Source organism: Hibiscus syriacus, unplaced genomic scaffold, assembly GCF_006381635.1.
Source record: "Hibiscus syriacus cultivar Baekdansim isolate YM2019G1 unplaced genomic scaffold, ASM638163v2 tig00116968_pilon, whole genome shotgun sequence".
NCBI classification, from domain to species: Eukaryota; Viridiplantae; Streptophyta; class Magnoliopsida; order Malvales; family Malvaceae; genus Hibiscus; species Hibiscus syriacus.
In genome coordinates, this window is record NW_024063492.1 from 588398 (window position 1) to 660226 (window position 71829).

General features: G+C 34.9%; 6 protein-coding genes and 3 pseudogenes across 7 annotated transcripts; 3 read left to right on the forward strand and 6 right to left on the reverse strand.

Annotated features, from left to right (window-relative positions):
- Window positions 1-18052: 18052 nt before the first annotated feature.
- LOC120191440 (U-box domain-containing protein 4-like) lies at window positions 18053-19940 on the reverse strand. Its single transcript, XM_039194393.1, has 2 exons — window positions 18806-19940; window positions 18053-18360 (listed from the first exon to the last, which is right to left on the reverse strand). The coding sequence occupies exons 1-2, from the start codon at window positions 19787-19789 to the stop codon at window positions 18283-18285; spliced, it is 1062 nt and encodes a 353-aa protein (XP_039050324.1). The 5' UTR covers window positions 19790-19940; the 3' UTR covers window positions 18053-18282.
- Window positions 19941-22349: 2409 nt separating this feature from the next.
- LOC120191441 (F-box/kelch-repeat protein At5g43190-like) lies at window positions 22350-23010 on the reverse strand. The gene has a single exon (XM_039194394.1). It carries the CDS (start codon window positions 22712-22714, stop codon window positions 22364-22366), a length of 351 nt encoding a protein of 116 aa, XP_039050325.1. The 5' UTR covers window positions 22715-23010; the 3' UTR covers window positions 22350-22363.
- A 674-nt stretch (window positions 23011-23684) lies between these two features.
- Window positions 23685-28354, reverse strand: LOC120191384 (WD repeat-containing protein ATCSA-1-like). Its single transcript, XM_039194344.1, has 9 exons — window positions 27991-28354; window positions 27605-27865; window positions 27365-27524; window positions 26411-26589; window positions 25534-25777; window positions 24965-25119; window positions 24758-24847; window positions 23899-23970; window positions 23685-23785 (listed from the first exon to the last, which is right to left on the reverse strand). The coding sequence occupies exons 1-9, from the start codon at window positions 28138-28140 to the stop codon at window positions 23744-23746; spliced, it is 1353 nt and encodes a 450-aa protein (XP_039050275.1). The 5' UTR covers window positions 28141-28354; the 3' UTR covers window positions 23685-23743.
- Window positions 28355-31889: 3535 nt separating this feature from the next.
- LOC120191388 lies at window positions 31890-34276 on the forward strand (annotated as a pseudogene).
- Window positions 34277-44460: 10184 nt separating this feature from the next.
- On the reverse strand, window positions 44461-45983 carry LOC120191387 (annotated as a pseudogene).
- Window positions 45984-46193: 210 nt separating this feature from the next.
- LOC120191383 (A-kinase anchor protein 17A-like) lies at window positions 46194-49116 on the forward strand. 2 transcript variants are annotated; one of them, XM_039194342.1, is made up of 5 exons: window positions 46205-46820; window positions 46896-47037; window positions 47972-48137; window positions 48599-48796; window positions 48937-49116. In XM_039194342.1, exons 1-5 carry the CDS (start codon window positions 46307-46309, stop codon window positions 48940-48942), a joined length of 1026 nt encoding a protein of 341 aa, XP_039050273.1. In that variant the 5' UTR covers window positions 46205-46306; the 3' UTR covers window positions 48943-49116. The 2 variants fall into 2 exon arrangements, with proteins under 2 accessions (XP_039050274.1, XP_039050273.1); XM_039194343.1 differs by lacking the exons at window positions 48599-48796; window positions 48937-49116 and adding an exon at window positions 48252-48467 and having other exon boundaries at window positions 46194-46820.
- An 859-nt stretch (window positions 49117-49975) lies between these two features.
- Window positions 49976-51002, reverse strand: LOC120191406 (annotated as a pseudogene).
- A 158-nt stretch (window positions 51003-51160) lies between these two features.
- LOC120191422 (exocyst complex component EXO70I-like) lies at window positions 51161-53847 on the reverse strand. Its single transcript, XM_039194369.1, is given in 3 exon segments — window positions 51161-52632; window positions 52857-53569; window positions 53572-53847. Coding segments are annotated over 3 exon segments (2115 nt in total). The 5' UTR covers window positions 53642-53847; the 3' UTR covers window positions 51161-51300.
- A 9282-nt stretch (window positions 53848-63129) lies between these two features.
- On the forward strand, window positions 63130-64400 carry LOC120191378 (protein SOB FIVE-LIKE 6-like). Its single transcript, XM_039194339.1, has 4 exons — window positions 63130-63657; window positions 63786-63857; window positions 63951-64015; window positions 64143-64400. Exons 1-4 carry the CDS (start codon window positions 63304-63306, stop codon window positions 64204-64206), a joined length of 555 nt encoding a protein of 184 aa, XP_039050270.1. The 5' UTR covers window positions 63130-63303; the 3' UTR covers window positions 64207-64400.
- Window positions 64401-71829: the final 7429 nt, after the last annotated feature.

The following is a 71829-nucleotide window of genomic DNA, read 5'->3' on the forward strand; positions in this document are numbered from 1 at the left end:
GCAGTAATTTGAAACCCAACCATTTTTTTTAAAACAATTAAATATTATTTTTAAAAACAATTATGACTTTAATTTGGAAAAATGGGTGATTTTGCATTGATTTGAATAAAATTAAAAAGAGTCGCCATCAACCTTTGGGTTAGGTAGGTCGAATACCTAAAAACGTCTTTTAAAACAATTTTAAGAAAAATCATTTTTTAAGACAAGATTCGGTCTGCGTTACCAAAGATTCATTTAAATGGATTCGGGAGTCGATTACGTGCGGGGAAGGGTAAGCACCCCACAACGCCCAAAAACTGGTACTGTGTCGCTTACATGTTGTCGTAAAATGGTGGAAACTATAAATCGAATATAAAGTTAAATTACGATCCATTTATTGAAATTTAATTAGTTTACTTCGAGTTAACTATTTAAAGAAAATCCTTTAACTCGATAAGAAATCTTGAAATTTGCAATCCTCCGTCGGGAAAGCTATTTCAACTATTTCTCTTTTGTAAAAGAATATTCTACCATTGATTATGTAAAAAAAATTGCGAATCAAATATAACTAAAAACGATGTTTACATACGAGTAAATTGATTAACTAAAAACGTGAATTGAATACAAATTAAAAATTTGAAATTTACATTCACATAAAATAAATAAATTGTCACTTAAAATAACACACATTGCATCGTTTGAACAAATTAATTAGCAAAATATACTCGACTTATTTCAAGTTTCTATGTCGTTAAAATGCCGTACCGGATCACACCACTTCGATCAAGTGGTACTTTCCACGCCCATTCAACGCATACGTGTTCTTGAAAATATAATCGAATATTTCTTACATAGATAAAGATGTAATGAAAATAAATGTAATTGGAAATACAAAATAAAATATTTACATTAAATGAAATTGAAAACATTATTTACATAATCCAAATTATTAAGTAATGAATAAAATACACATCCATACATAAATGTCTAAAAATAAATTAGTAAATATTACAAACCAAAATAAATATAAAAACATTTAAGAGGCTAAAATAATATAAACAGAAACTTAGGAGGCTAAATAGCAAAAACAGAAAGTTAATGGACCAAAAAATAGCACTAACCGAAATTTAAAGGACTAAATAAAAAATAAAAATAATTTAGAGCCCATATCACAAACATTAAACAGTCAAATACTAGAAGTGAAAATAACCCAAAAGTAAAGCTTATGACTAAATTGAAATTTCACAGAAACATGGAGGATCAAATAGTAATTAAATAAAATGTCAGACAGTGACCAAAATAGAACATTTGCAAGTATGATGGCTGAATTCAAACATCCACAAAATATCACAATACAAGAACTTAGGACTAGACTGAAACTATTACAAACATAATGTCTAAAAGTCAAATATTCACAAAAATGACATAACATACATTAATAGGACTAAAATAAAATATTTAAAAATGGGATGGCCAGATTCGAATATCAAAGAACATACATGAAATATTAAATCAGTGGCTAAGATGTAACATTTAAAAATATTGAACCAGAACCAAATATAACCAAAAATGTTATAATACCTAGGATAGTGACTAAAATGAACCTAAAAGAAAATTTAAGCCTAAATCAAATATTAATCCCAATCGAACCCACAAGCCAACATAAAGGACCGAAATGAAAAGGATACAAAACAGATGACCAGAATCATAAACCTCACCGAAAATAAAAACTAAGAACAAAGATGGACTAAAATAGAAGGCAACCCAGTTTAAAGACTAAACATAAATGTTAATAAATTCCATTAATACACATACAATGATCAAAATAAAATTAATCACAAATCAATAAACTTGAATAGGCATAAAACCAAACTAACATTACAGAAAATTTAAGGACTGAAATAAACATTTCACAAATTCCAGGCTTGATATATAAAAATTGTCATAAACATCAACACATATGTTAGGACGAAAATATAACAAGAAATAAAAAGGAGACCCAAATAGAAAAACTGAAACCTAAAGACTAAATAGGAATTAAGCCATACACAAGCCAATGGCTAAAATAAAATATTCACAAATATAGTGACCAATGTCAAATATTAACAAAAATAACTTAACAAATAATAAAAGGACTAAAATATAAATAAGGAAACATCAGAATCTGAAATCAAATAAATGAAACTTCATTTAATGGCTAAATAATACGGTTACAAAGCATCAGGGACCAAAAGCGTAGTTACCCCATGCGTGAAATTACAGAACTCGTCCCCTCAAAACGACGCCGTTTCCCACAAGCTATAAATAGCCCAAATATCTCCTTGAACCGGCCATCTGTTTCATTTTCCCTTCAGCATGAGAAAGGGAAAGAGAGAGAAGAGGAGAGAGTGAGAGAGAGATATCTAGAAATCTCTCTGGAAACGGCGAGATTCCGCCGTGCCGGCCGCCACTGACCGGCGGCCGCCGCCGTACGCCGGCGCCGAAGGGAGAGAAAACGACACTATTCAAAGCGTCTCCAGACCCTGAGCAAGGATCTGGCCTCCGTTTGGCCTAAAAGTGGCTCAATCGCAGTGGATTAGGGGAGAAACCTTTCGGTTTCTCCATCTCCGGCGACCGGTTTTCATCGGTGCTCGACCAAGGTATGGTCTCTACTCTCTCCTCTTTTTCCTATCTTCTGTTTTTTTTTATGTTTTCTCTTTCTTTTTTTCTTTTTTTTTTTTTTGAACCCGAATGGTCTCTCGTTCTTCTTTCCGTTTTTTTTTTTCGAATCCCCCCCTCCCTTGACTCTGATATCTTGCTTGATTTATGGTTCATTTTTGCTTCGTTTGGTGAGATGATGATGTCTAGGAATAGGGGAAATTATGGGTTGTTGATTTAGGGTGACCAATTTCCCGATTTACCGGGATTTAGGTATTTTATATTTTAGGGTTTGGATATATATATATTTTTTACTGATTTGGGCACTGTGGATGACGTTCAGTCACTGTTTGGAAGCTGGATGACCACGGCGGTGGCTTGGGATCGTCGGCGGCACTCACTCGGCTGAGAGGCTAAAAGGCGACGACGGCTGGATTGGCTTAGGGTTATGAAACCCTATTTACCATCGATCTGGACCGTTGGATGGGTCCAGATCGAATGGTCTATGTTGGTGCGGCGCTGGGATGCTGATACCCTAAGGTTAGGGTTTGGTACTGGGCCTGAACCGGGTTTGGGCTCCAGTTTGTATCTGCTGTTGGGCTTAGGGATTAGGCCTGCAAAAAATATGTAAAATGTAATATTAATAATAAAATAACGATAATAATAATAATAATAATAATAAAATAACGGGAAAAAAAACCCGGACAAAAACGGTGTCTACAGCTGCCCCTCTTTGCACATTCTTGTGTTAACAAGAATAGGGCAAAGATGATAAGACAACACGTTTTTGTCTGGTTCTCTTCCATTTACATAGAAATTGGATAATATTGGTTGTGGGAGACGACACTGCTCATGTATGATGAAGAGTTCTTGTCGTCTAAGGGTGACATGGTTCCTACGTGATGAGGACATCTGGTCGGGGAATGACACAGCTCATACGTGATGAAGAGTTCGGGTCATCTAAAGGTGATAACACGGTTCCTACGTGATGAGGACGGCTGGTTATCTAGGGTGACACGGCTCATACGTGATGAAGAGATCTGGTCGGGGAATGACACGGCTCATACGTGATGAAGAGTTCTGGTCCGGGGATGACACGGCTCATACGTGATGAAGAGTTCTGGCCATCTAAAGGTGATAGCACGGTTCCTACGTGATGAGGACGGCTGGTTATCTCTAGGGATAATGGTTTCAAGGGAGACCAACTCAAAGATGTGTTTCAGTAGAAACAAACTCAAAAATTGGATTTTGATAAAAATTGTCTCAAGGGAGACAAAATTCGTTTCAAGAGAAACGATCTCAAAGATATTTGCTTTGTTTCAAGTGAAATAAACTCAAAGATAAGTTTTCCAAAGCAACTGTCTCGAAAGAGACAAGATTCGTTTCAAAGGAAACAACCCAAAGATGGCATTTAAAGGGAATTGTCTTAAGCGAGACAAAATTTGTTTTTAAGGGAAACGTTCTCAAAGATCGGCGTTTCATGGGAAATTGTCTCAAATGAGACAAAATTCATTTCAAGGGAAACGATCTCAAAGATGTTTGTTTTGTTTCAAGGGAAACAGATTCAAAGATGGTAAATTTTGTTTCCAAAGAAACAAAATCAAAGATTTTTCTCAAAGAAACTGTCTCGAGAGAAACAAAATTTTGTTTCCAAAGAAAGAGATTCAATTCAAAGTTTCAATTTTTTTTTTTTTTTTTTTTTTTTTTTGAAAAGACATTGTCATAAGAGACAAAACTTTGTTTTTCAGAAAATTGTATCTTAGTGAGACAAAATTTTGTTTCCAAAAAAACAGACTCAAAGATTTTTCTTCAAAAGAAATTATGTTAAGGGAGAAAACCTTGTTTCCAGAGAAACAAACTCAACGATGATCTTGTTTTAAGAGAAAATGCTTCAATAGAAAATTCGTTTGAAGGGAAACGACTCAAAGATGTCATTGAAAGGAAACTGTCTCATGCGAGACAAAATTTGTTTTAATAGAAACGATATCAAAGGTGGTATTTTCAAAAGAAGTTGTCTAAACGATCTCAAAGGTGGGTATTTTCAAAAGAAGTTGTCTCGAGAGACAAAATTTTGTTTCAAAGGAAACAAACTCAAAGATTTTTTTCAAAAGAAATTGTCTTTAAGAGATAAAATTTTGTTTCAAAAGAAATAGACTCGAAGATGGATTACATCTTAAGTAAGACCAAATTTGTTTCAAATGAAACAATCTCAAAAGTTAGTTTTTAATTAGAAACTGTCTCAAGAGAGACAACATTTGTTTTTAAAGAAATAAACTCAAAGATGATTTTGTTAAGAGAAACAGACTCAAAGATTTTTTCAAAAGAAATTGTCTCAAGAGAGACAAAAATTTGTTTCAAAATAAAATAATCAAAGATAGGTTTTGTTTCAAGGGAAACATGCTCACAGATGGTGAATGTTGTTTCCAAAGAAACAGACTCAAAGATTTTTCAACAGAAACTTTCTCAAAAGAGACAAAATTTTGTTATCAAAGAAACATACTCAAAGATTTTTCATTTTGTTTTAAGTGAAACAGACTCAAAGATTTTTCAATAAAATATGTATCAAGAGAGACAAAGTTTTGTTTCAAAAGAAATTATCTTAAGAGAGATAAAATTTTGTTTCCAAAGAAACAGACTCAAAGATTTTTGTTTCAAAAGAAACAACTCAAAGATTTTTTTACGAAATTGTCTCAAGAGAGACAAAACTTTGTTTCAGACTCAAAGATTTTTTCACGAAATTGTCTCAAGAGAGACAAAACTTTGTTTCAAAATAAATAGACTCAAAGATTTTTTTTCAAAAGAAACAACTCAAAGATTTTTATTCAAAAGGAACAAACTCCAAGATTTTTATTCAAAAGGAACAAACTCAAAGATTTTTTCAAGTGGAACAAACTCAAAGATTTTTTCAAAAGAAACAAACTCAAAGATTTTTCAAAAGAAATAAACTCAAAGATTTTTTCAAAAGGAACAAACTCAAAGATTTTTTCAAAAGGAACAAACTCAAAGATTTTTTCAAAAGGAACAAACTCAAAGATTTTTTCAAAAGAAATTGTCTTTAAAAAAAAAAAATCGTTTTAAAAGATTCAAATATTGTCGATTTTGTTTATATGGAAATAATCTCAAAGGTGTTTTCAAAAGTGTTTATTTTGTTTCAAATGAAACAATTTCAGGATTTGTTAAGAGGGGAAATGTCTCGTGCGAGACAAATCAGCTTTGAAAATCTCAAGTGATATTAATTTTGCTTTAAGTACAACAAACTTGAAATTTGTATTATGAGAGAAAATGATGTCTCAAGCTAGACGAAATTTGCTTTAAGATATAGTCTCAAATGAGACAAAATTTGTTTTTAGAGAAATTGTCTCAAGCGAGACAAAGTTTGTTTTTGAGGAAACGATCTCAAGTGAGATCAACTTTGTTTAATGTGAAACAAATTCGAAATTTGGATCTCAAAGGGAAAAGGTCTCAAGCGAGACGAAATTTGTTTTAAAAGAAACAACAATCTAAGGTGAGATTAATTTTGTTTTAAGTGAATCGAATTCAAAATCTGTATCTCAAAGGAAAAATGTCTCAAGCGAGACGAAGTTTGTTTTAAGAGAATTTGTCTCAAACGAGACAAAATTTGTTTTTAGAAAGCTGTTTCAAGCGAGACAAAATTTGCTTTGAAAGAAATTGTCTCAAACGAGACAAAAATTTGTTTTAAAATTCTCAAAATTTGTGGAAAAATATCTCAAGTGAGACAAAAATTTTGTTTCAAGAAAAACACCCTCAAAGGCGATAAAAAGTCTGTTTGTTCATGCACGTTGAGGAAATGTCTTGATTGTTGACTTCAGGAAGCCCAAATCATTGTTTCTGCAAGTTAGACATCTGGTCATTTCCGAGCTTTGATTTCCTGAGAGATCAAAATGATGCATTTTTGACTAACTATCTTGGAAGTTATGATAGATGTCAAGATGAAATTTATTTGATTTTCTTTTATTGAATTTGTCCTCAAGTGAGGAGAAAAATGTCTTTAATACACATGATGATAAATGTTTGATGCAAATTTCATGTATCATGTATGTATGTGTATGTATGTATGTATGTAAGTTTTCTCGATCTGGAAGGAGAATGGTTGCGAGAGTATTCTTCACTCTATCATTGATTCAGCTTGTCTGCATTTCCACTAAGGTGTACTCTTGCAAACTTAGACCTGAGACAATTTGTTTATTCCATCAAATTTTGCCCTAAAATTTAGCTTCTCTTGCCCCAGCTTCGATCTTGAGCTTCAGATAGATATTTTTTTTGAATTCCAAGATACGCCTCCAGAGAGATTATCTTGTTTGAAAATGTTTTTCTTCTTCTTTTATTTTCAAAAGTCTGACAATATCAATAGTTTTGAAAAATGTTTGATCAAAAGATTTGAAAACATTGCCCCTTTTAAGGTTTCACAATTGACAAATCATAGAACAAGAGTTCATTGGATATCAAAGAATTAATTACACTTTTAATCCTTCAATAAATTATAGCTATTTGACAAGTGTCAAGATCAACGCTATCTTTGAGAGATGGTTAAGTAAGGGAGGATAAAAAGTCTCAAGTGGTTATTTTGGTCAAAAGTATAGTGTTCTCATTTATTTGATGTTCTCTGATCTGATGGAGTAGCTTCTGTACTCAGTTATTGGAAGTGTTCTCTGACTCCCAACTCTCATGTTCTCATTCATGTTGTGTGATGCCTCATCAAGGGATTTGAGCAATCGTCTCCTATGTAATAATCTTCATATTCGAGCCGCCCTTTCAGGTTTTCAACTCAAATCCTCCTTTGGTTTCAAGACGTTACTCAGAATTTTACGTCTTTAACCCCCCTTTGTTATTTTTCTCTATCATGCATTAAAGATTTTAGAAAATCTTTATAAGTAAAATATTAATCCTGATAGGCGGGATGAAATATGAGGATAGTCTCTTCCGCTTAGAAATCCATTTATGATTAGAAGGGACTTGTAAGGCACGTAATGTAGGTCATAGTTCAGGGTTATGAAAGAAAGGGATAAAAGGCCCAAACATGTGTTTTAAGGGTACTTGAACCAAGGATCAATTAACTCTGATGCCTTCGATCTTGTTTTGCTCAATTTGAATCTACTCGCATGTCCCTCTCTTGATGTTTTATGATCTTCGAGTCAAGTGATTCTAGAGTGATTGTGTTTGATTAATTTCACGGTTTGAAGCTCAATGCGTCATTTAAGTCAGGAGATTCTTTGTCTGTGTTCTTTGTCCTCTTTTGTTCTTTGTTTTTTCTTTGATTTTTGCTTTTATTTTTTTCTTTGCTCTTTGTTTTTTTTTCTTTGGTTTGATCTTTGCACTCTGCGTCTGGTTCACCTTTCGGTATCTCATTTGGATCAATTTTCTTCACTCAGATTTCCTTCACATTGACCCCCAGTGTGGAGGGTGATCCTTGGTTAGGGTTGAATCAAAAGAAAATATCATTCAGGCTCAAAGGGGACACAAGGGATATATTTTCTCCTTTTGTGAAGGGATAAAGAAAGAAAGCCGTTCATCATCTCATACACAGAAGTCCTTGCAGAAGAGGTATCCCAGGGGGATAGATTTTCAGGATTAATTTTTATTTAAATGAAAACAGTAATTAATGCATGATAGAATTATTTTGAATGAATTGTATTTTTTCTCTTCGCTTCTTGCTCTCAACATGTCTCAATTGCTCATGCTCGTCTTCAGAAAATTGATGCGAGATGCCCCACACTGTGTCTTCTTTGTAGGAAGGTTTATGTTCAAGTGAACATCTTGTACTCAATGTCTGTAGGTTTTATTGGTAGAAAATGTTGGTTTTACGTCTAAGAAGACGATGGTGACTTTATTGGCTCAAAGAAAGGTATGGGTATGACTTTTGTGTCTCAATAATACAGTGTTTCAAGGTGGAAAGAATATTTCAAGGTCTCAAAGAGATAGAATGTCAAAAATTGGTTATTTGGTAGTGACCAGGAATTATTTCGGGTAAAAAAAAATCGAGAGATTTTATTTTGGGTTTTAGACAGGATAAAAAAAGGTCTAATCTTGCCATATGTCAAAAATCTATAATTCTTGAAGAATTAAAAGAATATGTAATTCATTCGATATTCAAAGAACTAAAGATTAAAATTTGTTCAATTATTTAACCTTAGAAGGTAGCATCATTTCAGTCATCAAAGCTTAAAATATTTAAGCAAATATTGAAGAAAGAACAAAAACGAGTTCAAACAAAACAATCTCTATGGATGCAAGTGGTTGATGCAATGACTTCTCTGGCTTAGTATTAGGATACCCCTGAATAAATCATATTATGGATTTTGTGCTTTAGTGTCTTGCAGTTCTTAGTGGAATGTCTGGAGCTTCTTAGATGGAAATGGTGCACTGGATCAACATCGTAGACCTTAGGGAACGATGACTCTTTTCTCGAACCATCCTGGAAGACTCAATCGAACAAACTTCTATCGTGTTGATTTCAGCTTCTTGTTTATATTCTCAATATGGTCACGTGATCAGGATTACTTCCACTGACTTCTCCACAAATTGATCTCATGTTTTTATGAATGATGCATATGAAAATGCTTAAAAATAAAATATATGCAACATAAAAAGATGCAAATGCAGATGGAAAAATGTTGACCCCAACGATGAATATCATAGAATAGTCTTCACCAGAAATAAAAGTTTTCACATTACAAGACAATCCAATTTACAAACATGTCTTCGCTTAGATGGTGAGCCTGGAATGGATCACTGCTTCATCTCGGATCTTCGTCCTCAATAATGATGCCCCTCAAGCGCTCTGTAATCTGACTCCGTTAATGCCTCGGTGGTAATGAGGTCGGTGTGTCGCTCTTTGATAACTAGCGATGAAATGATTGTAGATAAGACTCCACTGCTAGACTACTCCTTGAATCAGTGGATCATCATCTCAGTATTGAATGATGCACGATCTTCGAGCTCACTGCTTCGTCTCGAATCTTTATACTTGGAACCGATGCCCCTCTATGCTCTGTAAACTAACTCCATTAATACCTCGGCTATGCTGAAGTTTGTGCTTCACTCCCTGATGGTTAACGATGGAATAATTGTGGATGAGAATCTACTGCTGGATCACTCCTTAGATCAGTGGATTATCATATCAGTCTCGAATGATGCACGATCTTCGAGAAAATCTCATTCTTGTACTCTGGACTTCTTTTTAGCCCTCGATGCATGTCTGTGTATGCGATCGCTTGATTGAAAACTTTTATCTCTTCTTGTGAAAATTTTCTCTCGAATATCCCCTTACGGATCAACACTTTTGCATTATGATGATGTAATGCAATGCAATGCAAATGACAAAATGACACAAACAAAAGAGAAGAAAGAAGTTAGTATACACAAACAAAAGAGAAAAATAAGTTAGTACATGTAAAATAATTGATACAAATAAAAATGTAATTCAGAGATGGATATAACACCTACCCCGTCATGATATCTACCCAAACATGCTTTCAATTAAATGACAATCCTACCCGGACATGCTATCTACCCAAAATGATCTATTTTCAAGAAATTGGTCCTAACCGCATGGTATCTAGTTCGCATGCTTTATTCTGAAAGAAAACAAATTCTACGAAATTAAAACAAAAGATAAGGGTTTAGAAACACTCCTCCTTTGTGTACACCTAGTTTGGGTACCTACTGACGAACAAAGGTTCGGTATGACTATACCTAGGGTGATCGTTCGACGGCTCACTATATGCTTGGTTTCGGCTCTAACGGAAAAAAGGGACTCGAATTGTCCTTGATGTCGGTGCCCCCTTGGGCTGCCAGACCCTCAATCCTTACCCATTACAGGTTTCAAACGGACCGAGTTCAATTCGAGGGGATTCACTGCCTTATACCCATACGAGGAATAAATTCCTACGAAGGTATAAGGTATGTATCCCATGGGTTATTTGCTAAAACTCATACGAAGAATAAATTCTTACGAGAGTAAAGCATTCACCCTAACTAATTTGGATCGAAGCTCGTGTCTAGAGCTCATGTTATGCCAATGCGAGTGATGTGTGTGAGGAGGAACATACTTACCTTTGACTCAAAATGAAAAGAAAAAAAACTCGACAAAAACTTGGACAGAGCTGAAAGCAAAAAGATAAAATGTTAGTATGATAATTAAAAATGAAGCAATTAAAAATTTCAATAAACGGATCATAAGTTAACTATGTACTCAAACTTATGATCTCCACTAAGATGACAATGTGTAAGCGACCTACAGCTTGACTCTCTAAAAAAAATGTCCCCAGCGGAGTCGCCAAGCTGTCATAACCATTTTTTTTAAAACAATTAAATATTATTTTTAAAAACAATTATGACTTTAATTTGGAAAAATGGGTGATTTTGCATTGATTTGAATAAAATTAAAAAGAGTCGCCATCAACCTTTGGGTTAGGTAGGTCGAATACCTAAAAACGTCTTTTAAAACAATTTTAAGAAAAATCATTTTTTAAGACAAGATTCGGTCTGCGTTACCAAAGATTCATTTAAATGGATTCGGGAGTCGATTACGTGCGGGGAAGGGTAAGCACCCCACAACGCCCAAAAACTGGTACTGTGTCGCTTACATGTTGTCGTAAAATGGTGGAAACTATAAATCGAATATAAAGTTAAATTACGATCCATTTATTGAAATTTAATTAGTTTACTTCGAGTTAACTATTTAAAGAAAATCCTTTAACTCGATAAGAAATCTTGAAATTTGCAATCCTCCGTCGGGAAAGCTATTTCAACTATTTCTCTTTTGTAAAAGAATATTCTACCATTGATTATGTAAAAAAAAAATTGCGAATCAAATATAACTAAAAACGATGTTTACATACGAGTAAATTGATTAACTAAAAACGTGAATTGAATACAAATTAAAAAATTTGAAATTTACATTCACATAAAATAAAATAAATTGTCACTTAAAATAACACACATTGCATCGTTTGAACAAATTAATTAGCAAAATATACTCGACTTATTTCAAGTTTCTATGTCGTTAAAATGCCGTACCGGATCACACCACTTCGATCAAGTGGTACTTTCCACGCCCATTCAACGCATACGTGTTCTTGAAAATATAATCGAATATTTCTTACATAGATAAAGATGTAATGAAAATAAATGTAATTGGAAATACAAAATAAAATATTTACATTAAATGAAATTGAAAACATTATTTACATAATCCAAATTATTAAGTAATGAATAAAATACACATCCATACATAAATGTCTAAAAATAAATTAGTAAATATTACAAACCAAAATAAATATAAAACATTTAAGAGGCTAAAATAATATAAACAGAAACTTAGGAGGCTAAACAGCAAAAACAGAAAGTTAATGGACCAAAAATAGCACTAACCGAAATTTAAAGGACTAAATAAAAAATAAAAATAATTTAGAGCCCATATCACAAACATTAAACAGTCAAATACTAGAAGTGAAAATAACCCAAAAGTAAAGCTTATGACTAAATTGAAATTTCACAGAAACATGGAGGATCAAATAGTAATTAAATAAAATGTCAGACAGTGACCAAAATAGAACATTTGCAAGTATGATGGCTGAATTCAAACATCCACAAAATATCACAATACAAGAACTTAGGACTAGACTGAAACTATTACAAACATAATGTCTAAAAGTCAAATATTCACAAAAATGACATAACATACATTAATAGGACTAAAATAAAATATTTAAAAATGGGATGGCCAGATTCGAATATCAAAGAACATACATGAAATATTAAATCAGTGGCTAAGATGTAACATTTAAAATATTGAAACCAGAACCAAATATAAACCAAAAATGTTATAATACCTAGGATAGTGACTAAAATGAACCTAAAAGAAAATTTAAGCCTAAATCAAATATTAATCCCAATCGAACCCACAAGCCAACATAAAGGACCGAAATGAAAGGATACAAAACAGATGACCAGAATCATAAACCTCACCGAAAATAAAACTAAGAACAAAGATGGACTAAAATAGAAGGCAACCCAGTTTAAAGACTAAAACATAAATGTTAATAAATTCCATTAATACACATACAATGATCAAAATAAAATTAATCACAAATCAATAAACTTGAATAGGCATAAAACCAAACTAACATTACAGAAAATTTAAGGACTGAAATAAACATTTCACAAATTCCAGGCTTGATATATAAAATTGTCATAACATCAACACATATGTTAGGACGAAAATATAACAAGAAATAAAAAGGAGACCCAAATAGAAAAACTGAAACCTAAAAGACTAAATAGGAATTAAGCCATACACAAGCCAATGGCTAAAATAAAATATTCACAAATATAGTGACCAATGTCAAATATTAACAAAATAACTTAACAAATAATAAAGGACTAAATATAAATAAGGAAACATCAGAATCTGAAATCAAATAAATGAAACTTCATTTAATGGCTAAATAATACGGTTACAAAGCATCAGGGACCAAAAGCGTAGTTACCCCATGCGTGAAATTACAGAACTCGTCCCCTCAAAACGACGCCGTTTCCCAAGCTATAAATAGCCCAAATATCTCCTTGAACCGGCCATCTGTTTCATTTTCCCTTCAGCACGAGAAAGGGAAAGAGAGAGAAGAGGAGAGAGTGAGAGAGAGATATCTAGAAATCTCTCTGGAACGGCGAGATTCCGCCGTGCCGGCCGCCACTGACCGGCGGCCGCCGCCGTACGCCGGCGCCGAAGGGAGAGAAAACGACACTATTCAAAGCGTCTCCAGACCCTGAGCAAGGATCTGGCCTCCGTTTGGCCTAAAAGTGGCTCAATCGCAGTGGATTAGGGGAGAAACCTTTCGGTTTCTCCATCTCCGGCGACCGGTTTTCATCGGTGCTCGACCAAGGTATGGTCTCTACTCTCTCCTCTTTTTCCTATCTTCTGTTTTTTTTTATGTTTTCTTTTCTTTTTTTCTTTTTTTTTTTTTTGAACCCGAATGGTCTCTCGTTCTTCTTTCCGTTTTTTTTTTTCGAATCCCCCCTCCCTTGACTCTGATATCTTGCTTGATTTATGGTTCATTTTTGCTTCGTTTGGTGAGATGATGATGTCTAGAATAGGGGAAATTATGGGTTGTTGATTTAGGGTGACCAATTTCCCGATTTACCGGATTTAGGTATTTTATATTTTAGGGTTTGGATATATATATTTTTTACTGATTTGGGCACTGTGGATGACGTTCAGTCACTGTTTGGAAGCTGGATGACCACGGCGGTGGCTTGGGATCGTCGGCGGCACTCACTCGGCTGAGAGGCTAAAAGGCGACGACGGCTGGATTGGCTTAGGGTTATGAAACCCTATTTACCATCGATCTGGACCGTTGGATGGGTCCAGATCGAATGGTCTATGTTGGTGCGGCGCTGGGATGCTGATACCCTAAGGTTAGGGTTTGGTACTGGGCCTGAACCGGGTTTGGGCTCCAGTTTGTATCTGCTGTTGGGCTTAGGGATTAGGCCTGCAAAAATATGTAAAATGTAATATTAATAATAAAATAACGATAATAATAATAATAATAATAATAAAATAACGGGAAAAAAAAACCCGGACAAAAACGGGTGTCTACACACTCATCCCAAGGTTTCTTATTATAGTAGTAAAGGAAAAAGTACTACTGAAATCGATAATATCAAGCCGAGAAGACCTATCCGTATCCGTAAAACCCCATTGACCCGCTTGTAGCCGTCCTTTTCAAAACCCACTCCGACCATCCTCCATCGTTTATCTGGTAATCAACAGGCCTACAATGAAAACCCTTCTTCAAAGCCTAGCAGTATTCTAAATCCTCTTTCACATAAGCATTGGCTATATTTGAGAACTCGGATCTGAATGTTATGCCCATCCCAACCCCATGCAAAAAATTGTAGTCTCAACCAAAACTTCTAGATGTCGACAATGCCTTGCACCACCCAGGAGCTCTTGTTTTATACAACAGCAAGCATGAAACAATAGTTTTCTAGTGCTCTTCTAAGCTTTTGGAGACAGTCATTTTGGATGGAAACAATGCGACACCAATGGTTGAATAAACATTGTGTAATATCCCAAATTTAGAATCAGTGACTAAAATGTAAAATTCAAAAAAATTAGGACCAAAATGTAAATTTGTAAACGTTTAGGGACTAAAAATATAAATTTTTAAAAATTATGTTTTGGGTTTATAAATGAGAAGTTCAGCCCAAAAATAATATTTTAGTAGGTTTTAGATTTTTGATCTAGAGTTTATATAAAATTTTATTAAAGGATAAAGATTAATATAATATTCGGGTATTTTGATCGAATCAGAAGTTTACAAAAATTTAAAGTAAGGTAGTTTTGAGTTTGTATAAAAGTTATTCGTGTTGAGATATTAAATTTAGCTGGAACAAGGGATAATATTAAGGGTCAGAAAAATTTGATTCAATTTAAAAAATTAATTTTTTTCGAATAAAATCGACTCGATAAAATTTGATTTAAATTGACTTCGAGTTCTAATTTTATAAATTCGACTTGACTCGAAACATTTCAAGTTATAATTGAGTTGTAAAATACAACTCGAATAGTTCAAAATTATTAATAATTAGTAGATTGATTTTTAAGTTTAAGTCGAATCTCTTGAATTTTTATGATATATATCAAATATAAAAAAATATGAAGAAATATACATATATTGTATATAATTATAAAAAAAATCATTTAAATTAAAATCAAATAATATCATAATATTATAAATATTTATAATTAAATTTAAACAAAAACTTAATTTTTTTTAACTTATGTCGAACGCTCATCCTTAAACAGTACCGTTGTATGATATATGATTATAGTCAAACCCATGGAGGTGGCAGATGATAAGATGGTTAATGACAAAGTGGGTACCTTCCTTTTTCTCATCCCTAATCCTTTCTCTTGGAAAATATTTTAAATATTAAAAGGGTAAAGTATAGTAATGGTCACTGAACATTTCTGAAACTTGCATTTAGGTCCCTCAACTTTTAAAACTTGCAATACAGTCCCCAAACATTTAATCCGTTTGCAATATGGTCCTCACACCTATGAAAATTAGGGTAAATCATATAAATGGTCACTGAACTTTTTAGACACTTGAATTTAGGTCCCCAACTTTTAAAACTTACAAAACATTCCTCAATTTCATTATAAATCCCAAATTTTAAAGTAATTCAATTTCATTCTAAACCCTAAATTCCAAAATAATTCAATTACATTCTAAACCCCAAATTCTAAAATACTTCAATTTAAGGAGAAATATAATAGATTATCTTTAAGAACGTGATAGCGTTTTGATTTTTTTACTTTTGTGAAGAAAAAAATACACTCCCTCCTCGTAAATGTAAATTTAGTGATCTTCAATAATTTAAATATAAAAAATGATTATGGAAGAAATTGAATTAAAAAAATACAATCTCTCAATGAAAAAAATTAGAATCAAAATCCCCAATTGACATCCTTATAATTTTATTTATTTCAATTATAATTTAATTTTTTTTAATAGTTTGATGTGATTATAAGATAGTATTTATTCAAAAAAATTAATTTATTAACAATATAGATATACCCTACAAACACAATTGTTTGAATTTAAAACTTTTAAAGAAAATAACATTTTTTTACCTATATTAGAAAATTAAAAAATAGATCGTGCTAGAACTAAAAGAATACGTGAACGTGACCATGAAATAGAAAGTTTACGTATGTTACGAAAACATGGCACAAATCCCATCTCTTTTGAGTTGATTGTTATCATCACTTAGGGTATATTATATTAAATTATTGATTTTTTTATTTTATTTTGAAGTAGTCAACTTCAGTGTTTATTTTTTATTGTGTTTTTTTTATGATTTTATTAAATAATTTTTCTACAAAAAAATATTTGATGTAATAAGTAAATAAATATTTAATTATCATGGTAATTTTATATTTTAATTATAATAGAAATAATATAAAAATAAAATATATTATACATCATTACTATAATTAACATAACTCGTATATAAAATTTTGACTCTGCTATTTATGTAGTCTTAATATTTATGTGAAAGATATAAAATATATTAACACATATGATTAGATATAAAAACATACACAAATAATCAGAAATATATTTATTTTTAATAAATGAATTATTATCATATATTCTTACTATTGAAAAAATTTCATGTCTTTAAATTAATATTAAAAAATTATCATATGTTTTAAATATAAAAGTAAATTAATTAATAATTTAGTGACATTGGCGTCGTTTATAAAAAAGACAGAAATTGAAGTATTTTAGAATTTGGGTTTTAGAATGTAATTGAATTATTTTTGGAATTTAGGGTTTAGAATGAAATTGAATTACTTTGGAATTTGTGGTTTAGAATGAAATTGAGAATTGTTTTGTAATTTTTAAAAGTTGGGGGACCTAAATTTAAGTGCCTGAAAAGTTTAGTGACCATTTATATAATTTACCCTAATATTCATAGGTGCGGGACCATAGTGCAAACGAATTAAATGTTTGGGGACTGTATTGCAAGTTTTAAAAGTTGGGAGACCTAAATGCAAGTTTCGGAAATGTTCAGTGACTATTACTATACTTTACCCATATTAAAAATGCAAAACCAATTCAATTATGGGTAAATTACATTATTTCTCATTTAATTTTACTCTCTCCTATTTTATTTATCATACTTTCAATTTTTTTAATTTACTCACTGAAATTTATACATTGAAGTTTTTTACTAGATGATATGGATTATTTTATTTTTTTCATAAAATATGTCATATTTTTATTAATATTTTTAATACCAAATATGATTAAAATAAAAAAAATTTAAAAAATTATAATTATACCCTTAAATTATACCTAATTTCTTAAATTATATTCCAAACCCTAATCCTTAAATTATAACCCCACCCACCATCACCCTTGACAAGTTCATCCTCTCACTAACGACCACCCTCCCACAAACAAATGGTCAAGCTCACCTATGCCCTCACTCTCTTGTTCATCCCCACAACCGTCAAATAAATCAATCAACACAACAAATGCCACCCCTTAAAATCATATCCTAACCCCAAGTAAAATAAATGATAACAACCAATGAACGGGGAGAAGAAATTGTCTGGACCGAATCAATGATGAGTGATAAAAAAAACTCAATGTTTAACGTTCAGTGAGTAAATTGTCTGGATCGAATCAAGGATGAGTGATAAAAAAAAAACTCAATGTCCTAACCCCATTAGTCGCTTTGTCCCAGTCCGGTACCACTAAAACAAAGCAGAACCATCTCTGGATCACATTCTTTTGTTTCATTTTAATCATTTCTTAAACGCATAATTAAGAATATATTGACCAAAAACAAACACAAAATAATTCTAGTATTATATGATATCAAACATTAAGCAGTAGTTGAACTGTCAACAAATTATATATAACTATTCTTTTCTTGATGAAATAAGCCAAAAGCCAACCAAACCTCAAAAACAAGCATATCAAAGTCTCATACCACTTTATCACGATGTCGAGATTACTTGATATAAGATATTTACATTTCAATATGTATTTTGTGCAAAATCTATTTCATTGTTTCTCTTTTGATTTTGTTATTAGAATCTCCATGTGGGTGGTAGGGACAGTTTTAAACTGACACATCCGAGCCCCTGGCAGCGGCGTTGCCGGATCTTGGTTGCCGTAGAAGCTCTATTAGTGTCGATGCCTGTCCAAATAATGCCGAACAAAACGACAAGGAATGACTATACCATTATACAAAATCATACGCCAAAGAAAGAGAGAGGAAATTCAATGAAACAAACGCAAAATTAACCGAACTCAAGTTGCACAAAAAATATTGAACTGACTGTAAATTAAGAATATTTTTGGCCTAGTTGACTTCCAAAACACGGCGTCTGGAGAGCGTTCGACAGACACATTTTGTTTGTTTCTTGATTTTTTTCCTCCTAAAATTGCAGAACTTGTTTAGCTGACGTGGCAAAACATTGTACACTTCTATCTTTTCTTGCAGTAAAAACGATCCATAAAAAATGGCGAGATTAAATAAAAAAAAACAGCCCTGACACCTAAACAAACGATGACCAACTGACCAGATTTTACTCTTTTCTAAGTTAAAACTTAATGACTTAATGTTGTTACTAATAATTTACCTTCTGCTTGGCGCGATTGGTACCGGACTGGGACAAAGCGACTAATGGGGGAATTGCTCCTTCGCGGGCCACCATAGCACGGAACAGCAAATTATCTTCGCAAATCTGTAACAAGGTCGCTACGGCTATTTCCCTTTGCCTCTGCGATCCAACTTCGATAATTTCCACCAAAACGGGAATCCCTCCATGTTCAACTAAAGCCGTTTTAGCTTCCGGTATTGGTACCAACACGCTCATAACAAAAGCCGACTTGTCAACCATGTTTGACCCGAAGTCGGCCATTAATTCCACTAGTGGTCTCATAATCCTAGCTTCAACGGCCCTGATTTTGTTCTCTTTAACTGTGCATAGAGAATACAACGCTGTCGATGCGTCCTTTTTCCCGCGAAATCCACCGTTCTCAAGAAGATTAACTAAAAGTGGAATAGCTCCTGACCGTCCGATCGCCACCTTGTTTCTTTCTATATGCGATAGCCGAAGCAAAGCACAAGCTGCGTTTTCTTTAGCCGTTTCAGTTCCCGTCCTCAAAGCTCTAACCAGTGGTTTAATCGCTCCCGATGAAGCTATAAGTTCTTTGTTCTCGTCACATAAAGAGAGATTCAAAATCGCCGTCACGCCGTTTTCTTGAAGATAGGGATCAGAAGATGAAATTAACGAAATCAAAGGCCTTATTGCGCCAGCTTTAGCAATCTTTATTCGATTTTCCGCCTTGTTCTTTGCCAACAGTCTAAGCTCCAAGGCCGCTTGCTTTTGCTCGTCAATCGAACATGAATCGAGATCTGATACGAGTTGCCGTATTAAGTCATTGGAATTCTCGGAATTAGCACATGCGAGTAATAACAGCTGACTCTGAGACGAAGCCGTAGCGAACTCCCCAGATCTATCGCTGCTACAATCACTTAAAGCTGTAGAATCATCGTTGATGCTCAAATCTTTAAAGCTCCTCCCCATATACGTGTAATTCACTGCATTCTCTGTCTCCATATCCAAACTACCACACTTTCACAGCATCAAAACCTCACCGGTCCTTATAACAAACCACGATTCAGCACGGGTTCTGAAATCGGGTTAACCAGGTCCGAAAGTGAGGCGTATTCGGGTCGCTTGATAAAAGGGATGAAAAATATTGAAGATAGAGAGAGAATATAAAGGGAATTAGTTACACAGCTTACAAATTCGGTTGGTCTCTTTCAGCGAGGTTTCGCGCTGCCACGTGTATATTTTTACCGTACCAAAAAAATCTAAGCCCTGGTTCGAGCACGTGCGATGGGAGCGGTGTTATCCCTTCCTATTTTCTTTGATCTATTTCTAATATTTTTTCTTTATACAATTTTATATAACCTCTAATTAAATAATAAACAATTATATATTTTTAACTTAACATATTAATCTATTAAAAAAATTAACATGTAAATAAGATTTATGTATAATTTTTCATCATTTTATTGAAATTTATTATTAATAAGGTTTTACGAAGTATATTTTTATGCATGAATGTGATAAAATTGAATATTTTATTATTTATTTTGGGCAGGATCCGGTGGCTACTTGGGGGTACATGCTCGCTTGCCCTAATCATTGGGGTATTAGTACAACAGATCAAGCATTAAAAATTACCTGTATGTAAAATTGATGAGAATAAATTCAGTTGAGTGTTAATTTAATATTTTATCTCAATATTTTTATTTTTAAATAGAATTTAAATCATAATAATTCAGATTAAGTATTCTTACTATTGGTTTAGATATTTTTAAATATTTATTTTTATAATGTAGCATTTACATCAATCAAGCAATATATTTCCATTAACACACCCAGTTGTAGTAAATATCAAATAATTTTTATAGTTTACATTCAGTATTTATTGACTTTAATATTAAAAAATTAAAATTAAACTATAGCATCATATCAAGCTGAACTAATAACAAATTCAGTCTTATGTTTTCTAAATGAATAACAGGATAAAGAAAAAAGATTTGTGATCATATATTGCAAATTTATAATTAGCCAACATGATTTGGAAATGTTGCTCTTCCGTTGATTAACGAGTATAGTTAGATCTATGTCACTTGAATCAGACTCGGCGTTGATCGTTAATAAACTATCCCGACAAGAGAAGAATTTATTCACATTGGAGTACCATCTTTTGAAAGCTCGTAAGACACTAGAGGTTATGATCCACTTCAAGTTTTTTTTAATGAGGTACGCTTTTCTAAAAAAAAAGAAACATGACTTGGAAATGCAACAGTGATGGTGAACTGATGTGTTTCTGGCCGAGTTAATACATATTGGCTGCTAAGAAGGATAAATTATTTCATTTTGTTTTATAATCGACCTTCAAGGTTGAAAACATATATGTTTTGACCTTTCAAAACATTTATAAATAATTCAAAGTTTCTAGTAAGAGGATAATAATATTGCCACCGTCAACAAGAAACCCGGGGGTTCTAAATTATCATTGATGCACTAAATTGAAATTAGTTTAGTATGAGTTCATGCTAACCTCAGCTTCTGTTACTTTTAAATTTCAAATTGTATATAAACAAATTTGTATAGGAATTAATCATGAAAAGTGAGAAAGAAAATTTGTAGTCATGGTAAGTTCAAGCTAAATCTCGGGATATCCTAGACTCCTTAATGAAATGGGGCACAGATGAAAAAAGAAAGAGGTCCATGGCTGTGTTGAGCACCAAACAGCTGAAGGAAAGATGAGTGCATTTATGATGACTTTTCAATGCCAATTTGCTTCTTTTCCTAACACTCGACCACGTCAAAGACTAAATTAGTTACATACGTGTAGAATAAAAACTTGGACAGAATTGGAGCCTATACTGGTTTCGTCTACGATAATGGAAGTCATGTTTTATCCTTTATAAAGAGAGCACCACTCGACATTTATATTAAATTTAAGGTTTAAATATACAAAAGGTGTCTAATCTGTGCTTGTTTTTACAGTTTAGTATCTAACGTTTATTTCGTTACAGTTTAGTGCCTAACGTTTTATTATGACTCAAAATGACTTCAGCTGTGACGGATCGTTAAGTTTAACCGTTAACCCATTAAAAATATCACCCGACATATTTTTTTAATATTAAAAAATAATTTCTGAAAACAAGAAATTATTTCGTTTCAATTTAGTGACTAACGTTTCTTTCCCTCACTTCTATTTCTCCACCCAAGAACCTTAAATTGAATTCAAGAACTCGTTGTTCTAATGTTCTTTCTCTTTTTCCTTTGTTCCACTCCTTTGATCTTAAGTCAACATAATGACGACGCAACACTCAAAACCATGCACGATTTCTCCTGAATTTCTTCTTCGTCGTCTATTTGGGTTCGAACACTTGTCTGGGAGTGAAGGGCACTTGGGTATCCAATGCCAACTTCTCCTTGAAACCTTGCAATACAAAATCTCTGGCCATGTGTGGCAGCACACACAGATCATACCCCGATGAACGTGCTCATAGTTGTGGTAACAAACAGACATAAACTTCCTGCACATCAGTTTTGGCAACCTTTCCACTTCCACCCACCTCCCTCCACTACCCAATTCCCACAATCTCAAACTCTTCGAGATTCCATTCCCCCAACCAAATACAGTTTCCCTCCATTGGTGTCAGTCACCAGCCTCACAAATGTAAGCTCCCCCGGCATTTCAGTGTTGAGGGTTTCCCATTTCCCATTGTCCAAGTCAAAGGACACTACAGAATACGGTTCAGGGGTAGCGAAACACAAAGACCCATTCAAGGACGCGCCTTCCTGATGGAAATTTTCAACCAGCAGCGGCTGCAAACCATCGTACTGTGTCCATGAATGATCCTTGGAGTCGTACAAAAAAGCATAATTGGAAGGGGATTTTGGGCAAAGCATGAAGAACTTATATCCATCCGCCGTGGAAACCAGAGTAAGCATCTCAAAGTCATAGGGGAAGAAAGGGAATTGAATAATCCTGGAAGATTTGGCCAAGAGATTGCAAACAAGGAAAGGACGAATTTGGGAGAGAGAAGCAGACAAGTCCGTTACATGATGAAAGGAGATTGAAGTTAGCAGCGGGAGGCGGCAAGAAAGAGAAGGGGAGTGCTAAATTGCGCCAAGCCCCACGGATTGTGTTATAGAGAGGGAAATGGCCATAGCACTGGCGATGGGAAAGCAACAAAAACGAAGACAACCGAGAAGCAGAGGAGTGTTTGGAAATGAAACAAGGGGAGAACACGAGACTTGAAACGCTTACGAGTTGACCTCAAACTCAAGAACGTTTTAAGAGGCAAAAACCAAGTATGTGCTCTAGAAGTTCCGGTGGTAGCTTGCTCCAATTCCCAGGATCCATCTCTGCTGATCTGCCTGTCCTACATTTCAAGCTTTTTGCAACAATGGGTTTTCCTGATCCCATCTTCGGATGAGAAGCCGCTCGATGCCGTGCTGAATATGGGGTTACTTTAAGGTTAACTAAAAGAGGGGGGGGGGGAACAAAGACTAAGAAGTTGGGTAAAAAGTCTTCTTTTGCTGCGTTAAGTGATTCACATTTCAAACCTATCTTAGAGATATAGAAGATAGAGAGACTGGAATATATACATATATAAAGTGGCAATTGCGTTAACGATTGAGCATCTGTTGAACATGCGGATTCCCAAATTCACACGCAGGAAATTTGACTAACGAGCGGTAAGGCAGGCCGGTTTATTATATTTAGGAAATTAGAGATATACTACTACTAGCCTTCTTAGTTTTAGGACAACAAATGATCCCTCCATTAAACGCTAATCATATGTATATATTATATCCTTTAAATAACAACAGACGGTCAAACGAAAAGAAAAAGAAATACAAATGATTGACAAGAAGCAAACAACTGTGTATATACACATACATATAATATATACAAGTGGAAGAAGAAGCTAAAGATGGCACGTTATATAGAACAACTCGGTGTAGCAGCAGATTCTAATCACTCCAATTATCTTGATCTTTAGTATGCGCTGTATCCTGCGTTTTTTAATTTGTTTAGTTAGAACAATCTTGTAAGACAGCCAAATGAGAATGCAGTCAAATGGAACAACAAGAAATGAAAAAGAAATCTTCGAACTTGGAAGAAGTACCGTGTCATCTGTCATCGGTTCGCATGGAGACCACACAAGAATTTGTCGATCGTTGCCGCCTGTGTATAGTTCCTGAAAACAGTGAACAATCAGTCACAGTCAAAAGGTGGCGAAGGTCAAAGATGTTCGGCAAGGCAGTCTTCAATAAAAAAGATCCGACTAGATTTCATGCTATGAAAACATATAATATATGCATGAAGCATTTGCTTTATTTTTGGTAAGCAATTTATTAAAAGTTAGATTCGAGTGGATTGGTTCTATAATGATCTGATAAAACTATTTCAACTCTTGTGCTTTAACAGTACAATCATTGTTTGAAAGATAGGGGTAAAAAATGTATATATCCAAAATAGCATTTTAGGGTAGTCTTAACATATTTATGTTCATAACCTACAAACATCTGATCAATAAGTGATGTCTTGTCTCACAAATGTCTTATCAATATATATAATTGGGTATACATCTTTAAGTACCTGAACTTGGCTTTAATGTCCAATTTGGTGCCTAAGCTTTTCTTGGATCAGTTAGCTACCTGTACTTGTCTTTTAAGGTTCAATTTGGGACCTTAAGTTTACTACCTGAACATGTTTTTTTAAGGTTCAATTTGGTACCTAAACTTCTCTTCCTGGTTCAAATTGGTATTGAACTTGGTATTTTTGCCAAATTGGTACTTACACTAAATGACTTATTTGAACCATGAAACCAAATTCAGGTACCAATTTGAAAAAAAAGGCAAGTTATGTACCTTATTGGACCAAAAAAAGGCCCAAGTACAAAATTGAATGGAACGTTGAAGCCAACCTCAGGTACCAAAATGTATATTTAGCCTTGGGAAAGTTGTAGAGAAACTATGTCATACCTGATCCTGTGAACTGAACCAACAACAGTTAACAGATTCATAGTGACCACGAAATGCAAGGGACATTTTACCCGACCAGATATCAAATGCCTACAAAATTCAATGGACGTTTAAGGTGTAATTGTTGGAAGAATATTATAATTTTAAAATATGAACTACACTCGCATAAAATCAACGAAATTGATGACATAGAAAAAATATTTTTACTTTCACAACTGTCATGCATGGGACAAAGACTTGAGCTGTTTCCTGAGATATGGCTAACTGAATTGCCTTGCTTGTTTGGAGGCGCACCATTTCAAAGTTTACAAGTGTATTGTATCCAGATTCAAGATCCCACAGCTTTATCCTTGAATCAGAGCCTGAATTCAATAGACAAAACACGAGACGAAGAGAAGTAATATTATTATGTAATTTGAAGAGATTATTGTCTAATTTTGTTTTACGTTTTCACAAAAAAAAGAGAAGGTTAAACAATTTCACAGATAGTTTTCTATATGATCAGAGTGGGCTCCATATAAAACCCACGAAGCAGTCAAATGGATCTAAGCTTAGAATCAATTAATATTGCAGCTTCATTTACAGATTATATCTAACTCAATTTCTGCTTTTGCATACCGATAGGCTATAGTCATCTAAACGACACCTGTAATCAGTTTTTAAAGCTACCTAATAGACTACAGCAGATTCCCTAATAACACATTGAACGCCCCTCAACTAATATGAATCAGCTTTAGCTAGAAATAACTAACAAGGGAAAAAAAATCAAACTCAACCTGCACTTAGAAGGTACATGCCATCATCGGTTACTTTTAAACCAGTTACAGCACCATAATGAGCAGTGGCACGATCTTGAATGGAAAGCATCCCCGGATGTAATCTTTGTCTTGCAGAACTCTTAGCTGGCATTCGACCGATAGTTAACTGTTTCATTCCATGCCCGTTGGCATATTTCTTTTGTGGAGCTCGTGGTTTTCCCAATGAGTTTTGGCCTGCTGACAGTGACTTTGAGACTGAGACCTGCAAAGGTACAACAGAAAGAAATTCACGAGGAAAAAGATCTTTACACTCATTATCCAAACCAAAGGAAGAGCTTAGCACTCCTGGCCAAAAGATAAATAAATAAAGGAAGAGTTTTACACTATATAATAAAAAATTATCAAGATAAAAAATCTAATTTGACACGATGAGCTATTTAAGAAAAAATGCAAGTGGAGCATGCGGCTAGGACAAAAACCATAAAACAAAATATAGCATTTGTCCTAATGGATGGGGGAGGGAGGGTCGAATTGTGTCTGATACTTTGATACCAGCACAACAGTTATAAGACAATGTCAATTTTCTTAAACTCGTCTACCCTGAAAATCTGCAATTGTCCCTTTATACATGAATCAGGATGATCTGACAGCATAATAATCCACTCCAGGAAAAGTTAACTAGAATTGCCATCATTCCTATCATGGTACATAAATAGCAAACAATCAGTTCTCCTTGATTTGGACAAACAGAAGATTACATCCATGACTATTTTAACCAAATTCAAAATATTAACTTCAAATGTAAATTATGATCTTGTAACTAGTTTGGAATAGGACCAATAAAGAAGAAGAAAGTGGATGTGATGCAACAAACCCAAGCTTACAACAAGCATACCTTATTTGCAGCAGAACGAGCCAAGACAGGTGGTCGCCGTCCGAGTTGAGACTGCGACTGATCCAGAACAAGAAAACATCCAGCACGTCGAATGTCCCAAAATCGAATTGCACCGTCACACCCACCAGTTATCAAGACCCACTCACTTGAAGTAGACCATTCCACAGTCATTACTCCATCTGCCACCACGGAATCACATAGAACTTAGCATTTCATGTTAACAATTTCCAGTACCCTAGAATTTATTTACCAAGCGTGAAAACTGAGAATCGGGGTTGTAGCACTGCTAGCTTTATGAGTTCATCATTTGATGACGGAATGGTCAAATTCTTACCACCAGTTAAAGGGAAGATGTATTTCGTACCATAAAGAAAATATCCAAAAATGGTCTTTTAAATATAAGCATGCCTCCCTCCCCTCAAGATGAAGAAGAAGAAGTAGCAAACACAGTGAATCTATTCTCATGCAGCCAATTGCAATTTAAAAGAAGAGTTCATACTTTAGGCTGCAAGACCAAAATAAACTTGAGAGTAAAAGATAGTTCTCTGGCTGCAGGGCTGGTCGAAAATCAGATAAGCTGCTACATGTACACAACATCATAGTCCTGCAGCCAAAGAACCTATACGTTAGACAACTTCTTGTCTAACTTTAGCTAAGACAAAAATATATTGATCGCAGTGGACCTGAAAAGAAGGGTCAGATTTGAGAAGTTTTCTATTATAATTTATATCAACAATTCAGCATACTTACTGGTGCATATAAACCACATAATCTGGATGTCAAATGCAGCATTCAGACAACCAATAAAAAATGTGCATTCTTAATTATAAAAAACTTAGCACAAAATGTTAACTCTGAGTACAAATTCTACATAAAAGCTATCAATAATCAATGGCAGCCAATCAATAAAAGCAAGAAATGGAAATGGACTAATTCCATCAACTTTCAGCATACCACGGTGGCCAGACAAAGTGTGAGCAAATGCCCCCGAAGCAATATCACAAAGTCGAACTTGCACATCTTCAGTTCCAGCAGCAATCAACATATGAGATGTTGCCAGTGGAGACATAGCAGTCCTATAAACCTTTCCAGGCATTTTAAAATTCATCACCACCTATAACAACAAACAAATCAGTTTAAAGAAAACCCAGAATCGGTATTCACAATACAAACAATATAAAACAAATAAAATACCTGGGTGGTATTCGTATCCCAAACTTTGATATAATGGTCATAAGAACCTGTAACGAATAGTCCGGTGTCAACAGGATACCAAATGGCGGATGAAATGGCATATTTATGTCCCTTTCCGTGTTGCTTATCGACTGAAAACAAACATTTGTGTTTGGCAATCAAACCATTTCCTTCATAGTTAGTTGCCCTTTGAACATCATAAACAGCAGCTGATGCATCGGATGCACCCGATAACAAATATCTTCCCTCAGTCAAATCCACCTATTTGCACGATAACCCAAAAAAGGCCATAAATTTCTATACATATAAAGAAAGAAAAGTATAGTTTAATTATAATCATAAGAAAGCAGGTAACTGAAGGAGCTGTATATTAAAAAAGCGAACACCTGAAGGGAATTGATGGAGCCTCTGTGAGGAGAAACGATGTCTTTGTTATTGGAGAGTTGGAGATTCGAAATCCGATTGGATTTGATCCAACTGGAAAAGGAATTCGGACGGATTTTACCCATTTCTCTATCTCCGATTTCCTTCCACATTTTCGTAGCATCTCTTCAGCCTCAACTTTTTTTATATAAAAAAAATCTCCTGTTTCTTCTTCTTCTTCTTTTTTCTCTTTCCAGTTATCAAAGCCTTTCTCGGCTTCAAATTTTAAACATCAGAAACAGGCACAATTCCCCTGTTTGGCAGTTGCTTCCCTCCCTCCCTCGAGTTTCCGAGCTTTTGTCTGAATCATCCCCCTTCCCCTCCCTTGTTTCACAGAGCTGCTGCTTCCACAACTACACAGGGGTGTTTGGAGAGGGTGGGCTGCCCGTGGTATTCTTTTGATGGGTGATTTTTTTGGGCCCTTTGGACTTTTGGGTCATTTACACCATCTAGCTGGAGCTGATAACCGAAAGAAAAACATATCCAAAATTTCTTTTGATTCTTATTTAGTCAGGGATGATATTAATTTTAATATTACTTTTCAATTACCAGTAATTATTTTTTTTAATTTTTTCATACTATGTCCTTTATTTTGACTTTTCTCTTGAGTTTTTGAATTTAAAATAAGAATTTATACATTTATGACACGTTTTTTTTTATTTTGTTACAGTTTTTCTTTGTTCTTGTGTCAAATTCCTTATGACTTTTGGTAAGTTTTTCGTATATCTATGCAATCGTGTTGGTGCTTGCACAAATATCCTCACATTTGTTTTCTAATTGGTTTGTCGGTAATCACATACTACTAAATTTATTTTTTGGTAAAATGTTATTTGTTGATATAACTAGAATTGTATAGCGAAATAGTCTGTCAAATTTTTTAATTCACTCACCACTCTTTTATTATTTCGTAAAGCGTTTAGTTCAACAAAAACAATGAACTTTATGAAGATTATTTAGTTCTTTTGATATTTGACGTTATTCTCAACGGAATATTTTTTCATATCTTTGGCATTAATAATTTTATTTTATGTATGAGTTTTTATGTGACTATTGTCTCCAATTTTCTCTTTGAATGCGTTGTAATTTTGATTCATTCAATTGTTTCTATTAATGGAATTTAGTTTTCATTGTTAAAAAAATCTATAGTAATTACAAAATAGAGTAAAGTAATAAATGGTCCCCGACTATTAGATTATTTTATTAAGTCTCTCGATTATTAAAAGTTATAAAATAATTATCCAATTATAGAGTGTTGCTTTGTTGAGTCCATCGATTATAAAAAATTACAAAATAGTCATCTGACTATTCATTATGTTCCAAACTCATCATTTTCCGTTGAAAATTGACGATATTATGAGTTATATGTTATATGCTAATTGTGATATAAAAAATCTAATCTCAGAATCTCAAACGACTATTATATCTCAGTCATCGTGTTAACGTCCAGCTTAGGCAATCGTCAATTTTTAACAGAAAATGGATGGATTTGGAATATAATGGATAGTCAAACGACTAATTTGTAACTTTTAATAGTCTAGAGACTTAACAAAACAACATTCTATAGTTGAAGAATCATTTTATAACATTTAATAGTCAATATCCTATAATTAGGAGACAATTTATATACTTTACCCCGTAAAATAATATTTATTCATAATATTTTTAATCATTAATAATATACAAATATACACAATTACTTAAATTTAATGCTTCCATAAAAATAACTCATCCTTTAATTATTAAATTTAACGAATAATATGCGGTTGCCAGTTGTAACAAGGAAGCAAACCATGAAAATTATACGTAGTGATACTAAAGTAGTTCATGTATAATTGTTATTTTCACTCTTGAATTAGGGTCATTACTTGACCGTCTATCATATTATTTAATTATTTAAAATAGATTAATTAAATAATTTATTATTACTTCAACATTTAATAAAAAATAACGTTATAAATAATATAGTTAATACAATTATATATTTAATCTTTATTATTTATATATTATATTAAATTAATTTTAATTTAATAAATTAATCCCTTAATTGGATAATAACACATGCCATCAACGATATATATTATATTATTATCATAATAATCGAAAAAACAGATATTATAATATTAATATTTAATTTAAAAAATTAAAATATTAATGAAAAAAAAACCAGTCCCTCAATCCCTCAACCCAAAATTTCAAAATAAAATACAGAGAGGAAAGAAAAAAAAGAAAAGAAAATAAGGCCGAAAAATGACAAGAAAGAATCTAGCTGCTAAGCTCCCTATATCTCTGCAAAAACACCATTGGGCATTGGCTTGCATCAATTCACACGTTGACACATACAAAACAACTTTTAAGTTTAGAGTAAACTACACATTTAGTACCTAAAGTATTTGTTTTGATCCGTTTTAGTACTTAAATTTTTAATTTTTTAAAATCGTACCTAACGTTTAGTTTTTGTTTCATTTTAGTACCCACCGTTAAAAAGTTAATACATTTAGTATCTAAACTATCGTTTTTGGTCCATTTTAGTACTTAAACTTTCAATTTTTTTAAAAATTTAACGTTAAATTTTGAACGGGCACTAAAATGAAATAAAAATTAAACTTTAGATATAGTTTTGAAACAATTGAAAGTTTAGGTACCAAAATGAACTAAAACTGATAATTTAAGTACTAAACACATAATTTACCCTTAATTTTATTATATTAAGCAAACAACAAATACTAGGGTGTGCAAAATTGAATGTCGGATCCGGTCTGATCCGAAAATTAGGATATCCAAAAATTTCGGATATTTAAATAGTGATTCTTATCAAATATCCGATTTTTCAGACTGAATATCTGAATTCGAAAATAAAATTTAATTTGACAAAAAAATTAATTTTAAAATTTTAAATTTTATGACTTAATGTAATTTATTTGACATTTCTACTATATATATATATATATATATTTAATTACTACAAACAATAAATAATTAAATACTCTAATATTTATTGAGTTAGAGCTTTAATGGAATAGTGTGTTACACATCATTTATTAGGCTAAAGTATCTAAAATCTAAAGGTAGAATTTTTTCCGGATAATCCTATATCTGATCCGATTATCTGAAAAAATTTCAGGTGTCCAATCCGAATTATCCGAAAAATGAAAAAATGAATATTTAAAATTTCGGATCGGATCACCGAATCAACAGAAAAAAATTAAAGAATATACCTTTTAGCTTTTATCTTACATTGTCAAGAAACATAACCTAAACACTCTAATATACATATATAAGCTAACCCCATTAAACTCTTTAACTCATGAAATTAATATGTTGTAAATTATTATGTTAGTTCCTATAGTTTTATTTTTTTAATTTTATAAAATACATTTTTTAAAATACTTCTTCTCATGTGTCTTCATGGAGATATTAGGAGAGAAGTCTGGCAGGTAATTAATGGGTATGAAAATGATATTTCGGTAAAAACACCTCTAAAACCACTCCATTATTTATTTTTGAAGTATTTGGTTTCTTCTTCCAAAAAAAAAATATTTGGTTTCAGTTGTCACCAACTTTTTTTTAAAGAGGAAATGGTGAAATAATATATGAATTGAAACAAAACCAGAAAATAAAGAAACAAGAGAAGTAGCTTTCATGGTGTAAGCCACCGCTGCTGGTTTTTGGCAAGTCCAAAGCTCTGCTCTGCTTTATTCTTTGGTCTCGCTCTTTTCATTCCATGTGAATATTTCTTTTCCTCTTTCAATACGCATTATCTTATTGTTGTTGGCGTTTCCTCCTATAACTTACTATTTGCTCCCGCAAGAGATTTTGCCTTTTTCCATTTGGGCTCAATCATTGATTTATGAGGTCATTGCTGTAATCGATACTTGTTTGTGGATTTCCATTTCAGTTTTATTATATTGTAACTGTTCAATAACTGACTTCCATTACGGTTTAAATGCAATTGCGTCAGTATGTTTTTTTTGATCCAATCCATTTTTCTCCAGCTGTTGACATCCAGATCGTAGGCGGTTATTTCCTTGGAGAAGATGATGTGTCCTTTCTCAGGTGAACAGTTCGAGTTTGAAGATGTTCCACAGTCGCCGGAGTCCTTAGCAACCAGAGATTTCTCTGCCAGTTGACCTTCATCTCGGACCGGAGACTGGGAATCGAAGCTTGAGGATGTTCAAGTGGATGAAGTTGAATCCACTCTCAAAGAAGCTCTCTCCTTAAACTATGAGGTGGGCAAGAGCTTATATTTGTCAAATCGATCTGTTCTTCAAACCCATCATTTGCAAGCTAATTTGTTTTGTTTTTCGAACGATTTGCAGGAAGCAAGGGCGCTGTTGGCGAGGCTACAGTATCAAAGAGTGAATTTCGATGCAGCGCTTCAGGTTTTTCAGGGTCTTGACATCAAAAGTTTGACACCAAGGATAACTATGGCTATTGTTGAGAGAACCCGGCAACGCAAACCACGATCCAAAGGTGACGTTATCCCTCCTACTGCGATGTCAGTGCAGTCAGTGAGCTTACTTCTGGAAGCCATTTTATTGAAAGCAAAATCGTTGGAGGAACTTTGGGCATATTACAGGTATTTCTAATTTCTCCCTACTAGGAACTTACATAATTGGTTTGCTTCACAATAGACTGCTTACTTCTTAGGAAGTACTGATCTTATAATCTTACGATTCCCTGAGCATGTCTGGATCAAGATGAGCGATGATTTAGTGTAGTTTCGATTGCATTTAACCAAGTTCTTGGACAGTTCAAATGACATTGCCCTTGTTGGTGGATGGCTTATATATCTATGGAATTGTTGTTAGAATGTAAGCTTTAAATGGTTTTGATGCTTTGTGTTTTTTACATTTATCAGAGGCTGCAAACGATTGCAAATTAATTTTAGACGTAGTTGAGGCGGCACTGCCTAATGGAATGCATGAGGGAATTGCAGAAGATTGCAAGCTACAAGAAATATTTCACAAAGCATTGGAATTGCTTCCTAATCTATGGATTAAGGTTGGTTATCTCGATGAAGCTATAACCGAGTATCGTCGTGCTTTAGTCAAGCCATGGAATTTGGATCCCCAAAGGTTAGCAAGCGTACAAAAAGACTTGGCTGCCACACCAAGGTTTTAAAAAACGGTCCGCGACCGCGATTTCGGTCGCGATATAACGGTTTCGCCGCCGTCCGAATTACCCCGACGGCCGCAATAGCATCCGCGGCCGCAATAGCGACCGCGATTTAAAACCCTGTGCCACACTACTTTATGGTGGTGTTGAAATACCCCGAATAGTAATACAGAGGAAGCAATACTTATCCTTCTAGCATTTATGCAAAAAATGGCTTTTGGAGAAATAAAGTGGGATGCAGAAATTATGGATCATCTCACTTTTGCTCTCTCAGTTACTTAGCAGTTTGAATTAATAGCAGAACATGGGGAGCAGGCCCCTCCGGGCATATATGACAGAGCTGAGAGGTGGTATTTTCTTGCTCTTTGTCATGCTTCTGCTGGACAGAATGAGGTGGCATTGAACTTGTTAGAGAAGGTTCCAGCCTGTCCGAAGCAAAGCACGAATCTCATATCCTTGCTTTATTGTTTGGTGCTTATATATCTTCTCAAGATCCAAGATCCAAAGCATGCTCATCATGGAATAACTTTTGCTCGTAATGTGATCAATTTGGCGGATGAAGTGAATGGACATTTCAAGGTTCAAGCCCATAAGTTCCTTGGCATTTGCTATGGGAATGCTGCTAGAATTTCCATATCAGATTCTGAAAGAACTCTCTTCCAGAAAGAATCCTTGACCTCTCTTAACTATGCTTCTCTCAGCATGAAGGAAGACCCAGAAGTGATGCTTAACCTCAGTTTGGAAAATGCAGTTCAGAGGAATTTTGATGTAGCCTTCGACAACGCAATGAAGTATTCTAGCATGGTGGCTTAAAACTCGGGAAGAGGATGGAAGTTATTAGCATTAATACTTTCTGCTGACAGGCGGTTCAAAGATGCTGAAACAATACTTGAGTTTGCTTTAGATGAAGCCAGTAGGATGGATCAGTTAGAACTTCTTAGATTGAAAGCTGTACTTCAGATTGCTCAGCAACGGCCCAAGCAAGCAATTGAAACTTACCGAACCTTGCTGTCTCTGGTTTGAGCACAAAGAGAAGCACAGTCTAGTAACTCTGTTCATGCAAATAGTTCTGATACAGAGGTACGAGTTCTTTGGCCTCAAACTGGAGTATGAACTACATTCATGCATTTTCAGATTATGGTTGTAATTAACTTAAAATACTGGCTAGTTCGACACTGTTGTTCAGTGATCTTTTCTCTTTAAACAAGAGTAAAAGAAAAACCTAGCTAAAGGTGAAAAAGCAAAACGTTTTTCACCATTGTTCTGATGTCTTCTGCTGACTGCAGCTGAAAGAAATATGGAAATGGCTGTCTGGCAAGATCGAGCTCTACTATTTATACCAATTTTGATTCGTGGCCTGATGCAGAAATATGTTTAGACAAAGCTAAGTCAATTGAACTTTATTAACCCAAAAGTTGGCACTTGGCATACAACAAGTACAAGTCTATCTACCACTGCATGCTTGTTTATGCGGTTCCTTTTTAATTTCAAAGGTGTTTGTTTTGCAGGTTTGTTATTTGAAGCCCAATCACTTTATAAAGAGGCCCTGGTATCATTCTCAGTCTCACTGTCAATAGAACCAGATTACGTACCAAGCATTGTTTCAACAGCATCATTACTCCGGCAATTTGGTGGTCAATCACTTCCAATCGCAAGAAGCTTCCTAATGAATGCTCTTCGTTTAGATCCTACAAATCATGATGTATGGATGAACCTTGGATTGATTGAAAAAATGGATGGTTCGTTATAATTTGTAGATACCAATTTTCTTAAAATATAGAACTAGTAGGAGAGATGACTCTTCCACCACCATATCTTTTAAAGCAACAACCATACCAACAAACGTGCAACAACCGAACAAGGAGTCTAGTTGCATTAGGATTCTATTGTTAATAGGATTATAAAAATAGTTAGTTTTTTCCACTATAAATACATGTAATCTTTCCCATTTGTAACACACGATTTACATACAAGATACAGAGGAAAGCACGAAAAAATACAAAGACAAAGCTATTGTAAATGATTCGAAAATGAAATAAAAGGTAGCATCTTTTTTACATTGATTCGTTCATTTCTCGCATGTGCATGTTATTTTTCTAGAGAGTTGGTTTAAATAACCCAAAGTGTGGGTTGCGCCGATGACCAAAAAGGGGTGGGGTTTCGAAGTTTCGAACATCTACTCCTGAGGCATGTTCATTTTTTTAAAGTATTTAATATTCCCCTAAGTTAATCTTAATCTTTAATTTACCTTGAAATTTACCCTTTAATTTTACTTTTATATTAATTTCGTCCTATATATATATATATATATATTTAATTATATTTATTTATTTATTTACTATATTCCTCTTTTTTTTATTTATATTATATTATTTTATTATATATCTTATATCATTATATATATATATATATATATATATATATATATATGTATAGATGTATTAATTTTTCTCCATTTACTATGTATATATTTTTCTTAATATTATATTTTATACGTTTTTATATATATTTTCTTAATATTCTATTTTTGTTTTTATTTATTTATATATATTATATTTTTATTTTATTTTTTATTTTATTTCTTAATATCATATGTATCTTTATTTTTTCTTTGTTTTACTTAGTATTATATATTTATTATTTTTATTTGTTTTAGTAAATACTACTTTATATGTACACATTATTTTTATTCCTTTTTAATTTCTTTTACATTTTTTTATTTTTTTACTCCATTAATTTTTTCTCTTTATCTGTTTCTTTGTTTTTTAACATTTTATTCATTTTGTTTAATTTTATTTAATTTTTTTTTTATTTTTTAGGTGTTTTGTTATTTTTCATTTTTTCTTGTTTTATTTATTATTCTCACGTTTGCACACTTGCTATCCTAATTCGATTTTATACTCTGCTACGAATCTAACGTTTTTATCTTTTAAGGGTATTCAAATCAATCAATTGTAAGTAATTTGAATCGGGTCTGTTAAATTTTAATTTAAATTTCAAATTTTCGCAACTAAGACAACCGACAAATTAATTGGTACCGAAAGGGTGGTTTAAGGGTGATAATCCTTCCTTGATCGTAACCGACTCCCGAACCCGACACATTTCTGGTAAAAAACGCGGATCAGGTAAGATGGTGTCCGACCCACCTAAATTCGTTTTAAAATGGTCGATGGCGACTCCAATCCATATTTTTCAAGTCGAAGCCCAATTTCGGGGCCCAACCGAAAGACGGTTACGACAGCTTGGCGACTCCGGACATGTAAGTGAGTCAGACCAAAATTAATTTTCGGTTGTCTTTTTTAGCGAAAATTACAAGTTTAAATTTTAATTTATTTATTCGATTCTAATTGTTTATCTTTGATTATTTTTCAAATAAATAGTTGTACTGACGTTTTTTTAATGATTTCAGATTTTTCAAAATTTTCATCTCAGGCTCTATACCCGAGCTCCGAACCCTTTTAAGTGGGGGCGAAAGTGACGCTTTCGTGGGAATTTATTCTTCGTATGGGCATAAGGGAATGTTTCCTCTCGAGTTTAACTTAGTCCACACGAGCTTGTAATGGGCTTAGGACTAAGGGTCTGGTAAGCCCAAGGGGGCACCGGCAATGAGAACTCGGGTACCGTTTTTTAGAACCTAAACCGAGAGGCTATGGAGAATTAGAGCCCACCCCAAAACCTCATTCCAAATTCTAGGTTGTTTTGTTTCATGCTTTACTTTCTGTTCAAAGCATGTAAACTAGAAATTTATGCGGTTAGGTCTTGTTCAAAATCAACTTGCGAGATAGAGATCATGTCCAGATAGGAATAATAAACATGTGGGGTAGATATCTTGTAGGGTATGACTTTTATTTTCATGATTGTTTTGATTATTATCTTTACCTTACTAACTCTTTTCATTTTTTTCTCTCTTTTATTTTTATTTCAATCATCTGTATCATTAAAGAGAGGTGTTGATCCACCAAAAAACGTGTTCGTTAACCATAAATAATTTGTATTAATGAAAAAAGGGGTTGTAATACAAGAGATAAGAACGCAGGGGTCCGACTATGGTCAGAAAAGACTCAGAAAGAAAAGGAGGACAATCTGCAAGGCAACTATGTGTCACATTCGATCAAGAAGACGTGGTGCCCACAATCAAATACATCAAAAGTTAACTTTTCAAAAATGGGTTGACAAATGTGGTAGGGGCAAGACGAGAAAAATATTACTAACCTCGAGAATCCATTCAAAGACTACAAGAACAAGATGGCAAGTCATTGTCGACAAATTCAAGAAACAAGCAAATGAACTTCGGATAATCCCTTTGATGGAGGATTTCAATGGAGTTTCTGATTCAATAAAGGATGAAAGCCAAAGATGAAGTCATTCGATACTTTTGGAAACCAGTACAAAAAACAACTCAACATTTTCACGGTTCATCCAGAGAGGTCGGAGCAGTTCAACAGGTTATTCAACCGGCGAAAGACAAAGACAAATGACTAGTCAACCTGTTATGGGTTTAGAGGATTTAGTCCGAATGTACCTTTAAATATGTTTATTGTCTCTTAAAAGATAAAACACTTTTGTCCCAATAAAGATTATTTATAATAACATACATGTTTTTGGATCAATGCCTCGAACATTTCATGCATTTTTGCATTTTGCATCTACATTTCATTTTTAAGCATTTTCATAAACATGAAATTTCTTCATGGAGGATTCGATGAAGTGGTCTTAACCACATAACACCACATGGAAGCAAGATTTTAACAATTAAAGAAAAAACTGAAATCAGTACAATGGGAGCTTGATTAGTTGATTGTAGGACTAAGCCTGCCAGGATGATCTGAAAGAAGAGTCCCTATCTCCTAAGGGCTACGATGTTGAAGTTGTTTGCAGTTACCATATAGGAACTCCCAAACATTCCTCTGAGAACTGTAAGGCATTGAAGCGCAAGATCCAAAACCTGATGGCTTCAGGGGCATGGACAGCCGAAGAAGGGGGCATTGCATATGCCATTTGCACTTAGAGGATTGTTTTGTTTGAACACTTCTTTGATCTTTTATGTTTGTTTAATCTTTTAAACGATTGAATTTATGCTACTTTCTAAGGTGGAGCAATTGAACAAATTTTAATCTTTAGTTCTTCGAATATTAAATGAATTAAGGATTCTTTTAATTCTTCAAGAATTATAGATTTTTAACATATGCCAAGATTATATCGTTCTTATCCTGTCTCAAACCCCAAAATAAAATACCTTGATTCTTTACCCAAAATAACTCATGGTCATTACCAAAAAGACCAAATTTTGACACTACCTCCCTTTGAATTTTTTTTAAACAATGTCTTTATCTTTTTGATACACCCATACCTTTCTTTGAGTCAATAAAGTCATGCCATTGTCTTTTTAGACTCAAAACTGACATTTTTATACCATTAAAACCCAAGGCATTGAGTTGTTCATTTGAACATGAGCATTCTTCTAAGACACAACTTGGGGCATCTCGTAGGGAGCCTGAACATTGGGATATGTTGGGGGCAAGAAGCAGAAAGAAAAATCCACTCAAAATAATTCTACCATGCATTAATTACACTGTTTTCATGTGAATAAAAATAATCCTGAAAATCTATCCCCCTGGGTATACCTCTTCTGTGAAAGCTTCCATGTATGAAATGATGAACGACATTCTTTCTTTATCCCTTTATAACAAGAGAAAATATATATCCCTTGTGTCCCCCTTTTGAGCCTATAGTATTTTTTCTTCTGATTCAACCCTAACCAAGAATCACCCTTCACACTAAGGGGCAAGGTGGAGAAAATTTGCTCGCATGAGTGAAGACATTGATTCAGATGAGGTACCAAAAGGTGAACCAAATGCCAAGTGCAAAAATTCAATCAGAACAAAAAAAAAATAGAAAAAAGCAAAGAGAAAATAAAAAAGAAAAAAGAAGACAAGATGCATATGCAAAGATTATATCGATTCAAACGACGCATCGAGATTTAAACTATGAGATTGATCAAGCACAATCATTTCCGAATCACTGAACCACTTCACTCGAAGATCATAGAGCATCAAATGAGATTGATCAAGCACAATCATTTCTGAATTACTGTATCACTCTACTCGAAGATCATGGAGCATCAAGAGAGAAACACATACGAGCAGATTCAAATTGAGCAATATATGATCGAAGGCATCAGAATGAATTGATCATTGGTTCAATCACCGTTAAACACTTGTTTGAGCCTTTTATCCCTTTCTTTTATAATCATGAACCATGACCTATGTTACGTGCCTTAAAAGTCCATTCTAATCATACATGAATTTCTGAACAGAAGAGACTATCTTCAGATTTCATACCGCCCATCAGGATTAATCTTTATTTACAAATAATAGTGTAATTAATATATGATAGAGAAAAATAACAAATGGGGGTTCAAGACGTAAATTACTGAATGACGTCTTGAAACCAAAGGAGGATTCGAGTTGAAAACCTGAAAAGGTGACTCGAATACAAAAATTGGGCAGTTGAGGCGATAGCACAAATTCCTTGATAAGGCATCGCACAATCCGAGCGTGACTATGAAAGCTGGGAATCGGAGAACACTTCCAATAGAGGAGCATCCAAGCTACCCCATCAAACCTTTGAGCATCAAATAAACAAAAATGCCAAACCTTTGACCAAACACAATAACTTGAGACTTTTTTATCGTTTCCTTACTTAACCATTTCCCAAAAATAGATTTGATATTGGCACGTGTCAAATAACTATAATTTATTAAAGGATTAACAATGTAATTAATTCTTTGATATCCATTAAACTCTAGTTTTATGATTTGTCTCAATTGTAAATCCGTGAAAGGGGTAATATTTTCAAAACTTTTGATTAAACATTTTTCGAAACTCTTTTTTGATATTTTCAGAACTTTGAAAATAAAAGAGAAAGAAAAACATTTTTTTTCAAAACAAGACAATCTCTCTAGAGTGGATCTTGGTAAATGACATGTGGCTCGCAAACACAAAACTCATGCTTAGAATCAATGCTGAAGCAAGAAATCAGGAACAATGAGGGCATCTTTGAAGATTCAACATCAAATGTTGGGACATTTTTTTAGATTTAACATCAAATGTTGGGGTAGTTTTTGATATTCAACATCGAATATTGGGGTATCTTTGGGAATTCAACATCCTGATGCAAATTATCAGACCTTTTGAAGGCATTTCCTCCATATGCAGGAACAAGCACACAAAGCACGAGACTCCATCCAGGGGATAAAATAGAACTAATTCATGTTACATGCATCTTAGACATACTTAAGAGCATCACATTTATCATTTTTAGTATACATAAGTTTTTGCAGCTTTTAGAGTCAAGTTTCAACTTCAAGATGAACGATGCTCGATTCAAAAGCACATGGTGGTTGCTCTACCTCACAGCGAAGGGGCGACTGTCTGACAACAAAACAACTTTCCAGTTTCAGTCAGAGTCAATTTTAACTTCACGGCGAAGGATATTGAACTCAAAGCGACACAATTTGCTCGAGAGTAGATTTCAACTTCACGACGAAAGATATCTAGCTCGAAGCCAAACTTCACAATAAAGGGGTCATCCACGGTTTCGACTTCACGGCGAAAGGAATCGTGTCCACCCGCAACATACAATACTTGGATTTCAACTTCACAACAAAAGATATCCAAGTTAAGGCTCAACTTCACGATGAAAGAGCCACCTGTGATTTCAACTCCACGACGGAGGATATCGTACCCACACATCCACGATTTCAACTCCACGACGGAGGATATCGTGCCACTTGAGACAACACAAGTTCAACTTCACAACGAAGGGACGACTGGTTGTCAACAAACAATTTCCCAATTTCAGAGCCAATTTCAACTTCACAGCGAACGATATTGGACTCGAGACAGCACAAACTCAACTTCACAGCGAAGGGGCGGCTGGCTGTCAACAAATAATTTCCTAGTCCCAGAGCCAATTTTAACTTCATGGCGGAGGATATTGGACTCGAAACAATACAACTTACTTGGATTTCAACTTCACGACGAAGGATATCCAATTCCAAGGCTCAACTTCACAACGAAGGGGTCATCCACGGTTTCAACTTCACGACGAAGGGAATCGTGCTCACCATTGTCTCTCTTGAGACATTTTCCAAGTTTCCCTTGAAACAAAATATTTGAATCTGTTTTCATTGAAACTAATTTCGTCTCCTTTGAGACATTTTCTTTTGGAACTAAATTTTGTCTCCCTTAAGATAGTTTCTCTTGAAACATAAACATTGAAAACATTTCCCTTGAAATGAATTTTATCTCGATTGAGATAGTTTCCCTTGAAACGAAATTTTGTCTCCTTTGAGACAGTTTCTCTTGAAACATAAATATTGAAAACATTTCCCTTGAAATAAATTTTATCTCGCTTGGGGTAGTTTCCCTTGAAACAAATTTTTGTCTCCCTTAAGATATTTTCTCTTGAAACATAAACATTGAAAACATTTCCTTTGAAATGAATTTTGTCTCTCTTGAGATAGTTTCCCTTGAAACAAAATTTTGTTTCCCTTGAGATAGTTTCTCTTGAAACATAAACCTTGAAAACGTTTCCCTTGAAACACAAAATATTTAAATCAGTTCCCCTTAAAACGAGTTTTGAGACAGTTTCCCTTGAAACAAAATCTTGTCTCTCTTGAGACGGTTTCCCTTGAAACAAATTTTGTCTCTCTTGAGACAGTTTCCCTTGAAACAAAATCTTTGAATATCTTTTCCTTGAAACAAATTTCGTCTCCCTTGAGACAATTTCTTTTAGAACTAAGTTTTGTCTCTCTTGAGACAGTTTCTTTTGAAACAAATTTTGTCCCTCTTGAGACAGTTTCTCTTGAAACACAAAAAAACCCTCGAAATTGTTTCTCTTGAAACACACACACAAAAACCCTTTGAAAATGTTTCTCTTGAAATACCAAACCTTCGAGTTCGATTACACTCAGCTTCGAGGGCACATCATTTACAGCATAACTCAAGGCTAGAAGGGTTATCTGTCACCAAAAGACCTTCGAGTTCGACTATGCTCAGCTCTAATGCACATCATTTACAGCATAGCTCAAGGCAAGAAGGACTATCTGTCAATAAAATTGTCGAGTTTGATTCCATTCAGCTCGATGACACCTCAATCACACTTTTGTCTGGCTGCAATCGAGGTTTTTCAAGCCGAGAAGAAGGTCTGGGTTAGTCGTGCCTTAGTAGCAAGAAGCATTTTTTCCGCAAGCGAAGACTTTTTTCGAGGGCATATCAACCACATTGTGGAGTCAAAAGATTACTTTACAGACGAATTTTTAGCTAAGGTCTTTAAACCGAGAAGAAGACCAAAGTAGACTACAACAAGAAGCCACATTCTGATTCAAATCATTTCAAGATTGACTCAACTTCGTGACGGATGAGCCATCCGTAATTCAATTCGACAGGGAGTTATTCTTCAACTCCACAGAATGAAAATTTGTGTCTTTTTATCTTTGTCCTATTTTTTATTCTACGAAAAAAGACAAAGAGGGGCAGCTGTAGACACCCATTTTCTTAAAAGATAAAACTAGCAAGAGTTCCTCTCCTAAGAGGACTCTTTCACCACCATATCTTTTAAAGCAACAACCATACTAACAAACGTGCAACAACCGAGCAAGGAGTCTAGTTGCATTGGGATTCTATTGTTAATAGGATTCTAAAAATAGTTAGTTTTTTTTCACTATAAATACATGTAATCCTCCCCATTTGTAACACACGATTTACATACAATATACAGATATATTGTAACGATTCGAAAGGAAATAAAAAGTAGCATCTTTTTTACATTGATTCGTTCATTTCTCGCATGTGCATGTTATTTTTCTTGAAATTTGGTTTGAATAACCCAAAGCGTGGGTTGCGTCGATGACCAAAAAGGGGTGGAGTTTCGAAGTTTCGAACATCTACTCCTGAGGCATGTTCATTTTTTTTAAAGTATTTAATATTCCCCCCAAGTCAATCTTAATCTTTAATTTACTTGAAATTTACCCTTTAATTTTACTTTTATATTAATTTGTCCCTATATATATATATTTATTTTTTATATTTTTTATTTATTTACTATATTCCTCTTTTTTATTTATATTATATTATTTTTATTATATATATATATATATATATATATATATATATATATATATATATATATATAATTTTTCTCCATTTACTATGTATATATTTTTTCTTAATATTATATTATATACGTTTTTATATATTTTTTTAATATTCTAATTTTGCTTTTATTTATTTATATATATATATATATTATATTTTTACTTTATTTTATTTTTTCTATTATTTTTTTTCTTAATATCATGTATATCTTTATTTTTTATTCGTTTTACTTAGTATTATATATTTATTATTTTTATTTGTTTTAGTAAATACTACTTTATATGTACACATTATTTTTATTTTTTTAAATTTCTTTTACCTTTTTTTTATTTTTTTACTCTATTAAATTTTCCCTTTATTTATGTCTTTATTTTTTAACATTTTATTCATTTTGTTTATTTTTATTATTTTTTTATTATTTTTTACGTGTTTTGTTATTTTTCATTTTTTCTTGTTTTATTTATTATTCTCACGTTTGCACACTTACTATCCTAATTCGATTTTATACTCCGCTATGAATATAACTTTTATCTTTTAAGGGTATTCAAATCAATTAATTGTAAGTAATTTGAGTCGAGTATGTTAAATTTTAATTTTAATTTTAAATTTTCACAACTAAGACAACTGATAAATTAATTGGTACCGAAAGGACGGTTCAAGGGTGCTAATCCTTCCTTAACCGTAACCGACTCTTGAACCTGATACATTTCTGGTAAAAACGCAGATAAGATAAGATGATGTCCGACCCACCTAAATTCGTTTTAAAATGATCGGTGACGACTCCAATCCATATTTTTCAAGTCGAGGTCTAATTTCGTGGCCCAATCGAAAGACGGTTACGACACAACTAGCAACGGACTTTTTCCAAGCAGCCTATGAGTTGAGGCTATCAGCTCCTGTTGAAGCTTTCACATGATGGTGACTAGTTTTTATAAAAATGTATAGCAACCTCTCAATTTTTACAATAGTTTTTTCCGATCAATACCGAAATTCTTATTAGTCGCTGGTTTCTCTCCATTACGAATTTCTTTTTATGTCATAGAAGCTGAATCCAGGCTGCAAACCAGAAAAGTGGACAAATAAAAATCTACAGGGGCAGAAAATTATCGGGGAGGGCATGGAATCTGTAAAGGAAATCAAGAAGTTAGGTTCGTTGAGGTTGATATTGAACAAAGCAAAAACGTAAGAATACAGTTTCAACTTCTTGTTGGATTTATCATCCATTACAACTGAAAATAGAGAACAAAGAATGGACAGCTGGTGCATTTTTACAGTATCACTTATTTGACAAGAGGAACTCACAACTTGGAAACTATGGCAGCATTAAATTTTATTTCTGCACTACAGAAAACAGTAAGTTTAGAAGGAGCAAAGTCAAGTGAAGAAACCTTAGAGACATCAGAAAACACGAGTTTATGATGGAAATGATCACAGAACAGAATTTGTTCTGATGTGTTAAAATTCTTAATGGTATTGTGCATAATACTACCAATGTGGAAATCAGGATGTGCATAAGAAAGGAAAGAAACCTTATTTAAGAAAAAACACAGAAAATAATTGACGATAATCTATCAAGATAATTGTTAATTGAATAAACATATAAAAAGATATACCCATATATACATGAGCAATTTAGGCTGAATAGAGACAGCAAGACTTCAACTTCAACCCATCTGCCACTGCAAAACATAATAACCAATCAACAGAAGCGTAAAATTTGTGTATTTTTTGCTGAACTATAAATATCACGGAAACTGAACCCCAAAGGAAAGGAAATTATTTATCAGTGTGCAAGAGCGAAAGGCAGCACAGCATGAGATTGGAGGACAAGGGCATCATTATGGGAAAGACCGTGCCTTGATAAGATGAAGAAAAACCCCCAATCTTTCCCTCCACCTTCCCCCCTTTATCAGGCAGATTTTATTTTCATAACCATAAATCTTGAGAAGCCAATTTAGCATATTAGTAACAAAAACCTTCAAAACAGGTTCGCTATTATTAGAATTTGCTGACTGCTTTGCGGTCGCTTGCATCTGTGCACGTGCGGCTCTTCCTGCAGCTGACTGTTCAAATTGCTCTCGCCTGCAATTTGATCGATGGTTTCAAATTAAAAAAAAAAAAACTCTGTTAGAAAGCTCAACTTCTCCTGCTTTTCTCTATTTGGCATCAAACCAGAGGAAAACTGTCTTTCACAACTAAAAAGAACAAAAGAATAAATATAATACATCACTTCTAGCAATTCATGTAACAATAATAAGGAAATCAAATCGGACTTATTTAACAATGTTTCAATCTTCCAACATAGTAGCAAGTCCTAATTTCCAGCATTGAATTCCTCTTTTTCTGATCAAAACGCAATAACCGTAAACAATTTTCAGAAACAAACGGATCAATCTTAGATGGAGCGGCCAAGATAACGAAAATTTGAGAATTAACCCAAAAAAAATGCAAGAGACTCATATTTTTCATATGGTAACAGTATAATAGAAGCAACCAAAAATGAGAGAACAGAGGGGCGAATTGTAAAAGGGATTGAAAAAGTAATATAAGAGGGGACTAAGATACCTTTTCTGAGCAGCCTCACGAGGCCAATCTTTCTTCCTCCTTTCGCTGCTCTTTGTTTCCTCCATCGAAGCACGAGAAACACCCCATTTTTTTCTCCTTTCTCCTTTGAGATTTGATTTTCCTTTCCCGTTATTTTATAGATTGCGCATGCGTTTACATATTTATCCCCTTTATAAACCAATGGAAAGACGCCACGTCATAAATAAGAAACTTTTGGTCTTTTCGCAGAGGCTGTCGGAGATCCGTTCGTGTCTTCTTAAACTTATAAAGCATTATATATATATATGTTTACCATCTGCGTCGTAGCAAAGCCATGTCCAGCGGCTTGAAGATCTAAACGACAGCGTTTCGCTTATTTTCTTTTCCCTTTAAACCCTAGCCAGAATCGTCTAAGGAATTGCAGAGAAAGGTGGAAACTTGAAAGGTTATTCGATTTAAAATGCGACCGTTAGGGACACTGCCGCCAACGGAAACCCTAGAAATCGAGAATGGTTTGTCACTAGTACCGCGAGTGAAACTCAATCTCACAATCCACCCTGCCCTCCCATCGGTGTCGAAACCAATCGATGAATGGCAGCTAAAGCGAGCCCTGATAGATTTCCTCAAGTCCTCACTCTCCGTCCCCGTTACCGTTCCCGAAGAAGACCTCCAGATAAAAAGGCTCAAAGACCTCAAGAAACGGAAGCGAGACGAGCCGGTTGCCCACGGCGCTCTCTTCATTCATGACCTTCGGTTTTTGAGTAGTAGGAAGAAGAGTGAAGAGACCGAAGATGACGTGAAGGAATTGGAAAAGAAGTTTATGGATTGGAGAAGCTATGTAGTGGAGAAAATGGATGGGATTGAGCTTAATCTTGAAGGAGTTAAGTATAACCTTGTTGTTGAAATTCCAGTTTCGGACGATTTTGAAAGGATGGAGAAAGATTGGGAGGAGTTATACGCTTTCCGAAATAGAGGTTTGCGTGCATTTTTTTTCTTGAATTTGAAGTCAAATCGGGATTTTTTCTTTTCAAATGGGTTTTTATTTGTAGGTTACTCGAGGGGAGGAAGACACGATCCAGATACGATTGTATTGAGAGGGGTTCCGTCGCGATGGTTTGCGGAGCCGAGAGTTTCATCCAAGCCTTCAATGCTGGTCACCCATACCATTTTTTCCACATTTGGGAAGATAAGGTAATTCCTTTCTCTTTTGCCTTTATTTGCTTCATTTTCTTTTGCTATCACTGAATTCTGGTAAATTTTGTGAAGCCTTTGTTGTTGAATGTGTGGGAACTCTGTCGTGATTCGTGTCTGTCAAAAATGTGGGTTTCCTGATGTTTTGGTCTTGTGGAGCAAATTTTATATTATCTATCAGTTATGAGTTAAGGCTTTTTGTTTTTGTTTTTATTTTTTGTTAACGTAATGTTCTTTTACTTTCCTTCACTGACCTGAGGCCTACTGGCACCATAGTTAGAAACTTAAGATAGATGACTGTATGCTAGCAAGATATAAATAGAAATCAGAAGTTTAGCCTCTCTTGTTTCTATTGATGGGATTTGTAGGGTTTAATTGCATAATTTTCTTATGGTAATAACCTATTTTCTTACAATCTTTTTGTATTTGGAAGTCATTGACAGTAGATGCTCAGAATTTACCTTATCAAGGAAGACTAATGAATACATTGAATAGGTGATAAACTGATATCATAATTCTGTTGTCGAATACTTTTCATGTGGTTGCGGTATTGTTACCTGCACTTAGTGCCATGTATAAAATAATATGTTTGTCATTGGTAATGCTGTCATCTTACATTAATCGTTTTATATTTATGAGTCATTGGCATTAGATTCTCATAGATTTTCTCTCACCTATGAAGATTGACATGTGAATTTGAAATAAACCGGTATCATATATCTGTACCCCTAACACTTTTCATATGGTTCCATCATTGTTCTGTGTGCTTATTGCTATATGTATATTAGATTACATCTGTTATGGTTAATTCTACCATTTGAATTTTACATGATCCGCTTATTTCTATATGTATATTTGATTACATCTGTTATGGTTAATGCTACCATTTGAATTTTACACTGTTTTTGTGTGCTCTTTTACCTTCCCTCAATAGGAATCTTAATGTTTCCGAGGACGATGATCTTGCTAAGGGGATGGATGAGGATGACTTAGACATAGGCATTGTTTCAGGTCTTCATTGTAAAATTGTTGTTCAGTTCGAGAAATACCGGGATTTCCATGATGCACTCAGGGTATTATGTGGCCGCTCATTGCAAAAGGTATGCATTTTTCTCTTCTTATTATAGACGAGGAGCGTTTTGCTCGAGCCTTGCACCATGGCTTGATTTTTTATTTTTTTTTCTGCTATGAATTCAATGGCACATCACCACTAGTCGTTTACTTCCAACCCCGATAAGAGCTTATCAATGCCTATGTGTAAGGATGCTTTTTAGTGGGCAACCAGTGCCGTTCCCACTGCACTGGCCCCAGTGAAACAGCATTGGACCATCTGAAAGGAATGGGTAAAACATTTTTGCATGGTTGATTTAATTGACTGAATACTATGGTGTTGTCAGATGTGATGCAAAAGATACTACTTCTGTGCTGTTATTTTGCTAGCATGGGTTAAATCAAATGCTTGTTGATTGGGGCTTAGTTTAAATTTGCATATATATATTCATTCATTAACAACTATAATTAGTAGTCCTGCTAATATCCAATGTTATTCACTATTGATTAGCAAGGATCTCGGTTAAGTGCTGATTATGAGGTTACATGGGACAAGGATGGGTTTTTCCGAAACTTAAGAAGTCAAAATCAAGACAAGAGCAGCAGAATGCAGGAACCTGCAGCAGAACAATACAGATCTGAAGCTCCCAGGCGCGAACCTCATGTGTCTCAGCTCGCTTCCAGTGATACACGTAGAAAGAGATTTAAGGTCAGAGTTCAGCTCAATGATAATGATAAATTAGTGTTCTTTTCTCTCATTAATACTGGTTGATAAGTTAGTCGAATCTTTTATTGCAGTTTACGGTTTATGTTTTCAGTAGATCGTGATCCATTCTTGTTTTAATGCAGGAATGAAAACACAGCTGCATATTTAGAAAGATTTATGCAAGATTGGTCAATAAGAGTTGACAACTGTACGTGAACGGCTTAATGATATGGACTTTTACATTTTCATTTGGTTGGTCAGGCTTGTAGCTTGATTTAATGTTTATTGACCCCTTTCTGAAGTCATGCAATGTGCTTGCTTTATTTCTGATACGATGCTAAAGCCGAACCTCACCCTTTTCGGTTTTCACATTAGATGCTTTATTTGCAAATGTTTAATATAAACATTACCCCATGTGTTATAGGCTAATTTTCTCTTTGTTTATTGTACAATTTTGGTCTCGGTTACCTCTTTGTTATAATTTTGTCTTACCTGTTACTTTAGTGGTTTTTTTCGTTAAAAAGGAAAAACATGTGGTACCATACTCACATATTAGCAATGAGCTGTAAGAAACCCAAAGTATGCGAGTCAAGTGCATTTGTGAATCATATTAACCAAGTGCAAATTGCAAACCAAATTGGAACATCACGGTTAGGGCCTAAGGGCAGTGTCTCAGTCTCCTACTTCATTCTGAAATTAAAAATCAGATGATATCCCACAAAAATGATATTTGTCAAACAACACAAAGGTTCCTACTGCAGTCTACACCCTGAACCAACCAATTTCCCAACACATTTTTTCTCATATTTGTACTTTGAATAACCTTATCAAAATGTCATGCAAATTTGAAAACATCAGCCAAAAACATTCCACATTGTTTGAAAGAGATAAAGAGAAGACAAGGCTTAATCCATGGTAACACGAAAGCTTGAACAGAAAACTTGAATGAACTGAAATACAACTATCGAGTCTATGGCAAACCTTCGCAAAAAAACTTTAGAAGGCAGCATTACAAGCATTCCCATTTTCCTACTAGTCCTACAAGTCAGACAATAACTCCAATTCCACTGTACAACACATTTGCAGATGAAAGAAAACACTATTAGTCAACAACAATATATTACAATTTACAAACACAAGTTCTTAACTTACATAAAACACAAATTAGAAAACGAGTTACTTTCACAGCACCTTCCAAAGATCCTGCAGGGGTCTTGAGTAGGCGAGCAATCAACAACTTTAACGAAATGCTCAGGCTCCCATTTCCTCATCCCTTGCCTTTCCTTTTCCTTCTTCCTCTGCTTCCTCCACCCTCTATCCCCAACGGGGCTCGTTTTATTTGCGAAACACGAATACATTTCCGACACAAATCGGTCCGGTAAGCTCCCCGCAGTACCACTTTCTATAACTTCATCACTAGCTTCTATCAAATTCTTTGAACTTGGACTCTTTCTCAACACATCTTTGCTATTACAACTGCGCCAAATTTTGGTCCAAGCAGACAAGTTCCAGCCATTTATCGACATCTCCGGATGGTATTTCAGTTAGACCCTTCGGATCGAGAAAGTATACGGTTTGCCCATCTTGGTGATATCCCCATCCACAAGAACGGCGCTTTGGTAACATGGTAGGAGCCGTTTTGGTAAGGACAAATCCTAGAACCGGAAACAAACGATGGGCCCCACTCGAAAACGATCAACCGAGGACATTGACCCGAGAGGGCGGCTCGACCGAGAGGGCGCCAGAAGCCGATGAGATTGTCCCACTGGGTTAGGGTCCTGTAAAGGAGCTTGTAAGTGATTTTACCGCCACCCCATTTATTGATCTGGGTGTTGGAGCCCCACGACGTTGACAAAGGGTGAACCAGAGCTTGGTGTCGTTTCGACATAGAGAAACGAAGCGTTTTGAGGTGGAAGCGAAATTCGCGATCTCGGGCGGGGAAAGGAAGGAGAGGATGCAAAGCTGGACGTCTTCAGGGAAGTCGGAGAAGGAAAATGAAGACTCATCTCGGTCTTTGGGATTAGCCATAATAGTTAAAGGACCAAACAAACTTTGCATTATCTGGGAACAATTTGATGGCCGTGTTTGAGGTGAAAGTTCGGTAAGTAGGAGTTTGATTGGAGAAGAGAAGATTCTTGGAGAAGAAGGAATGATTCCAATAACAGTTCCCAACTAAACCGTTGTTCTGTCAGCAATTAAGGCAAGCAAACAAAACATCGTCGTACTTTGGTTGGAACTAGGTAAATATTGCGTGCGGTGCAATGTTATTTACCTTTGGCCTGGGCCTCTCAAAATAAGAGCCAATAAGGATTTATCTGTCCAAAAAATCATGTTTTGTTTAATTTTCACTTTGAGCATGTTCCATAAATTCCAGTATATAATTTGCGTTGCACTGCATTATTGTGTTACATATCTGTATTATGAAAAAGGAAGCAATCTTAATTAGCGTTCATGCAACAGTTTGAACGAAAAACAAAACCATGAGAAGGTAATAAGCAATCATTGATTCATACATCAACGGATTTTGATCTAGATCGTCTTGAATTCTTAAGCTCTCCTTCCCCGGAAACCGAGTTCCTCGCAGGCATTATGTCCTTGGAATCTTGGCGCTTCAGCCTCCCATTTCCTGTTCGATCAGTTCCATTGAAAACCTGACCCACCAATCCTTGCAACGATTCAGGAGGAACATAAGACTTTCCAGACAATAACGTTGAGTGTGTATTCAAGAATTCACTATAAACAGGAACCACCAGTTTCACAGTTGCTCCTCTTAATTGTGCCCTTAAATCAGCGTCAGGAATGCTATAACCCCTTGCATGCCTTTTTGAGATCTCATCAAAGCATTTGAAAAATGCTTCCAGTTTACCTCTCACATAAGCTGCTGTAGCTTTGGTGTCTTGCTCTGATTCTTCCTTCTCTAACAAACTTACTAATGGTCCCCATGCTTGCCATTGATACATGTAAGCTGACTCCTCTGCAACGCTCTTGTATTTCTGTTTCAAGTATTGCTCTCCTAAAAGCTTCCCAAGTTCTGTATTCCTGCTTCTCATATAAATATACCAATATGTGTTCATGATAAAGACGTGGGGCAAGATTTTGTCTTTGTAACCCGAACTTTTTGATCCGATGTGTCTTTGAAGAGCTTCCATGATGTTAGAGATGGCATCTTTGAGTAAATTCTCATCAGTTTCGGGTTTCGATAAGATGCCAGCTTTCCAGATTTGTTCTGTTCGTAAGACTTTAGCCATGGGTGCATTATATGTCTCTGTGGTAAGGTACTTGAGGTAATTGACAGCATATCTCACAAGTTTCGGGACTGAACCATCTTGTGGTGGAGTGAAACCATCGGAAGTGCCTTCTATTTGGAGGCCAAACTCCCAAAATACTTTGCTTGAAGCATGCACGAGTAGCTTTTCGAGTTCCCTAAAACGTATGCAAATATCAGCTCCTGATTCACCTTCGAAAATCTCTGTGAATTCGAGTTTCAGCTTTTCTAAGGAGTCGAACATTTCCAAGAGCTTGAACAGTTTCTGGGGCTCTCTGTTACTCCTTGCAACACCTTCTCCAAAACGGAAAAACACCGCCATGATTTTATCTGTAATCTTGACGAAACACTCTAGCCAGATAAGCACTTCGGGAAGTCCTCCCAAAACTTGCTTGCATAGTTTCTTTTCTGATAGGAAGACTGTTTTGACTGCAAGCTCGAAATGCTGGATCCAAAGAGAAATTGCTGTCTCCAGACTCTTCCACCCCATTTCATCAATTTCTTCTGGAGTGTATGTTCTTAAGTAATCAGGGTTTAGTCGCATCAACGCTTTGGCCGCTCTTCTGTATCTCACCTGTTAATCAAACAAAAGGGTGACAAATTGTAGGGCTCGTCTATCTCCATTTATAAGGCAACTAAGCTTTCACTTCCTCACTGTTGAATTATAAATCGATCTGATCAAGTTTCTAGGTTAAAGCAATGTGTTCGATATAATATATCGTAAATCTCCTAAAAGAATAAAAAAAAGTCAGCTCGTACTTCGTGATCTACTCTTTGAAAGCAAGATATTTTGTTTACCTTAACGAAGATATCAATACATATATCCAAACAATCATTGGCAGCGAGGGTTTCTGCAATTCGCCTAAGAATTTCTACCTCCATTTTGGTGCCAAGTTCAGAAACCACTGGCACTGGTTGATCAGCATCTTCATCTGCTTGTTGCTCCCCTATCTTTTGATGCTTCATTTGCTGTAACATAATCTCGAATTCGTCCTGTAGGTTTAGCAAAGCCTCATCAAGCAACCCATCAAACTTCATAGCATCAACCTCGGATTCATATAGAGCTCTAAGTGTTATTAAAGTCTCCTTCAATCTTTCCGTTCGATATTGATCAGTGGCTTTTGTTCTGCTCAAGAATTCCACCACCTCTTGAAGCTTTTGAATTACCGGCTCACCGTCTAGACTGATTAAGTTAATAGCTTTGTTAAGCTGATCGATACATTGGACGTATTTGAGAAGCTTTTTAAGTCTATTCCTTGGGTTTTTCTCAATAGATAGTTTGTGGGAGAGTTGAATGAGCTTGTGCTGGAAAGATTCAGAAAGCTTGAAACTGTGGAGGAGATGAAGAGCCGGAGAGACGGCTCTATTAGTTCTGGTATCAAGAGCCTTAGCAGCTATAGCCAGGGACTGCAAAGGTGCTACTCTTTTTGCAGCTGTTGAGAGAGTTTCATCTATAGAATCAAACTTCTTCTCCATCTCTTCCAAGTCTTTTCCCATTTTAGCTGATGATTTAGGAGTGTTCTCAAATCGGAACACGCCGATTCTAGCTTGAGAAGCGCTGAATCCACTTCTTTGGTTGCCATTGATCTTGTCCTCGAGGAAATAGCAGGGTACAACGATGCAGAGACAAGGAAGAGCAAATTGTGAGAGCTTTTCAAAACTCTAATAAACTAATGACGACAAAAAACAGGACGAGAAAGGGTAGATCACGAAGACTCCAAGAACAAATGGCATCTGCTGATACGAAACGGTCAAATTTGCAAGAGAAAAACTAGGCATGTTCGGCCGGTGTGCTTGGAATCAGTCTACACTCCAAATTCCAAAGTCAATGCCTCTTTTTCTATCAAATCATCAAACACGTTTTGGGCTTCTTCTTCTTCATTGAAGCACATAATGGGTTTTTGTCCAAAATACCAACCCACTCCATTCAACAAACTGAAAGCCCAATAACCACAACCCGAAGCTCAAAGCGCCAAACTTCTAGCTATTTCTCTTACGTAACCACTTCATAAAACGAACAAAGGTTAATCCGTTCATGGTGAAAGTTTGTGTTTTTAAGATCATCGACTCTATTAAATTAACTAATTAATTAATTTTAAAAATATCAATTTAAAAGTTTAAAATTATTATATTATATCGTTTGTTTTTTTAAATATATTTTTGATACACGATTAATAAAAAATAATTTGACAAACAACACTTAAATGTCGTCAACTGTACAAAACCCCAGCTTTTTTCTCTCTTATTCCCTACGGCTGCAACTTATTTTATTTTGTTCCTTTTGATTTTCTCGCCGACGACATCAGTTTTTATACCGGTAGTTGATTATTAGTGTTAATTTATTTATTTATTTTAATCCCTCTTTAACTTTGTTAATTTTATTCAATTTTTTAATTTGTATTAAAAATTTATTTACTTGATTTATTACTTTTCGCATATTTTGCTTATGTCTGTCTATCATTTTGACATGTTTTAACTATATGTTATTGCGACACGTTTTACTCTACTATTGTGGCATGTTTCCTCTACTTTATGGCATGTTGTTCGCCTATCTCTGTAGTAAACATGCAATCGTGTGGAGATTCTCATGTTGCTTGTATCTGTTTCGTAATTATCGGCGATCATTCAATGATAAGATTATCTTTTGTGATTATTTGTAAATGTATTCAGATCTATTTTGTAAAGGAGTTTGTAAGTTTGATTTAGTTCACTCGTCACTCCTTCATTATCTCTAAAGTGTCTAGTTGGATTGAGATAAATGAATACTATTAACAATTACTAGATTACTATATATGATGGACTTCAGATTCAAAAAAAAAAAAGATTTCGAGTATTATTACACCTTTGGATTATATTTTTATTTTATGTTTGAATTTTTTGATGGGCACCGTCTCTAAAAGTTTCTCTTGTATTATTAAGGTTGTATCTTCTTTTATCCTAATAAAATTCAGTATCGTTTTAGGTTAAAAAAATTTGTCAACTGTTACCCACACTAATTTTTATTTTTCATTAATATTGTACCAAATAATAATCCATCCAATATAACCAAGTTTTAATAGTAGTTTAATAAAAACAAAAGTTATAATAAACAGACAAATTCTGAAATTGAAGATATCTTGCAGGCAGAGAATAATAAAGCAAGACAATTAGGAAGAAACAAAACTCGGGTATGCATGCAAGGATAATCAAGGATCGTCAGCAGATCGAAACGTACTCTGCTGAAATTGGGTAATGGTTTGATTCAGGCAATTAGTCGTCCCGACTCTATATAGTTTCTTGTTTTTGAGCCCTCAAATAGCATCACCACTGAAAGCAGCAAGATTTTCGATCCCGATAACATGGCGAGTTGTGTACCCGCTTCCCCACTTCATTTTCACCACAACTTGCACCTTCTTGTAATCACATTTAATATAAATTGTACTCTGTTTTTTTTTTTTTTTAAAAAAAATCTGGTAAATTGTGGGTATAAGTGGAGGAAGAACCGAGGGGAGCTTGAGCTTCTCTAGTCTTTAGGGTAGGACGGTCATCAGTCTGAGAATGACATCCAAGTTTTATATTTGTCGGTACAAAAGTTAGTATGGACGATATTATATATTGCACATGACACTGCTGCTAAACAGAAAGGCAATTGTTTTCCAGATTGCAAAACAAAACAAAATAATACGTAGCCTCGTCCATTTCGCAATCATTCGTGCAATCCAAATTAAATACGAAATAGACGTGTGCTTTTACGTGTAAAAACTATTGCTCCTTTTTTTTTTTCCTTTTGAAGACGGGGGGAGTTTTGACTTTGGGTTTTGTTTGATGGGGAATCCCACTTTGTTTGCTTTAGCCATTAAAACCAGGGTTTTACTTACTAGTGCTATTAAAGCATATTTAAGATCGTTTGTTGGGAAATCAGGCAAAGTAATATAGGAAATAATAAAGAACACAAGATTTAACGTAGTTCGGTAAGGTGTCTACGTCCTCGGGAGCGATGAACGGCTATTTTCTTATTATTAGCAATAATGATTAACAATTAGGTTACAATTATATAATATAAAAGCAACCCTGGTACAATTACCAAAATAACTCCGTTCACTTCGCCAAACTACACTCCAACATCTATCCTCCAACTGGTATATGAGTCATACCTATCAACTCTCCATCTTGACGAATATCTTGCCCCTTAAAAGATGAAATAGAAAACTGAGAGTTTACCAAACATTAAAGTGGGTTGGGCTACCACGCTTCTCTAGCAACTGTAAACATTCAACAAGTCCAAACAATGCATGAACTTGTCAGTAGTAACTGGCTTGGTCAACATATCTTCCTGTAATAATATCTCTCCAGATGCAATCAACTCTCTAATCTTGTGAAACCTCACATCAATATGTTTAGTTCTAGCATGATACACCTGATTCTTAGCCAAATGAATAGCACTTTGGCTGTCACAATGCAACTGAACTCCACCTTGCAACACCCAATTCCTTCACTAGTTCAGTAAGCCATAAAACTTCTTTTGTAGCTTCAACTGCTGCCATGTATTCAGTTTTAGTTGTAGATAATGTCACAATAGATTGAACAGTTACTTCTAACATATAGCCCTCACCAAGAGTAAAAACATACCCAGTTGTAGATCTTCTATCATCCAAATCATCTGCATAGTTTGAATCCACATATCTTACAACCAAAGGATTATCCCACTGATTACCAAAAATAATTCTATTCCCTACAATGCCCTTAAAATACCTGAAAATCCACTTGATTGCTTCCCAATATCGCCTACCTGGTTTAGACATGTATTTACAAACTTAAATAATAGCATGAGCTAAATCAGGGCGAGTACATATCATTGCATACGTCAAGCAACCAACAACACTGGCATATGAAACCTTTGCCATGTCTACAACTTCCTTATCTGTCTTATGACACTTTTCTGAAGAAAACTTAAAATGATTTGCCAATGAAGTGCTTATTGGCTTTACATTGCTTATCCCAAACTTGTCTAACAATTTCTCAACATAGCCTTGCTGAGATAACCACAGTTTCCTTGAGCCTCTATCCCTCTGAATCTCCATTCCAAGAATTTTCTCTGCAGCATCTAAGTCTTTCATATAAAATTCATGGCTCAATAAAGCTTTCAAACCCAACATCATGCATATTCTTTGTAGCAATCGACATATCATCAACATATAGTAGTTGAAAAATAAAAGAATCATCATCAAGGTTCTTAACATAAACACAACAATCATACTCACATCGTTTGTAGCCAATCTTAATCATATAGGAGTTGAACCGTTTATACCATTGTCTTGGAGACTGTTTCAACATATATAAAGATTTCTTCGACCTACAAACCAAATGCTCATGTCCAGGTTGAGTGAACCCTTCTGGATGCTGCATATAAATATGTTATTCTAAATCACCAAGCAAATATGCAGTTTTAACATCCATCTCCTCTAAATTCAAATCCCAACTAGCTACTAATGTAAGTATTGCCCTGATTGAAGTATACCTAACCACAGGAGAAAAAATTTCATCATAATCTACTTCATTCTGCTATGAAAAACTCTTTGCTACCAATCGAGCCTTGAATTTTTCCTTCTTTTTTTTTCTGATACTGCTAGTTTCCTTTTATACCCCATTTGCAACCAACAACCTTATTTCCCTCAGGAAGTCGAACCATCTCCCATATGATTTTTCTGTAAAGACTCTATCTCCTCAACCATTGCAACCATCCATTTCCCTTTCTCCTGACTAGTAATAGCCCCTTGGAAAGTAGTTGGATCATCACTACTAATATGAAGTGCAAATGAGACCATGTCTTCAAAACCCAATATGTTTGGAGCCTTTATATTTGTGTGTTTCTCTCTGTCTCTGGATAAATTATAATCATGCAAATCAATTGTACTAGAACCACCAAAAGTTGGATTAAAACTTTCCTCTCTCTCAGTTGCTACTGGATATTGTTCTAAATCTATTAGTGCATTGTCTTGGTTCTGCTGCAACATGAACTGCTTATCAAAGACTACATCTCTACTGATCACCACTTTCTTTGTAATCGGATCCCAAAACTTGTATGCTTTGACACCTTTCTAGTATCCTAGAAAGATGCACTTTTTCGACTTTGCATCAAATTTTGATCTCTCATCACCAGGAACATGCATATAAGGAGGACAACCAAAAATTTGTAAGTGACCAAAATCAACTGCATTACCTGTCCAGACCTCTTCTGCAACCTTGCCACCCAATGATGCCCTTGGTGATATGTTACTGAGGTAGCATGCCACGCTCACAACCTCTGCTCAGAAGCTTTTAGGAAGCCTTGTATTCAGTCTCAAACATCTTGCCCGTTCATTCAATGACATGTTCATCATTTCTACAACACCATTTTGTTGTAGTGTCTTGCACACTGTAAAATGCCTCTGAATCCCATCTTCTTCACAGAATTTTAGAAACTGTGAATCAGTGTACTTTGTGCAATTATCAGTCCTCAAATACTTGACCTTTTTATCAGTTTGGTTATCCACCTCAGGTTTCTATAGCTTGAACTTGGTAAAAACTTCAGATTTCTGTTTCAAGAAATACACCCAAACTTTTATAGAAAAAATTGTCAATAAAAGTAACATAATACATAGATCCACCCAATGATGATTTTCTGGTAGGTGGATATATCAGAATGCACATAATCAAGAATCCCTTCAGTTTTGTGCTTTCCAGTCGTGAAACTAACTCTAGTCTGTGTACCATGAACACGAAACTTTCAAAAATCGAGCTTGCAACTTTTAACACCATGCAATAAATTTTTTTATGCAATTTAGTCATTTCATGTTCACTAAGATGAGCAAGACACATATGCCATAGTTTTGTATTATCATCATATGACTCAACATAATGAACTCCACCTACAACTGTACTCCCTAACAATTTATAGATATTCCCTGCAGTCATCTTTCCTTTCATCACAGTCAATGCACCTTTAACAATTCTAATGGTTTCCCTATCCTCTTCTGCCTTAAGAATAAAACCATTCTTATGCAAAGTGACTAAGTAAAATAGATTATTTTTCAAATCTGGTATATGTTTAACATCACATAATGTTTAACAGTACCATCATACATCTTAATTCTAACTTTACCAATACCAACAGTTGCAACATCTGTCATCACCTAAATGTACAAAACCAGAATTAACTGACATGTATGTCGAAAACCAATCCATGTTAGGTGTTATATGACAAGAGTATCCTGAATCAAGAATCCATGCATCTGTCAAATGAGTTGTTGAAATAGAAAGCATATCACCATCACTATAATCTATATTTTCATCATACACCACATTCACAGACTTGGATGATTCATCATGTTTCTCATCAGTTTGCTTTTTCCACTTTGGACAGTATCTCTTCATATGTCCCGGCTCTTTGCACTTGTAGCAATGAATATTTTTTTGCCCCTAGACTTTGATCTGGAATTTCGTTTTCCAAACCCCTCATTCTTTGACTTTCTTCCACTGTCTTGATTACCCTTAATATATAACTATCAACATGAGAGCTTTCCCCTGCATTCTGCTTCCACTGGTTGTGAGCCAACAAGGCTGCAGTAATCTCTTCAACTTTTATTGTTTCTTTCCCATATGTAAGAGTAGTCACAATGTGTTCGTAAGAGGAAGGCAATGAACACAACAGAATCATTACTTTGTCTTCATCTTCAATCTTCACATCAATTTGAGCCAAATTTGTAATTATTTGATTGAAGACATTCACGTGCTGCGGCAAATCACGACCTTCCTACATCTTCAGCTCATACAACCTATGCTTTAGATACAATTTATTCGTTAGAGATTTGGACATAAATTGACTTTCCAATTTCTTCCATATATCTCATGGAGACGACAGACTCATTACGTGATACATAACCTCGTCTGCTAAATATAACCGTATGGTTCCTGTTGCTCGTTGCTGCAGTTCTTCCCAATATTCCTCCTTCATCGATTCCAGCTTTTGAGATCGCAGAGCTTTCAAAATCCCTTGTTACGCCGAAAAATCCTTTACCCTTGTTTGCCATAATCCGAAGTTGTCATGACCATTAAATTTCACCACTTCGAATTTCACACATGACATAGCCATCTCAACATGCTCTTGATACAAATTGTTGGAAATCAGGCTATGTAACACAGGAAATAAACGAACAGTAAAGAAAATAAAGAACACAAAATTTAACGAGGTTCAGCAAGGTGTCTACGTCATCGGGAGCGATGAGATGCTTTTTTATTATTAGCAATAATGATTAACAATTAGGTTACAATTACATCATATAAAAGCAACCCCGGTACAATTACCAAAATAACCTCGTACAGTACCGCGGGGCTTCGCCCCAGCACCCCAACCCACTTAATCCTAGCCCACAATCTATAACAAAACTTCCCCAATGGATAGATGTTGATTGCTACGTTCATTTCGCTCAACTTCGCTCCAACATCTGTCCTCCAACTGGTATATGAGCCATACCTAACATCGTTTCATCAAATGAGTTACCCCTTTTAATGCTAGAGAATCATACATTTAATTATTAGGGTTGGAAAATTTGATAGAGAAGAGAGGGGAGGGTGGTATTTTGCTGTAATCATTAAGAAGAAACTGGCAACTTTGCTTTGACTCTTCCACTGTATGGGACCCTGTTGGAAAACTCCAAGCTGTCTGCAAACCGCATACTATTATACGGCCTCCAACAACCGGATTGTAGCAATTGGCCAAAGTCTTAGCGATTCTAGTTCTAGGTAGAATGCAATCAAGGTAAAGGATGATAATTCAAAGTGTTTACAATTTTGTAGTTGATTAGGTATTGCTCCTCAAATTAATTTGTATGTTAATCTGATAATCAAGCAGGATGGGAAACATTATGTATATAAAAAAATACTGAATGAGAGAGCATGTAATAACAGCAGAAAACCAAACGCGAAATTGATGATTTGTTTTAAGCATAGAGGTTACGAGTCATGGACTGGCAAAGGGCCACAAACTACCAAAAGCCATGTGCACATGAGTTTAATGTCTGGGACCATTTGGATCCAGAACAAGATCCTACAACGGCTCCATGATTCTTTTTTTTTCCATTGCAATTTATATAATCATTGTTTTCTTAAAATCAAGCATCCACTTTTGGCCTAATTAAACGGCCAATGATTTCTGTCATTTATTTTTATAATCCTAGATTCTAAGGAGCTCAGATTAAAACACTTTTCAGTTCCCCCTTGGAAAAAGGTAAATCCAGTTGGCTAGCTGTTTGGTCTACATTATATATGAAATCAAGTCTGGTTTGGAAATGTAATGAGATCTGCAGTAAATTGTTGTTTCTAACAAAATTTAACACTGGGGTACGAACTACAATTGAAGTCGCACGTGGTTTAGCCGTGTGATATCGGTGTATGATTTTGCAATTGCATCAGTGGTCACCATGAGGATTCAACATTATTGTAGGGCCCAAAAACAGCTATTTTGAATGTACTAGGGTGGATTTTGTACCTTAAAACCGAAAAAGAAGAAGATATTATTCTTAAGCAACATCTGAATAATATTTCAGTCCATCATCTTTAACATGCTCAGGTCAGATTATATTACATCATTGCAGATTTCTCTCAGTCCTACCAAAACCTGTTCATTTATCATGCCGATTATTAAGCAAATATTGAACAAGCTTTTGATGTGATGGCCACATGCTCAACGTGAATCGGAGTTGTAAAATGTTTTAAGAATCAATCACCCAAGTCCAAAATGCTGAAGACCAAAGTCTTCTCAATCTTAAAGACCGAGTCCCTCAAGCAAGTGGTGTTTTTTTTTCAGGGTTTCAGTACTAGTAGTCAATGACTTTCAGATACGAGTGATTAAAGCTTTTCCCCCACCCCCATGTGAATTAGAACAGGATGAACACGGAAAAGTGGTATTTGTAGAGTTTACTCATCAAATATCAAAGCATCAATAGTTCTTAGACTTTTCATCTCTCAATCATCTTAGGAGTGTAACTGTGTAATGGTGCTAAAAGTACAGCCAGCCATTATCATAACTCAGAGTCTCTACAGTCCAACCACAGGAAGGTTTGCTTTATTTGCATATATGCTTCTAAAAGAAAATTACCTTTCGGAATACATATTCTTCAGATTCCAGATATTATGCAATGACCTAAGATTCATGGGGTCACTCCATACCCCACCATTTTAATGCATTCAACTTCTAGCTTTAGATTTCAATGGTGGCTCAGGGAAAATAAATAGATAAAAAGAGAAATCGGTTTACAGTAGTGTCTCGATTACTACCAAAATGAGTCTGCAACAACTCAGCAAAGGGACATGCATGTCTGCCCGTTTCACATTTGGTGTACTTGGTTTAAACAAATTAAAGAAGGGTATTATTTTTAATTTTAGAATAAAATTGGATCTTCACATCATGAAACTCTGAATGATGATTCATTTATGATTCTAGCAAGTGAAGATGGAACAATTTGCAGTTTTAACAAAAGGAAAAAAAGGGGGTCCCATTTAGAGAATCCTGACAGTAAAAGAGTATTAAAGACACGAGACAGTACTGTCATGACAATGCCTTGTTTAAATAATTCACTAATCTCTTTTAAAGGGAAGTGTTTCCATTATTGTGTAATTAAGTGTCCAGCTTGATACATTCGTTTGAAGTGATATTATTACCCTGTTTGAAGCTATTCTATCACTTCCAAACTAATCAAAGACTATATATAAGCAACGAAGACATGCAGGAAAGCAATAGGTGTTATAGGTCTATTAAATGAGCAGTAAAATACATCCACCAATTTCCACTTCTAGGTTCTTATCGAAAGGACAGCTCCATGGTTGTACAGGCTGCTGTATTACTACATTTATGCATGAATTGCTAACCGCTTCCCTTATCATCATTGTTACCAATTGCTTTCATTTCCTCTCTTTCACTAAGCCAACTGGCAAATTTGATTGATTTACCTTGGAAAAAACCAAGACGGAGAAAGGATCGAAGAAAGGACAAAAAGTAGTCTAGGATTTGAGTGTGATTCGTTTGGTCTTATCCCTCTATACGCCTATACCCTCTTTTCCTTTTCTGTTTATAAACAACAGTTTCAAGAGTTTGCATGTATGTGGAAATCCAAGAGAGAAAAAAGAGAGGGGAGCCTTTTTCATTTTTCCAATAGCAAATTCATTTTTTCCTAATCTTTTTAATATACGAGGGGTTGTAGATTGGTTTGAGAAAAGAGAGTGAGAAAAAATGAATGTATCAGCTTCACAATGTAGTAGTGGTTGTGAATCTGGTTGGACTCACTACTTAGATCAATCCTCTTATTCTCAATCAAGGTATCAAAATTTTAGTGGGAACTTCGTGGTTTACGAAGAGGAGCAGGACTTATCCATGATGTCTGATGCATCTTCTGGCCCTAGACATTATTACCAAGATTATGAGGAATGCCTTGAGGAAAATGGGAGCTTCTGTTCTGTTCCTGCAACCCCTGAACCAGCTAAGAGAAGCAGCAAAAACAAACAAAAAATAAAAGATCATGGTAGCAATCAACAGCATTCTTATCTTGATGACACTGCCAGTTCCCCTGTCATAAGCTTTTCCAAGGCAAGTTCCACTTCTTCAATTAAGACAATATTCTTACTATAGTCTATGTTGATATGCATCACAGCATCAGTTCATTTTTGTAAAAAGAAAATGGAGTAATGATGGGTGTTCTTGGTGTCTATGAACAGAAGAGCTGCAAGAAAGAAGTTTCAATGGATTTGTTGGACTTTTCACAAGGGTTCTCTGGTACACATTTAAAGGTACTAATTAATCCATTAAGCCAGTTTGCCTTCCATTGTTATGTATACATTCTCCTGAATTGAAACTTCACTTTTGAGATTTTGTTTTTTCAGGGCAAATCAGCATTCCACAAAAATTGGTTTCTTGAAATCTGGGAAAAAAGGTTCCAAAGATTCAGGTGGATCTTTACATTTCACTTTCTCGTGAAGCTTTGGCATTTAGAATAGGGTGCAATATGTTGAGTAAAAATGGAAACTTGATGGTTATATATCCTAATTTGTACCGTATTAATCTCTTGGAAACAGGTGGTTTCCAGTGAGGAAACTGGGAATGACAAAAAGGGTAAACTGTCACAGCTTTTGTCTCTAACTACTGCATGCGCTGCTCTGGAGAGAAAAATGTGAGGAATTTGTATAAAAGAAAAGACATTGGATCTCAATGGGATCTTGTTCCTTCCTTTTATCCTTGTTCTTTTTTTCCTTTAATTCTAGTTTTGTATTTGTTCCTGTCATTGCAGTGGGAAACAACCTGAGAACATTAAAATAAATTAAATTCCCAAGTCATTGGTGTCTATATTTATTTTATTTTTCAATGATAATCTCCAGTTTCTTTCCTTGACATCACCATGCAAGACCATGTAAATTCTTGAGGTTTATTCACAAAGATTTTAGTATTTAAAACTACTAATATACTGAAAGAATATTCTGCCGACCATTGCCTTCCACTTGATTCCATGGAAGACAAAATTTTCAATGCTGAGCTGATAGTTCACTGTGCAAATTTCAATACTGTCAGAAAAGACTAGTCTCTTTTCTTTTTAACCCTTTTGGCTGAATAATATAAAGGTTTATGCTTTACACACATAATTAATATTTAACAAAAAGGAATATGAAAAGGGAACCAAAAGGAAAATAGCAGTGATCCTTGGATGGACAGGGTGTGTATGCATTCAAGCACTTCCCATTAATCAAGTGAGGCCATTACAAAAGTATATCAATCGAGTGTTATCTCGTATCGGTTAAAAAGTGATAAATTCTTCCAATTCACCTACATATGATAGAGCTGTAAAGTGAATTTCTCCATTTATTATCAACGGGTTTTAAGTTATAGTACATTGACACAAGCGAGAGAGAAAAGAAGAATGACCCACCATTTCCCGCTTCTGTAATTGCCAGCTTAGCTTAAAAGGTAGGGTAGGTAAATTTGGTAACCTATGCTTATTCCTGATTCAAAACAGGCAAATGTATTTCAGATTGGAAAGAAGAAAAAGACGAGCTTCATTTTCCACCAAAAAAAGGGGGGGTGTCCCAAAAGCACCATCCCCACCACCTCCATTTCTGACAACGACCAACCAAGAATGTGATCCATACATACTACTGGGGTTGGAGAAATTTATTGGGAGTTTTGTTTGTTTGGTGGATTCCCCTTCCAAAATCTTCTAAGTGAAGGTGTTTCCCAGGGCCATCCTCAGAATTTGTAGCCATATCTTGGAGAGGAACTTGGATCTTTGGAAAACGACAACACTTGCCTTCTTTGTCTAGTCAATCCTTCTCTCTTTGTCCTTTTTTCACTTCCACATCCTAGTTAGTATATTCACTCTCAATTTATTGTTACTGTTAAACAACAAAGCTGGATAAAACCCTGGTCTTGCGTTCATCAAACAGGCAGATTTTTTTTGGAGAAACTTATTCGTTATGTTCAAAGATTTAACAGTAACATAGGATAACTTGTCAGTAGATTTCAGAAATTAAGACAAGAGGGCTTTGCTGTTCTTCCAAAACTTGGGTTGAAATTCAGAAAATCCATTCAAAGTTGCCCACCAACATCTTCTGCAAAGTGGCAGAGAGAACTGGCTTTCAAGAGAAAAAAAAGTCGACTGCTCATCCCTTTTGAATGATATGGACTGCTAGAAGTAAAAATAACAGGCATGAACGATTATGCAAAAAATATGCAGTTGCAAAGTCCAAACCAACAAAATTCAACGGTATAAATACGTATAGCCCAGAAATTCTATACTCAAATCAGGCCAACTTTGTGTGGCTTGCTGGAGAAACCGGTTGCGTACGAATGCCCGACGACCCCCTTGGTCTCACAATGCTTCACCTGAATATATAGTTTGTGGCAGTGCCGTGGAAGATTTGATCCATATATTGAGGGGGTGTACTATGGCTCGGAAAATATGGGACCGCTGTTTTCGAAATTCACCCCCAGACACTTTCTTCTCGCAGGACATAAAGACCTGGCTGCTTGATAACCTCAATGTCTCTAAACGCTCTCAAAAGTTTGTCACTGGTTTTGCAGCAACTGTATGGAGACTTTGAACGCATCATTGTAAAATAATTTTTGAACCATTTGAAATACGACCGGATGAGTTTGGTCTTTGTCTAAAGATTGTGACTATCACTGAGGAGGTTCTATTAACACACAAGAAATCTGCACACATATCTAATCATAGTTTTTTTGTGGCTTGGAAGACTCCTACTGATGGGAGAATTAAGTTAAATACCGAGTGTACTAGTTGGGACAATCCAGGTATATCGGGAGCAGGTGGAGTTTTTTGTAATGCATAAGTCGATTGGATCTTGGGCTTCTCTGCTCTTTTAGGATTGTGCTCCAGTGTTGCAGCTGAACTCCAAGCTATCCGGTTAGGTCTATCTATCACATGAGAGTATGATTTACGAGATGTTGAATGTGAGGCTGATGCTCGGGTAGCTCTGAATCTTATTAAGTCTGGTAACGTGTTCACTCACCCCCTGGGGAGTCTTATTGCAGATATCCGTAGCTTTAAGGATAGAAAGTGGAATCTGTCCTTCAATCATACCTATTGGGAAGGTAACTTTTGCTCTGATGTATTTTCGGGTTGTAGTCTTGACGAGGAGCTTGTATTTCATGATCAACCACTGGTTGAAGTGATTCCAACTCTGCAATCTAATCGTATGCAATCTAATCGTATTGGGAAGTGATTATCTAGTCTACTTCATTTTCCCTCTTGTAACCAAAATAATCAGGCCGACTTGACGTAAATAATGCCCAAATTAAATATTTGACCTAATCGAAATCGGATAATAATCCCAACGGTTAATTAAAACAAGCATGAGAAGAAAGGGAGAAAACAAAATAACACGAGGGATAAAAAGATCGTGAATATCAAATTTCACAATATTAAGGAAGATGAATAACTATAAGGAAACGTCCATCATAACAATGCCCCTAATAATGCCTACATTTATATGTTGCCAATTCAACAAAAACAAATAAGAATTTTATTCATAAACTAACTTCCCATTTTTACCATAAAGCCTAGCATGTTGTGAAACCTTAAATTGCAAACAAGAAACCCATTAGTAAATTTTTTTCCAATGCAGTTAGCTTTTAAATATGATAATTAATAATATAAGTGAACTAAAATTGAACTCAAAGACCGATCAATAAAGAAAGTATAAATTTACCTGAAAATCAGATAGAGCTTTTGTGGAGTCTACTCCAAAGAAATCCAAAACCTAACCGTGAAAAAAAAATCAAGTTCATATAGAATATGATGCTAAGAAATGTTGAATTCTTTGAATGAAAATTTTACATATATAAAAGTGTGAAGTACCTAGGAAACAAATCTAGCGTAGGTATCCTCCATTGAGGATAGGAGATGAAAAGCTTTACCGGTGTTTTTGGCGATTGAGCTCGTCCGTTTTCTTTTATTCACCCTATAGATATAAAAACAATTGTTTGCTTCGGTTCGGAGTGTTAAAAGTCAAGAAAGGTGGGCAGCTGAATTGTCAAAATATGCTGCAAATTCGGTGGCTTTCGGTGCACCAAAAATTATTTGTTGAAAAATGGTAATGGGATAATTACAATTAGTCCATGGACTTTAGGGTATTTATAAGATTAGTCCTTAAGCTTCAACTATAAATACCTTAGCCCATTTAGCTTCAAAATCATCACAAATCATTTCTTTCTCCCAATACTAAAGAGTTTAGAGAGTTCTCTTGTGAGTTGTGAGTGTTTTGTAAACACCTGTAAAGCCTTGACAACCGTTGAGTCCATCAAAGAATTTGGAGTCAAGAAGAACAATACTTCCAAAGTAAAACCGAAAGTCGAGGGTAGCGGTAAGAGATTTCGTGATGAAGGCAAGTCAGAGGATGAGGAATGTTGTTCCTCGAGCGGCAAAGAAAATCCACTCAATGATGAACCAGATGGTGAGTCTGGGGAAGATGTGTGCAGTCTTGGCACAAGTGCGAGTGTCAAAGATGCTAAGCCGAGGGTAAGAGTCGAGAAAACGAGGGGGCACAGACTTAAGATGCCAGAAGTGTTGCAAAATTACCCGAGGGAGTCGAGTCATCAAAGGTGATGGATGAGCCCATGATCGAGTTGTCCAGAGAAGAGGACGAACCCAGGATTGAAGGGGCGTTGAGAGTTGGCTCAATAAGGTTCAATTCTTCCTAGGCAAGTAGAAGCCAAGTGCAGGAGGAGTTAGCCATGTCCAAGGAGTTTGCCGAGCATGTTCGCGTAGAGAACATGGCTTTAGAGACTATCATAAGAGAAGGGTCGAATCAAGGGCTTGCGAGGATGTTCAAATGAGGAACAATCCTTCAAAGACTAGTGGACTAGATTCGAAGGGAGCCAAACATTGAGAGATAAGGCAACCACGAGAAATTATCCATTTACAAGGTGAAAAGTGAGGTCCAACCTTCGTGCTAGAAGGGAGGAGGCAAAAGAGGCATCGAACTTTGCCGTGAGAAAGTGCCGATGCATGATGGCGCAAAGAACTCCAATGACAAGGGTTCAATGCGAGGAGTGTCAACTTAAGGGAGTAAGAAGGGCTGACGCATATTTAAAGTAACAAGACCAGAAATGTTGCTGCATTGATCGAGGTGTGAAGGCAGATTAAAATCAGTCTTCAAGTGGGAGATTGTTAAAAGTAAATAAAGGTGGCAGCTGAATTGTCAAAATATGTTGCAAATTCAGTGGCTTCGATGCACCAAAAATTATTTGTTGAAAAATGGTAATGGGATAATTACGTATTTATAAGATTAGTCCTTAAGCTTCAACTATAAATACCCTAGCCCATTTAGCTTCAAAATCATCCCAAATCATTTTTTCTCCCAATACTAAAGAGTTTAGAGAGTTCTCTTGTGAGTTGTGAGTGTTTTGTAAACACCTGTAAATTTTCTCTCTTTAGTAAAAGATCTAAACAGTCTGGAGACATAAGCAAAATTGGCTGAACTCGTTATCAATTTCGGGTATTATTTTTCTGCTTTTATTTCACATTCTCACTAATCTGGTTATAGGAAAATTACTTGATTTATTTCCCAACACGGAGGCTCGAGATTTTCGTTTTATACTCTGTTCTAGTAGAATAGAAGTAAACCTCACCTATTGGTTATTTATTAATCATGATGTTTTTATTTAATTAAAGTAATTATTATGAATTAATTGTTGTTGTTAAATATATTGACATAAGCACATATTTAATTCATATTATTTACATATTCTCTTAATTTAATTTAATTTTTAATAAATTAAAATAAATTTAATATTTCAATCAAATGATATCACATGTCACTGTATCAAATGTCATTATTCAGTTGGAGGTCTAACTTTATTTTTATTTTATATATTTATTTATTTTAAGTTAATATATTTATTATTAACTAATTTAAAATAATTTATTTTTATTTTAAAAATATATTTTATGTTAAAATATTGTGAAGTTAGTCTTCCAACCAAATAATGACACGTGACATCTTTCCACTGGAAGATTAAATTTATTTTAATTTATTAAAAGTATGACTAAAATGAAAAAATATGTAAATAGCAAGGATCAAATATGTGATTATACCAAAATACCACCTCACCTAATATGTAAACTATTAACGAAAGTTAACTCGTGGTGACCATATCTTAATTAAATAAAAATGAAATTGGCTATATCTTAATTACATAAAAACGTACCAAAGATATGTTAAATTGAGATTTGACATGAAAGATATGGGATTAGACAATACGATTCTAGGTATCCAAATTAAAAGGTCATCTGAAGGCCTTATTCTAACACAATCACACTATGTGGACAAGATCCTTAAGAAATTTAACAAGGATGATTCTGGTATAGCTATAACTCAATTGACTCGTGTGTACATTTGTCTAAAAATCAAGGTGAAAGTGTTCACCAGTGAAATATACAAGGGTTATAGGCAACTTAATGTATCTCATGAGCTATACGAGATCATACATCGCTTTTACTATGAGCAATCCAGGTGAAAATCACTGGAAATGGATAAAAGGACACTAAGATGTAACACCCTAATTTAGGGGCTAAATTTTAAAAATTAAAAGTGGTGGATTTAATTGGTATTTTAGGAGGAAAATTGAGGATTAAATTGTAAAATTTCAAAGTTGGCATACCGTTTTATAAAGTGCAGGAAACTCAATGGCTAAACTATTAATTTAGCCAATTTTATATAAGAGAGAATTATAAACTCTTTCTCCGTCAGTTTCCAGAGCATTTTCCAGTTTCTCTCCCCCGTTCACCCTACTTCGATCTCTGATCTACGCTGTCCGTCCTCCGATCGACGAACCGAAACCATCATCGTGTTCGTTGTCAACCGAGGAACAAAACCCCTTAAACCTTTCGTCGTGAATCGTCGCCGTTCGTCGTTAATTTCAGTCGGAAGTATCGTCGTAATAACTCGATTTCAGTTGGTTTTTCGTCGATTCACGACGATACGTCATTTGTTAACGACACCTCCCGCACCATCGTGTTCTTTGCATCGTTCTGAGTCCACCGTGTTCTCATTTTTCCATCCTCGCCGGCGCGTGGAGGGGTGAGACCGTCAAAGTTTTTGACGTTTCGAATCGAACTCTTCCGTTCAAAATTATGAACCGAGCTTGGTAAGTGTCTCAAAATGCCTTAAAATAATTTTAGGAATTTTTCCGATACCGTAGCACTGTTCACGCTCCCCATGCGCCACCCCCGAGAGTAGGCATTGTCTGGTTGTAATTAATTTCTGTTTTGGGTACTATTTGTGTAAAATTCGGGTGTTAGTTTCGTAAATATTTGTAAAAGGTGGCTGATTTTGTAATTAATTTGTTAGGGTTATATTTGTGTAAGATGGTCGAATGTTGACTGTTGACCGTTTACCGTTGACAGGCGTTGGCCACAGTTTGACCAGAACTTTGACCGGCTTGACCGAGCATTAAACGACCTTTAACTTTGACTGAGTATACCTATCCTGACGTTTTTCGACGTTCCAAATCCGATTCCGCAGTCCGTTTTTCGAAATTCAGACCCGAAGGCCTCGAATTTTCAGTCAATCTATTGACTTTGACTTTGACCAAAATTCTAAATTTTCGAAAAGTCATATTTTATGCTTTCGACGTCCTGAATCCGAATTCGAAGTCCGTTTCACAAAAATTCAATCCGGTAGTTGTTTTCACTGATTTATCATCCGATTCGATCCATTTTCAGAATTAAGCTCCGTTTTATGTAATTTATGTTGGTATGGATCCGATGAAATATTGGAAGATGATTTCAAGATCGAGGGCGTTCGAATAGAATTTAATGGTCGATCAATATTGTACAAAAATCGAGGTAATACTTTACTACAACTTTATGCTTTATGGAACATGTTGATATCGGTAAATGCATGAATAAGATAATGTTGATCACTTTTGTGGAGTTGATTAATTTACACTCGATATGTGGTAGAAATTCGATAACTGAATACGGGCGACTAATTAATATAAGAGATTGAGGATTGTTAGAATTAAATTACAAGTTGTGTGATTAGTGATAAAGAAATCACCATGGATTTGTAACTTATATTTTATCATCAAAGATTAAATGTTAAAGGTACTTGGATGGGAAATTATGAGAATACTCTTGTAGGGTAAAATTACAAAAATACCCTTATATTGTAGGATGACAAGAATTGTCCCTGAAAGTTGGTTAATAGCTCTGAAAATACATATTGATCCAGTAAAAAAATATTGATG

Bases quoted from the DNA above. Each gene is read 5' to 3' on its own strand.
- LOC120191440 (XM_039194393.1), bottom strand. From the start codon at position 19,789: ATGGAGACAGAGAATGCAGTGAATTACACGTATATGGGGAGGAGCTTT. The intron at 18,361-18,805 runs GTAAATTATTAG...TTATTTGGACAG, and splicing joins CCAATCGCGCCAAGCAGAAG to GCATCGACACTAATAGAGCT.
- LOC120191441 (XM_039194394.1), bottom strand. From the start codon at position 22,714: ATGCTTACTCTGGTTTCCACGGCGGATGGATATAAGTTCTTCATGCTT.
- LOC120191384 (XM_039194344.1), bottom strand. From the start codon at position 28,140: ATGTGGAAGGAAATCGGAGATAGAGAAATGGGTAAAATCCGTCCGAAT. The intron at 27,866-27,990 runs GTGTTCGCTTTT...TCGTGCAAATAG, and splicing joins GCTCCATCAATTCCCTTCAG to GTGGATTTGACTGAGGGAAG. The intron at 24,848-24,964 runs GTAAAAATATTT...TGAATTTTGTAG, and splicing joins CATGCATGACAGTTGTGAAA to GCATTTGATATCTGGTCGGG.
- LOC120191383 (XM_039194342.1), top strand. From the start codon at position 46,307: ATGCGACCGTTAGGGACACTGCCGCCAACGGAAACCCTAGAAATCGAG. The intron at 46,821-46,895 runs GTTTGCGTGCAT...TTTTATTTGTAG, and splicing joins ATACGCTTTCCGAAATAGAG to GTTACTCGAGGGGAGGAAGA. The intron at 48,138-48,598 runs GTATGCATTTTT...ACTATTGATTAG, and splicing joins GTGGCCGCTCATTGCAAAAG to CAAGGATCTCGGTTAAGTGC.
- LOC120191378 (XM_039194339.1), top strand. From the start codon at position 63,304: ATGAATGTATCAGCTTCACAATGTAGTAGTGGTTGTGAATCTGGTTGG. The intron at 63,858-63,950 runs GTACTAATTAAT...TTGTTTTTTCAG, and splicing joins TCTCTGGTACACATTTAAAG to GGCAAATCAGCATTCCACAA. The intron at 64,016-64,142 runs GTGGATCTTTAC...TCTTGGAAACAG, and splicing joins AAAAGGTTCCAAAGATTCAG to GTGGTTTCCAGTGAGGAAAC.